The sequence below is a fragment of the Eleginops maclovinus genome, chromosome 9 (genome assembly GCF_036324505.1).
Source record: "Eleginops maclovinus isolate JMC-PN-2008 ecotype Puerto Natales chromosome 9, JC_Emac_rtc_rv5, whole genome shotgun sequence".
Classification (NCBI taxonomy): Eukaryota; Metazoa; Chordata; class Actinopteri; order Perciformes; family Eleginopidae; genus Eleginops; species Eleginops maclovinus.
Genome location: NC_086357.1, coordinates 6,034,587 through 6,106,675, shown reverse-complemented (window position 1 = coordinate 6,106,675; position 72,089 = coordinate 6,034,587). Strand labels below are relative to the sequence as shown.

Here is a 72,089-nt window from a genome sequence, read left to right as displayed (position 1 = left end):
AACAGACTACGCTAACTAGGTTAGCCTATTAAAGACAAAGGACTTTGGGGGAGGGGAATAGAGAACCCGTTTCCAGATGGTTTCAAGCAAAACAGCACAGTTCAAAAAGGCCCAACACTGCTTGGTTCTTTAAAAAAAACCTCTCTGATTACGATTACACATAACACTTAACCCTACACTAATAATTTAGAAATTCTCCATGCCCTAACAATTTAAGTACTCTTCAAAACAATCGCAGATAGAGAAGGGACTTCAACCTCAGCTCTTCTCGTTGTAGTTGGTACCATAAAACAAATCTTTTCTAAATCTATGAACTATGCTTTGTTAAGTTCCAGAATCAGTAATGACGTCAGGACTCCAACCTGTGCTCTCACCCTGATTTGTTCCCTTCAACAAACAGTAGCCTACTCTCGGGGAATTTAACCCCAAGCTACGCCTCTCAGACAAAAGAGGTCTTCCTTTTAATATTAACACTATTTGCCAACTATGACTGTTCAATAACGCAACACGCTAATCAGAGACTATTGGAATGTCGTCACAATTCTCAACGTAATTCTGTCGCAAAGATTACATTTACTGACCCACTCACTAATCACTCGATTAGGCCTTAACCTATTAGGACTTTTTTAAACTTACTTTATCACAAAATTATACTATCAATGCCGAAATACGCTCCAGAACCTTAATCTGAATCTACGCTGCCAATTTTAATTAGCACTACGTTACCGAACTTTAATCGATATTTACGTATTAATTTTACCTAAATCTCATTCTAATTCCGGCGTAAAAAGGACAAACACAGACAAACAAAACAAACAAACAAAAAGCTTTGGAAAACCCAGGACCGCACCCCGGTTAATTTCAATATATTCAGTTCTTAACTTTAAATAGCCAGTTCATGATTAACGACTCACCTCCAGACACTCGCATCTCAAAATGCTATATAAACTATGCAGATTTTGAAATAAACAGGCACTGCTCACCTTTTTAAATGGGATCCAATCCGAGTGTCTGGAGTTTATGCCGATTCCGCGAAATCCCCGTCTCGTCCTGGCACTTCAAATCACGTCGGGGTCACCAATTGTAAGAAATGTTCGTTTATTTGAAGCCCAGGAGACGGTTTAAAATAAAGAAAGCAAAACTCCCTTAAAAATTATAAAAGGAGTGTTTAATAAAAGGATGCAGCGGTAGGTTTTACAAAAGCTTCACAGCTGTGGCTCAATAGCCCGGGACACGCGTCCACAGGCCACTGACTGAGCGGAGCTCATCAGTAGTTACTGTCTGGCGGTCCGGAACAAAAGAGAGCTCGATTTCACAATCCTTACATGTTTTATAGAACCACCCCTTTCCGACCATACAATAAACAACTTCAAAATCAGACGCGCCCCGCTGTCGTGCTCTCATTGGTTGGTAGCGGGGGGCTGGATCCTCCTCTATAGGCTGACGTCGTCGGGGCGGGTCCTCTTATGACGTCACCGTCGCCATCTTGTTAGCGAAGTCCTGGAGCTGTCATCTACGATAGTCTATTATGCAATTCTTAGGAGGTTTATCAGTTATTAAACAGGCAACTGTATCATTGCAGCATCAATGAGTGAGAGGTAGAGGCGGTGTGTTTAGTATGCAACTCCACTGGTCCTTCTCCCTCTACTCATATATACAAAACAATATTAGCTTTATGCTATCTGAGGCTAAAAACAACATCCTGTAATACTACCGGAAATGGACAAATATGATCCGTCCAGAAACAGTGAATTATCTTTTAAAGTTCCGCTCTAATATATTGATTATTTCTAACATTACGCTGAAAACAACTAAGCTAGCTAACCCTTACCATACCCCAACACGGCTAAAAGACAGTCAGCATCGCCCCGTGTTTACATTAGCTAGCACTAGCAACACCCTTACTTTCTCACCTCAACATCTTAGCTTTGTTTTTTCATTGAGGCCTGGACTTTCCCTGTTAGACTTCCACCTGACATTGTGCTCACTAATATCACCCTATTTGAATTATATGAGTTTAAACCCTTCTGAACAGACTTTGGGATGTCAGCCAAGTAGGCTGTCACTATAAAAAGTGACCGGTTCCTCTGCTGTAGCCATTGTTGTGTACGTGACCTAAAAATGCTAATGGCCACGGAAGTGATTCCTAACGGTTCCTGACGTCACACTAGCCATGCCCGTAATTCGAGGCCTCGATTTAATTCAAACGTTCTCACGTTTTAATTCAATCAAATAATAGAGAGCTGCTGGAGAGTAATGAAAAAAAGGAAGGGCTTGAAAGTTCGGTAAATTTATAAAGATATTGACAGATTCGAACTTAGCGGATCAATAACTCATGAAGGTAACGTTTTAAAAATTCAAACAACGTGATTTTACAACCATAGCAAGGTAGACAACGAGCTACAGAGCAGTCTTTATCAGAACAGTTTGATATGCTCCGTCCTCCACGCAAGTTCATTCATTGGTTTCTGTATGCGGAAGAGAGACTGTAGGGACCGTCAACAAACTGCAACGCCAGATATATATGATCATCAATTCTTGATTTTTTAAATTCAAACTATTTTCAATAACTGACACAATAATGTAGTGCGACCAAACCTCTTTTGCTGCTCAGAGTAGTTTTATGGAAATTACTTTTAAAATATTGTTGAGTTTTTTTATTGTAAACTTTTTTTATTGAATAACCTTGCAGTAATATCATATTGCAACCAGACTTATTTCAGACATCAATAGTCTGTTGATGGTGGAACTAAACCAGTAGTTTTGAAGGAATAGAACATTTTACTTTGAAGTGCAACCAAACTCATTACAGACATTATTAGACCCCTTTTTTGGACTTCACCAAAAAGGTTGGTAAAATATGACAGGTGAATATTTATTTTGAAATATTTTACATAGCTTCACTGCTTTAACGTGTAGCGCAAACATGTCATTTCACACATTAAGGGATTCTTGCTGTTTGGACTACACAAACGGTTTGGTTGAATATATGTAGTGTGTTGACGGTCCCTACAGTCTCTCCTCCGCAGACAGAAACCAATGAATGAACTCGAGGGGAGGATGGAGCTTATCGAACTGATCTGATAGAAACTGTTGTGTTCTAGAATTTCTCTACGAGGCAAGGAGTCCAAAGGAAGTAGTAAGGTTATAATAAAGCTGATTTATTTCCAGTTGTGATAGAGATATACATTCTCAGTATTGAGGTTTCTGGGTTTAGTGAGCCACAGACTGCAAGCAGGTACTCTTTAATTTCCAACCAGAGCCTCGACATGTGACATCACACAATATTTATACTTTGTGAAAGAGAAAAGGGGCAGTCCCTTTTGACATATTGAATGTATGTTTTTGAGTGTGGTGCGTGTTGGTTTCTGGTTGGAGCACAGGCAGAGTCCTCGCCTCTTTGATCCACGAGTTCCTGGTGTCCAGCCTCTAGTCCTTCTCTACTCTATCATATCTCTCCTGTCACCTGCAGTATGGAGGTGCAGATTTGCAAAGTAACCCGACAGCTACCCTGTTGCTCTCCTCTCCTTTCTCAGTACTCAGTCCTGTTGAACAATACGAAACAACATTGTTAACTGAGCATGGGCAAGCAGAGCAGGTAGAACAACAGTTTAATGGAACAATATCTTTATTCAAGTTAACATTCCAGGCTGGAGATGGCAGGTCATGGCAAAACAGAACAGAATTCTCTAATTTACAACAAACAGAACAGAACTCTCCCATGGATGGAAATCAAGGATATGACAAACACCAACAGATAACTAGAACTTAAATACATGCTGAACTAATCGCAAGGACAAGACAACTAGGCATGGCAGGAAAAACACAAGGGCACTAGGTAAAAAACAAAATAAACCAGCAAACAGACCGATTGCAACAAAAAGGCATTTGAAAACTTACAGGGACTATACAAAACTACTGTTCATCCTTGCATCTGATTTTCTCCATTTTACAAAAATTCCTGCCAGTGCTGCCGCCACCACCAATGTTGTTCCTCATTTAGCCAGAGTGAGAGGCCTAGGGGATGTAGTCCCCATGTTGTCTGAAATATTTCCGCAGTCACCAGCACAATTACCTATGAGGAAAAGTATCATAAATATCCCATATTTTGAACACAGCATCAATGCTTTTCTGTCAGGAACAGTTCTATATCCTATAAACATAACAAATATTTATTTATTCCAAGCCTATTTAATGTAAAAAAATATATCAAATAAGTCTTACCCTGATTGAAGCCTCTGCCATAGTCATAAGGCCTCCCACCTTTTCGTCATTTGTCACCTAAACCAAGCCATAACCATGAGCTCTGGAATACAAGTTGGTTAATGAAGCTTTCTTAAATGCATAAGAAAATAATTCTCATACTTTTTCTAATTTCCAAGTCTTCCTGTGTCTTGCATTTGAGTCCACCCTGCTCCATTCTCTGTGACATTAAAGAGTAATTCAGAACAACTAAGTAGGCAATTGACAAACTGCAGCAGACCACGGTGAACATGTGACAATCCTGTCAGCTGTATCATGATCACGAAAGGTTGCTTGAACTGTTCGCTCAAATGTGGCACAAAATCAGACATAAACAAAATATAGTCAATCTTTATCATTAAACCACAATTCATAAACTGGAGGGGAGAGAACAAGAGAGGATGCACATCCACGGGACACCGGGAACCCCCACGAGGCTGTGAAATCCACTACACGCAGTTTAACACAGGGCTAGATTTTTAGATTAAGGCACACCCCTTATTAAACAGAAATATATATTGGAAAATATGAGATCATACATTTCCATATATGGGAAAGTAGTGCTTATATTTTTAAATATATAGCAATATATGCATGGACCATGTATGGCTATATATTGATAACATAATAGAAAATATATTGCAATAAAGACAAAAACTGCACTATATTTTTATATGTAATATAATAATAATATGTTTTATTGAAACACTCATTTATCTTTCATGAGTTAAACAAGTTTATATGAAGTGTCTCCTGTGATCATTTAAACAACAGGCTAGTAACCGACATTGGATTTGTCAAAATCAAATGAGTTTGAATGAACCATTACTTCTATACGTGTATCTATGTGTAACTTTAAATATTCAATTGCAACATGCCCATTTGTAACCCCTGGTTATTAAGACACTGAAATAAGACTGAGTACCAACTTAATTGTTTTAATACTTTGCACTACATAAACAGAGAATAATACAAATACAAATTAGTATTCATTTTATTAACAATTAATTAATAATTAAATAACAAATAATTAGTCATTTGAATAATCACAATATAGATAAACATTACACAATGTAGATTATTTCGATTTAATTGATTCTTCATGAAAGTATTTAAAATAGTGTGATTAGTTAAATCACCTGTCAATCTAAAATGTTGACTAAACTAGCCAATCCAGGTAAAGCCCCGCCCCCACATTTGCCGTCTAGCAGGACTTGACAGTACAGTTGATTCTTTTTGGACGAGAGACTGCAGAGGAAGCGTCAATTACTGATATATCTTCGATATATGGTAATATATACTGTAATATATTGACAGTTAATATATAGGGAAATATATTTTCTTTGCGTAAGGGACCACTCAAAACGCAATTGCCAACCCACATAGCATGTACTCCGCAATCCACCCGACATCGACTTAAGGTGAGAGCACCTACTCGGGATAGCCTCTGCACAGCTTCTTTCCCTCCCTAGACTATAAAAGCACTCCTAAAATGTAAGACACGTGCAACCATGTAAAAATATACTTAACTCACCCAGTCGGCCAAATCATCCCCCGGGGTCTAAGCCAAAGTCGTATACTTTGCTGGACGACGTAGACAGAACACAGCTGGCGTCGGTGTTGCTTGGTGGTAGTCGTACAAATAGTGTGGCTCACACTCCCCGTCCTGTACTGGAACAGCTAACCCGCTACTCTGGCTGTCACCGGCAGCTCTACACAGCTATGAACCACATCCTCCCATCTAAAAGAGTGCCAAGACACGTTTAGCATTTTCCCTTCCGGTTTATGCGTTGTGGTTTAACCCTCTAGTGCATGACTTTGTATTTTCGGAGGAAAACATTTGTTTAAGGAGCTTAGGGGTCCCTGTGTCACGGTTGAATGTAAGGACCAGTGGAACCCACAAATATGCTGACCAGGGACCGGGGGAACAACGACAACCACCCAACACGGATCTTTTTTCTTTTTGTTTTATGGCGGATGACTCCTAGCGTTTAAGGTGCATTACCTACTATGCTGGAGTGTGGACCACAGATCATGGGAAAAAACTGTGAGCTACAAGAAAAAAAAACTAAATCCTCTTCATCGACCCAGTATTTTTAAGAACTAAAATAAAGCTTTAAAGTTGTCCTTTATGCAACTTAAGAGGTTCTGAAGGTTATACAATACTACCCCACATTTCTTTTACTTTTTCTTCAGTTTTTATATATCTGGCAGTGACAGATAACATGTTCGATCGTTTCTTCGTCCAAGCCACATTTACATAGATGGTGCCAGTTTGTTTCTTTGATTTTTTCCCTGTTTTGTTTTTATATCGTTTGCTTTAGATCAAGTCCTTTGTTAACATTATTATTCATAATAAATCCAAGAGTATTTTTGTTTGGAGTATTTGCTCGTGTTATTCAGCTCATGAACTGCCCGTAGTATTTGTTGTGGCTTCCTTCCATTGTTTTTCATCAAGCCACTCAACGCCTCAAACAGACATTTCCAATGCGTTGTCTTTCCTTTATATTTGTTTTACTCACATTTTTGATGACTTGCTTGCATGGTCTCGCATGGTGTGATGGTATTGTGAAATGTGTTTGCCCAAAATAAAATAGTAAACCATTTGCACATTCAACAAAAGAAAGCAGGGCATTACAATAGCCAAAACAAATCAAACAAAAGAGGCAAAACTCAAATAAAATAATAAACAACTGAGGTAGTATTCCTTTCTTTCTATTTATAGCATAGTTCACTAACAGGCGGATCCTGACGCCGACCTATACGGACCCTGACGCCAACCTATAATCAATACATTAATAAGGGATTTTCATTTTGACAGGGCAATTCCATTTTAACCGACGCCGACGGGGCAAAAGAGACGAGTGAGCGATACAGGGAGGTAAACACAAGAAGAAGAGACAAGTTGGCGCGAGAGAGAAGGCGGAGAGAAGAGTGAGGGGGAGAGACAAGTTAGTGGGAGACAGAAAGAGAAGGCGGTGAGTGGAGCACCAATGAGCACCTTCACGTGTATGACATGGCTGGACAGGCTAGAGCTCAGTCCTCTCACTGAACAAAAGACAGTCAGTGAGGGAGTGGAATATAAGAGGGACAGAAAGACAAACCTTAAAACGGTTCAATGTTATGATGTGTTCGGACTGATATGTTCTATAATTGGCTGAAACTGTTAAGATGTGAAACAAAAAGAAAAGGAAACTCCAGCTGCTGCTGCTGTACTTTATTTAATTGTTCTAAAAACAAGCTCTTTTAAGATTCACACATTTTCAAAAGCTATTTTATTTATTTTCTGTATTTTATTTTAAATGAAGCCTGAGTGGAACATTCAGTATTATACTGTATACATGTAGTTCAAGTGACAATAAATATTGTTGTTTTTGAATTGTACTTTGTTTGATGAGACAGTCAGTTGTTGATTACATGCAGACGTTGATACAACTATAGGTCACAGCTAATGTATATCACACTCATTCGTAACGCCAGTTAGACATTTTGATGTGCCAGACCTTTGCTTGAGGAAATTTCTCTAACTTACCTTGTTGAATTTTAGTTTAATACCTCTGATTTATAGGCTTGTCTAACTTCGAAAGAAACCCTTTTTTTACCTAGTAGTTGCCCCAATATCCATTCACCAATATTATATTCTTACTTGTTTAAACTTGTTCTTACTACCAACTGTATCTGTGGAGATTAGCTGATATATATATATATATATATATTTTTTTTTATGAACACAGAAGAAGGCAATTGTAGTCCAAATTGACGGCGAAGTCAGGCTGTAGACGTCGGCCTTGGACACATAACGGTGCCAACATTCTGTCTTCCACTGACTAACATTGAAGATATGAGAAGCAAAATGGCCTTTTATTTTCACCCAAAGAAGCATATATGCTCAATATGAGTTGCTCACAGACATCATTGTGCGTCATATCTTGGAACACAGTATGTAGGAATGTGGGAAAGCCATCCCAGAATGCTTCAGGAGAAATCATTCAAACAACAATGTTAAGGATATCCTCTCTGAAAGTGAAGACCGTGAAATGTCACTTTGCATTGTTCCGCGACTCAAGACACTCTTAACGGGACCCAGACCTATCAAGACTGGTCAATCTTGCAGACGTAAGTACTGTATATATTGTTTTTCCCGACTGGTGTTAAACATTCAAATGCCATATCTATGCATTTACAGCAGGTAGACTAAGGATACTTCAGAAGCCTATTTATTTTTCCGCTGTACCTCCTCCAACATGGTAGGCTGTTCCTCTTCCGGCAGGGCCATTTTCCTTCTGTGTATCACCCTCAAAACCCATCAACATATGGGTTAGAGACAGAATACACACCCAAAATCTAGGAGGTAGAAAGATAAGTCCAAAAGGCTGGAAACGACACTCTGGTAAAGGACGCAATACTCTGCAGCAGAAGGCGTAAATAAGAATTGGAGAAGATTGAAACACAAACAAGTGCGTTCTACTGTGCCTAGAAAGCTTCTAAAGAGTCAAGGTAGTGTGTTTGCAGTGCTGGATGTGCAAGTTCAAGCCACATAAAGCCTGCATAGTTGTAAATGCTTTTAAAACGTGCCTCAAATTTGTTCTGATTGAATTAATTTCCATTTTACTGTAAATAGTTGAAGAAGTGGCGTTCCAGTGGCCGGCAGAGTTGCTCCATCTTTCAATGACCATGTGGCTCACGTGTAAATTATATCAGAAAGCTTGGAGTAGGATTTGGTAGTTTTCCCATTACAGTCTTAATCTCATGTCATTCACCTGGCATGGATGCCTAGCAAAATCAGCTTTAACATGATAGACAGGAGACACAAATGTAGGAATGCAGAGAAATGGATGATGTGAGCCTCGAAGGATTATATTGTCACCTTCAAAGATGGATGTATAATCTTTATTAGTTGCTGTCACCCCCTTTCTTCTTCATATCTTTTTATAGAGACATACAGTATGTTTATATTATAACAGTTTTTTTCATTTTACAGTAAATGTTTATGTTATTCAATCTTATATTTAAATACATTATTATTCCTGCAAATTACATGTACCATTATGTTCAACTGAACTATTTTATTGCACATATTTACATTTGTTTAACTACTCTGTAGCCTTTATGCATATGACAAATAAAGCCTGTGAATCTGCAGCTGAGGCTATAAAGATCAGCTAGAATGCTGCATTGTGAGCGTAGCCTTGATTTTCTGTTTTCTCCTCTGCAGTAAAGCTTCAGCAGCTTCTACTCTGGGTCTGCCATCTCAATTATATCCAAGCTATAATGCAATCAGCCCAGCTGTAATGGGCAATATCGCCTTGCATAACTCACTCATAACTCATTTGCAGAATTAATTGCTGCATTAGACGCAGGGTGTCCCCGGTGGTGAGTGAGCCCCGCCGATAAGAGATTTCATTAAGTTCACTTGTTTACAACACATTCCATCAGCAGCAGTGCTGGTATTCAGGATGAAGAGAGAGGGAGCACGCCTTGTTACAACACAAGGTCCCAGTGTATCATGCAGCGAAAGCAAGACAAGCCCAGACCACTGTCATGTCCTGCAAGCCTGAGACAAAACCTGGTTCAAGATGGTTAGAGTCCAGATCTCAGCAAGGTTAATCCTGTTTGAGGCTGTGTGATTCTGGGTAGATAACATGGAGTTTCTTATAGCTAAATAGAAACCAACGTACTTGTATGCAGTTTGCCAGAACGGGTGTCAGGCCGCCTATCCAGGATTTAGGCCTTCCCATATTTTATACATGAAGGCCAATGTAAAGAAAATTCTTTACACGTGAAGTGAATCCCCCCGGTCCCCCCCACAGAGGTCCAGGTAGGTATGTTTTCCCCAAGAATCGCACTGCTGCTGTCCATCTTCAATTTGAGAAATCCAGGTATTTTAATCCTGTTCTGTTACAGTAATCTGAAACTGTTATTTGGGTGGGGGAAACCTCTAGGGACTAGAGATATTAAATCCTCAGCAAGTGTGTTTGTATAAGCTTAATACAAACATCCGCACATGGTTACTGAAGCTGGAATCTTCCAAAGTGTAGAACTTGCTCCTACAAACGGAAAACTTCCCCGTCTTGTTTACTTTGCTCTGGGGATAAGACGGTAAGAACAGTGGCGATGATCAAACACAGTGTCTGATGATTCTGGCTGCAAACAGATGACTTATTTCCCAGAGTGTTATATTATTTATCTCCTCCCTCCTCAAAGGTAATAACTGGAAGATCATGCATAATTCAGCATAAATCAGGACTTAGATTACTGTCATATGAAAGCTGTTTAATGTGTCTTCGAAATCATTTCCCTCATCGCCCCCCGGAGGACTCTGCAGCCAAGAGGAGTGAAAACCTGTAAATACGGTTGTTGTGGTGCCATTTCTAATTTAAATATGCAGCATTCATTTGGACATTTCTGGTCAAAATCAATTAAGAGCAGGTGTTTATGCAAATAAAACAAACTGCCTCACCGCAGGGATTCTTTTTCTCGATAAAAAAAAACTGCCTCACCCTGGTCTGTCTTTCATGAGAGAGCAGGGAGACTAGGGACACAAGCTTTTATGTCAGTGTGAAGTAAAGTTATCCCCATGCATGTTATTGTTGTGTAATGTTACTCTGATTAATCATTAAAGATGTATTTTGTGATGTATGTTACTCGTTCAGAACTCCACAGAGCAGGTGTTACATGAAACAAGGAGCACATTACTTTCCCTGTATCCCAGTCGTATTTAGAAAAGATAACTTACATGTGCTGACGCAGAAATAAACAATTACTAAAACACTATTAGGATAACGTCAGTGCAAGTGTAGGTTGTGAAAAGATCAGGAGTTAACACTCCATTATTAACAGTCCTTATAACCTTGAAAATATAACACTAGCATAACACTACGGTAATTGACAAGTGCAAACGTGCAGCAATGGCCCAAAACACTTTAATTTGAGAAATGCGCTGCAGCTTCAGAAACTATGCAAATATAAAAACACAAATGTGCCAAAACACATGCAAGTGAAGACAAATCTTTACCAACAACACAACACATGCGCAGCATTAAGAAATCATTTGCCGACATGACAAAACATGCACAGCGTTTACTTAAAAAGCTGCATTAAAAGTCACGTATAATACTTTCAACAAAATGTTATAGAATTTATACAAAACATGAGTTTCTTTTGCTCAAAATACGAAACAGATCATGAATTATAGCATGCCATAAACCCCTCGGTTTCAGCTCTTCTCCAAAAGTGCTGATTTCTGTGTCTGTAGCTTTTAAATGCTAATGAGCTGCTTCTGGCCACGCCACTTTGCGGACGCGTTTCTGGCTCTCCGCCCCCCACCTGAGCCCCTCCATGGTAATGGCAGTGTTGCCAACTTGGCAACTCCCCCATGATTTGAATAATGTCCTCCAACCAACACCACATACTGTACTCTTCACACAGTTTTTAATTATCCATAATCTTTACTTTTATTAACTTTTTTATTTGAATGTATTTTACGATGCCATTTAACAAAGTTCCAACAGGCCCTGCACTCTTGGACTGAAGGGTCAAATGGGAGGGCCGATACTTCTGCCCTCCCCAAAGAATAGTAAGTGAAATAAAAAATATATAGCCTGCGTCAAATACATGTGTAATAAAGTCTTTTGTGATTTGTGGTGAGCCCACATTTAGACCAATCGCTATTTAGAACAGATTACGCAAGCAAGTTGTTGTGCGTCACACTGCTCAGCAGCCTATTCTGGAGTAGTTTTTACTTTGCATTCTCTAGCCTCCCATTTCTGTGTCAAATGGAAAAATTGACAACATAAATTTGCTTAAATCTATTAGCTAAGGGTTTATTAACAACAAATCTTCATGAAAGGTCAGCAGCCAATCCTTGACCCATCAAGGCAACCACCACTCTCCTCTCCTCCAAGGCACAGCTCCTTGTCTATCATCACCACCAGCGTTGCCACACCCTGTAACACACCTGCCAGCATCCTCCTCCCCTTACTGTGAAACAAAAGTGCATCACAATGTCTCTTTTAGAGATCTCAGTCTCACTCACTTTAAGTGTTTCATTACTTCATTGATTAGAATTGATTCAGCCCCACTGAACGTGTACTCTCATTTTCTGTGTGCGCTTAATAATGGCTTAATCATAGACAAATTCCACCTCTGAGCTCCCCTTTTAACTGCTGCCTAACTCACAAATTATGATTAGTGGATGATCAGACTAACTGATTGATTAATGAATTTGAGTTCCGAACAAATTAGATATTGATTTAATTCTAACTCCTTATAATCTGTGCAATGTCTAGAATAGGCACCATCCCAACAACCCAGAATTCGGTAAGTGGATGGCTGGATCACCAATGACACAAACGCATCCAAGCAGTGACAGGATTTTATTTGTAATTTTGACACAGACTGACCATGCCCTCTTTACCAACAGGCCATTTTTAAAGGAGTCCTCACAAACACCAAGACAATGAAATAAAAAAATATTGAACAAAATTTGAGTGTGTTGGATTCTAAATCTTTAAGAAGGAAATAATCGGAAAGAATCCAAGAAGCTTCTCGGGAGGTTTAACATATGTGGTTAGTGAAACTACATAACAGAACACATAGTAACAGTTGATATGTTAACGTCAATGGGTGGGAGTTGGAGGCGGTGTGTTTAGTATGAAACGCCACGCGCCATTCTCCATATACTCACAAACACATAATATCCTATTAGTTACATGCTACAGTGAAGCTACAAACAATAACAACCGAAACTCCAAGGTGTCGCCCACCATCCGGTCCGTGGGCAACACTACAACAGTGACTGACCCTTAAAGTTCCAGTACAATATATTGATTTATTCTCACAAGTGCATCTTATAGTTGCTCAATGGAGCCTCACCATCATTCATCAGTTCAACCCATGGATCTATAAATAGCATTGGCGGTGTTAAGGCCCGGCTCATGGGCTGCAACAAAGATGGGAGACCAGACGAGTTAGGTCTAACAAAAAGCATATTTATTTAAATTATAACAAAAAAACTCAAAAGAAACTAAGCAAAACCTGTGTGAAATGTGCCAAAACAAAGATGCGGGCGGCCATGTCCAACAGAAGATTGCACCCGGCAGAATGGGATGGTGTTGGCCTTTAATTCCAGCCATTCAGGTGTGGCTCATCGGGGTGAGGAAAGGAATACCTGAAATGCAAATAAGAGCCAGCCAGCCGAACACAAACACAGAGACCCCTAGTGGAGTGGAGGGGGTCGTAAACCCGGTGACTCCCTGTTCATTCCAAGCCCCCAGGAAGTGCTCCGGACTCTGAGAAAATATTCGTAGTGGCCAAACAGCAGAACTACAACTTCCGTATCAGTCTGACGTCACCCGGCCCAGAAAGACTTTTTCCCATTGACTCAGGGGCGCAGATAGCGTGTACGTCGTGGGGGTTCTGACGTACACAGATTCGAACGACCTTCAATCCGTCCCCCTCACTTTTATTTGGAAAAAAAAATCAGCTTTCTGTCTTTGCATAAGGCGAACCTCTCAGACAATCAAAAGACTAATTTACTGCTTTGCAACAACTCACATAAAACAGTCAGATCAAAGACGGATCTTCGTTTTCAGAGATTCTAAAAGTTATCTTTCTGGCGTTGTCTCACGCCTGGTTTCCATGGTTACCCAGAACGAGTATGACAGGCATCAGTGAGACACCTCCTAATTCAGGACCCCATGCAGGATGAGGCCAGCCAAACCTAAGAAGCAGAAAACTATTGCATCGTTTTTTTTAAAAGCATCAACTGTAAGTAAACTGTGCATTACGGTATCATATCACCTTGCATTTTTTTGGTTGTCTGTTCGGAGTAATGTCGCCGTTTAAGAAAAACTGTATGGAGTAGGCCTAGAGACAGACAGTGAGAACGTAGAGGAAGAGAAGTGCCAATTTCACAAGGGGAGGGAATCAACCTTTATGCATTTATTTATTTATTTATTATCAGTTTAATCGGCCATTGCAACTTTCTGGAGTTGTTGGGGGTCTTTGGAAATGTGTACTTGAATCTGTGATGGTGTATCTAATGGTGTAGGCTTAGCCTAAGTTGTTACAGGTTGAATCATGAGAAAAACGAACTTTAGAGCTAGACAAATGCCACTGTAGTGGCGCTAACGTGATCATTTTAAACTATAAACAGTAATTTTAATTACTAACACTCAGTCAGATATCATGACAGATATTAACTGAAATGGACATGGTAATATTCAATCATTTAGACTGACGCAATGTGTTCAATTTAAGGTGAATCAGTGTTGGCGTTTAGCAGATCCCCATTGAACCTCCATTGAACTTGAATGACTGAGCCTGTTAGCTTGCTATCTTACCAGACACAGTACATTATTTTTTGTCCAGAATCGAACTTTGTAGGCATTACTAACCATTATAGACAAAAGTGCACTACACAAAATTACATATATTTTATTATTTTGAAGCTTATGAAAATAAAATGCTTGTAGGCTACTATGATGCTGGTTGACACACTCATTTATACAGACAGGAAGTTTGCCTCCCATAGCAACACATTATGTTGGCATACTTATAGAATCTTACAATCTCTTGTAGAGATATGCCGTCTGGGACCGGTAGCCTCTGTGGTAGCTTGTATGTCCACGTTAAGTTACTGTTAATGGTGCTAATGCCTTAAAGCAGTTATAATGTTTATAGTATATTAAAATGTTATCATGGTCCTGGCCTGCAGGTAGTTCCTGAAGATGGCAGTGAGAGAGGTGAAACTGAAAGTGATCCACCACTGGAGGGTAGCAGCAGTAGTAGTGCATTAGGCCTACAGCTGGAAGAGGCAGAAGGAAGAGAGGGAGAAGAGGGAGGGACAGAAGAAGGAGAGAGAGGAGGAGGGTCAGAAGAAGGATGGACAGGAGACGAGATGGCAAGGCCAGAGGCAGATGTAGGAAAGGGAGAGGAGGTTGACATGATTAGTACATATACGAAACCAAATCAACCTGACCCTAAATTTGTGAAAAAACAAGTGATGAAGGACCGTACTCTGTCATTCCAGAAAGCATGGTATGAAAAGCATCCCTGGCTGCATGTCAATCCTGGCATCGATGGTGTTCTGTGTTTTCAGTGCTCTAAATATTACAGAAGTGCAAAACCAGCTCAAGCCAAGAGCATAGACCCAGCTTTTGTAAACTCCGGCTTTAGAAACTGGAGAAAAGCCCTGGAAAGATTCTCCATCCACGAAAAATCAGCTGGTCACAAAGTGGCTGTCACAACAGCTGCATATGAAAGTAAACCTATAACCACACAATTGAGCAGTGCAGTCAGTGCGCAACAGGCAGAAAGCAGAGAAAGCCTGTTAAAAATAATAGGGGGTGTTATGCACCTGGCAAGGCAGGGGATGGCCTTTAGGGGGCATGAACATCATGAAGGCAACTTTAACCAGCTCCTGAAATACAAAGCTGAGGGGGATCCAGCTTTTACAAGATGGTTGTCTGGAAAGAGGGGAGTGCACACATCTTGGGATTGCCAAAATGAGATGTTAGATTTGATGAGTACATCAATCATCAGGGAAATTGCACATGAGATACAGTCCCTCCCAGTTTTACAGTATGCCATCATAATGGATGGGACAAGGGATATCTCAGGCGTGGAGCAGGAGGCCCTGTGTCTACGTTATGTTGACAAAGATTTGATGGTGCATGAAGAGTTCATTGGGTTGTATGAGACAACTTCAACAACAGGCGAAAATCTTGCCAAAATCATTTTGGATGTGCTGTTGAGATTAAATCTGCCAATATCGAGCCTTAGAGGTCAGGCATACGATGGTGCTTCAAATATGTCTGGCAAATATGCAGGCGCCCAAGCAGTCATCCAAAGAAGCCAGCCATTAGCACCATATATCCATTGTGGTGCACACTGTGTAAATTTAGTCACACAGCAAGCTTGCACAACCTCCCCTTTCATCAGAAATGCCCTTGACTGGATCCATGACCTTGGCACATTTTGTGGTCAGTCTGGCAAACTGAAAGACAAATTCAAAGCCATTGCCGCATCTGAAGGAGAAGGGCCAGTGCAGTCTATCAGGCCTTTATGTCCCACAAGGTGGACAGTACGCACACCTGCTATCCGTGCTGTTCTCGGGCAATATGGCACAGTGCTGCAATCACTCGATCAGATGTCTGCAAGCAATTCGGAATCTGCAAGTCGGGCAGAGGGCCTACATGTTAGGCTGCAACAAGGCAATGTTGTACTGGGGCTCATGCTGGCCTTAGATGTGATTAGGGAACTGGAATTGCTGAATACATCTCTCCAGAAAAGAACCCAGACAGTGGAGGGCATGGTCTCTGCAGTCTCTGTTGTCCAAGAGAGTTTAAGATCCAAAAGAAAGTCAGACCACTTTGAGGCAGTCTTTAAGGAAGCAGAGGACATGGTTGAGAAGCTGTCTCTAGAGCCCATTGCTCTACCTCGCACACAAAGGCCCCCTAAGAGGTATTCTGGGCCAGCACCTGCACACAGGCCTGCATCTGCTGTGGAGTTCCACAGAGTGGAGTTCTACCGAGTCCTGGACAAAGTAGACACACAACTTACCGACAGGTTTATGCAGCCTGGAATAGATGCACTTAAGGAATTGGAGGCCTTGCTGCTGACCCCCACTGCAAGCAATGTAGAGAGAGATGCCCAGAGAAATGCAGAGAAATACCCTGAGCTCCAGTGGGAAGATTTGAAAATCCAATTAGCTATGTTTAAGAACAAGTACAATTACAAAACCACTGCAGATGCTGCACAGCTCCTAAAAGCAATGCCTGTTGAAGTTCGTGCCCTTTTTGCGCAAGTTGAGACAGTGGTCCGATTGTTAATGGTTGTGCCTGCATCGTCTGCTGAGGCAGAGAGGAGTTTCAGTGGCTTGCGCAGGCTTAAAACATGGTTGCGGTCTACCACCACCCAAAAAAGGGTGAATGGAATGGCAGTGTGCCATATCCACCAAGAGAGGCTGGACAAACTTAATAGCAAAGACATTGCCCAACAGTATATTCAGGGCAAGGATCGGAGGAAAGAGATTTTTGGATCTTTCACTTAATCTGTTTTTGCATTTGAGGCCACTTATTGAAAACTCATGTAGAGTACTTTTTTACAAACTTATTTTTGTATATATGTAGGCTTTGCTGTTTGTGTTTGTAAGGCACAGTAAGAAGTGTTTTAATTACATTTTTGTTTTTTACAGCCTGCTCTTTTGGTGTGAATCAGTGTGCTTAAAGTCAGTTAATGTTTAAATAAAACAGTTTTTGCATACTGCATGTGGCATGCTTGGTGAGTGATTGGAAGCAGTACCAATATGCTTTATTTCTTGCAATGATGGGCAAATAAGTTTGATGGGTTATGTCATGGCTGAGTAATAGCGCCGCCCTGAGGGCATCAGAGTATATTCTTCGCACAACACAGGGTTGGGGGGAGGGGGGGCGTTGCTGACAGCTTTGTCCCCCACAGTTTCAAAAACCTATCTGCGCCCCTGCATTGACTTACATTGGGAAAGAGACGTCTGGAAATCAGTGGATAATTTTTTTAACCAAATAAACTACCCAGTATGAACCCTTTTATAGCCCTTATTAAAAACAGTATGTCCTTAAAGTTGTAAAATGCGCTAAAAGCTGAATCCAGATTTATTTTCTCTCTCCATTCATTCTACTGAGCCCAGAGCGGGAGATCGGGGGCGGGGCTTGAGGGGAAACTCAACTGCACATGCACTATCTATGCTCTCGACAGCCAGGCATGATGGGTAATTTGTGACGTTTTGCGCTCGAGAATCTCAGGCCATTTTGTCTTCATGCGCTAATGAGCAGCTCTCACAGGAATGAACGAGGCCCTGCCTCCAAAGCTGTATGTAGTTCATGTTAAACATCCATGGTTTCTTCCTATGGGAGAAGAAAATACTAAAGCATGCATCTTTGCTTTTATCCTAAAGCCCGCCTTTAACTGCCATACATATTATTTATGTCATTTTTGGTACGTTTGTTTACATATATTATTTATATGATTTATTTTCATCAATATGATTTGTTGTATTAACACTACGTAGGAATTATGTTTACATCCCATGTTGTGTGGGGACCAGTGGCGGTGCGTCAATAGTGGGCGCTTGGGCGCCGCCCACCCTGACTTTTTGAGTTAAAAAACGTTATATATACAACATAATTGAAATAAGAAATGTACCGTGTTTATGGGTTAAATGTGTATGGGAGACCACTGTCAAGAACCGCTAAAATGTGTCCGGACATAATATATTGCCATTCGCCTTTTCTGAGAATAGGCAGGTCGGCTACCGTCCGTGGGCGCCGATAACATGGGAGTCTATAGGAGAGCTTATACTTTTCTCAGTCATTTTAGCAAGGATAGCTTTTCATTGGGGGATGAAACTTAGATCTGTGGGCGCAAAGATTTGCGCCCACAGCCAATGGCATTGTTTCTTAGTTCAATGTGACATTCTTAGATACACGATTGGACTATTTCGGCGAATCAGTCATCGTTATCATTCCCTAACCACAAGCGTAAAGAGCAGCACCGTAGCTAGCTGAAACTTAGATTGAGTGAATATGGCGACATCGATGGCTGAGAACTCCGTGCAAGCTCTACTTAAAACACCGTTTCATCGACTATCAGATGTCGAAAAGAAGAAATTGAAAGACTTGGGACCCGAGCGTCCGGATTTAAACATTCAACAGACGACCACTGATCGCGGGAGAACCTACACTCGGACTTTCTCCTCAAACTTGTATGCTAAGCGGAATTGGTTAGCTGGTTGTACAGTGAGCAATGCCTTTTTTTGTTTCCCTTGTCTGTTATTTCAAAGTCCTGGGACTGAAACACTTTGGACTACAACCGGGATGAAGGATCTAAAGCACTTCACACAAAAATGTAAGAAGCACGAATGTGGCCGCAGCCACCTAACCAACTGTCTTAAGCTAAACCTCTAAAAAAGTGCTATTTAAACCGTGCCGCCCAACTGCGCCCCCCCCAAAAAAAATGTTCACCAGCCGCCACTGGTGGGGACACCTTTAGATGTCATTCAGAGTTGGGGGTGCTGAGTGACGTCACCCGGTGACGATGATGTCACACCAAACGCAGCGCAACGGAGCAAAAAATGAGCTAGATTCAATATTATGCTACAACTTACAATAGGCTACTTAAATATGCTCTATCTTATAATGACACGTCGTCTCATCATAACATTACAATAGTTTTGTGTATATCAGATGGCCAGCGTGTAGCATAGCCTACTGTATACATTTACTGAGACACACACAGACTTTATTCCTAATAAGTGCATTTATTGAGCGACTTAACTGATTACTGTTTTACCAACAGGCAAATCCAGGTCTGCTGTTATACGTGACATACTCTCTCGTCTCTCTCTCACTCACTCACACTCACACACACACAACAGCAGCTGCAGCTGCAGCATGAACAGCCATCCTCCTCTTGCGCTCATTCACAGAACTAAAAAGTAAAACAAGACATAAGCAATTAGCCAACTATATTTCCTAAAATAGCCTGATAACAAATGAGACGGGAAACTAAAAACACAACGAATCGAGCAGCACAACCACATTACCAGCTAAGCAATTTGTAACCAAGACCAAACCTGGCCTAAGGGAACGTAATAAAAAGCATTGCCTACCTGATGGTAGAACTCCAAAGGTTGTCTTGCGCTCTGGGGTGGTGCTGATGAATTCCGTCCGTCAGGGCCAGGTGCGTTAGTCTCCTCTGACTGACTGTGCTACAAAGCCAAGTCTTTAGGCGGCAGAGTGTCGAGAACGACCTCTCTGATGAAGCCACAGAAACGGGCAGAGAAAGACAGAGATGGAGGAGAGCTTCCACATCTTTGAAAAGCGTTCTTGTTTGGACATGTAGGTTAGACATGTACATCGCAAGGTCGTTAAGACTTGAAAAGTTCTCCTGTTGCATTAGCCCCCCCAGCATCCGTAGTTGCATATGGAGACCAGGCACATCTATATTTTCTGGCAACTTGAGAGAGCAAAGGTCTGCCTCTGTGCCAACTGAGCCTTTTGTGGCAGCAAGCAATGTGGCCTCCCTAAGTGCTGCGGTTGCCATGCCACTCTGATCAAACCGGCGTTCTAGTTCACAGTTCATGAGGTCAAGCGCTTCGAAAAAATCTCTTTTCCAAGACGCCACTCCTTTTGCTGGAACAATATCCTCAGCCTCTGTTGTGCTGCGAAATCTGGACGGTGTCTTGCTAACCCGGCTGTTGGGATCAGGCATCCTGAGGTTGTGTACAGCTGTTGATGCGCTGGTTTTTCTCAGCATTTCCTCCACAGCATTATCGGTGCGTAAGGCCTGTACGCGCTCTCTCAGGGTCCGTATACATTCTAGCACTCCAGCGACGGTTGAGTACTCAGCTTGAAGCACTTTGGCCACAGCTCCGCAAGGAGTAAAGAGTGACTCGGAACAAAGAAGGCCGAACATCGTTTTGCCTTTTTGCGCTTGTTTCAGAAGCCCAGAGATCTTTGACCTCGCTTCACAGCGAATGCTGCGGTCTTGATGGAGCGTTTGGAGTGTCTGGAGAACTGCGCTAAAAGAACGTATTACCCTGGATATGGCATTGGCTCTGACACACCATCTTGTTGGACACAACCCAAGAAGGTTGCACCTCACTTTGTCGCCGAAAAAAGACTCAAAAATGGTCTTCCGCTTGGTGGATTCTCTGATGACAGTAGATATGCTTTGTACAAACTGGAGTGTGTCAGCTATGAGCGGCACCTCTCGCGCGGCCTCTTGCAGCATCAGGTCAAGGGAGTGATTGCAACAGTGTACGAACAAGGATCCTGGACATACCCCTCCGAGTCTCACCTGGACCCAGACATGTTGTTGGCCCCATCAAAACAGTATCCCTGCAACTTCTCCAGAGGTATGTTTAAACACAAAAACACATCTTTTATGCACAGGAATAGAGTTTCCGATGTAGTGTCAGATGCGTTGTAGAATCCCAAAAACTGGCACTTCTGGGCGAAATGTTGGTCTGTGTAGAGCAAATGATTCGAAAATTGTTCACGTGATGTTATATCTGTTCCGTCTGCAATTAAGCCATAGTATGGGGAGCTGTAGGTCTCTGCTACCATCTTGCGCTGAACAGCATGAGCTAATCGTTCCAGAATTTCATTTTGGATGTTGTCTCCCATCCAGTTGTCCCGTCTGAGTAGCCACTCGCATGCAGCAGGTTGGGAATACGTTCTCTCAAGCATCAGCTGCCAAAACACACCACCACGATGGTCCTGTGTAGCCCCTCGCGTGCTAGGAACCTCAGAGATCTGAAGGCCAGCTCCAAAACGGTCTGCGCTGTCATCTGGTCTTTAGTGATAGCATTTGAAAGTATTGCACTGATTGGTGTTCTCTTTAATGCTGCTAGTTTGTGTACGGCTTTGAGATGAAAGTGTGATTTCTCATGTTCGCTACATTTCTCACTTGCCTTTCGCCAATTGCAAAATCCTACTCTGACAAAACTCCCAACACTCATCCTGTCCATTGACAAGGCGCGTCTTGACGGCAGAGCAGCATAGGAAGCACAGAGCTGTGTCCTTTTCTGTATCGTAGTGGAGCCATGACCACCGTGTAAACCACCCGGACTTGAACGACCGAGAGAATTTTTCATTGCCAAAGCGTCTGGCTGGGAATGTAAAGTTTGTTGGCTGAAAAGGCTCCTCACCAAAACAATATGCATCAGGTACATACCCACTTGTTCCTAAAGCATCCTCAGAGTCAGGGGAGGTGGTAACGTTAGCATTATCTGCACTCACTATTGCTCGCTACAGTCAGCATTAGCTGTTGTTCATCTTGTTCAATTTACTACGTCAGTGTTGCAGTGTTGCAATAGTCCTTCACCAGGGGGTGCTGCAGCACCCTCAGCACCCCTACTTCCAGCGTCCCTGGTTGGAGCGCAATTAAGATGAATAAATCCATCAGTAACAAAGAACTATGGTGTCTTGTATTACCTGGAGGGAGTGATACCGCCTCCATTCAACATGACAAGCATCGACCTCACTCCCCGCGACTCAAATTCATATATTGATGAAAACACAGTCGGTGGCGATCTGATGCGGCATTGATGCTTTCGTAATTCAGATGAGAGCATGGTCAAATCTAACCGAGGTAGGAAAAATGATTGACCCGCCGTGGCAGGTCTCGTCACTCTCAACGGAAATTAGAGCTAAAAAAAACTCTTAATTTGGCTTTTTAAAAATAAGGAACAATAAGTCCTTACAACAGCAGAAATATTAGATGTGTGACATGTATAGCAACTTGCTTCTGATTTGTTCAGATACAGTGTGTTCATGAATGTTAAGTATCTGTGAGTGTGCATGTGTGCACCATTAACGATATGAAGTTTTCCCTAGAACGTAATTAATTAGCAGTGGATATTGTAATAATGTCAACCTCTAAGTGGTTTATTCCATGCATTATAATCAGCTTTATTATACTATCCCTATTCCCAATTCAATTTTACTTCTCGCTTCCCCCATCAGCAGCTCAGGGTCCCACACAACGGCAGGATAAACGATTGTGCCTTGTGCGCTGCAACTTCCTCATCAGGCGATAAGATTTCACTGATTAAAGAGATTACTTCTGCCTGACAAGTCAATAAATCAGCTTTATGGTTTGTGTTGAGACTGCAGTGCAGCACACAGATCGTCTGAGTGATGGTGTTTGGTTGTTGCTGTTTTTGCTGCAAACTTTGTGAGGCAGCGAACCACAGCCGTGTGATGATTACAGTGCTTACTCTCTCCGTCTGATTACCTCTACCTACACATACCATCTTCTTTCTGTCACCTTTATCTTCCTAGGTGTGCTTTTACTCTTTGCTATGTGTGTGTGGGTCCTAGATGTGTGTCTGCTGGGAGACTGGGTCATACATTAATCACAGGTTTGGCAGTTTAATCCTCAACATTTGCCCCATTGTCTTGGAAAACACACTGCCCCACACATTTCTGATGGTGGGCAATGTGGAAAATGTCACGGAAACTTGCTGGAATCAGTGTGTGAATGGATGAGGGAACTATATTACATTATGCATGTTAACAATATGATTACAGTTAATATTTTCCTTATTACTTGACATAAATGTATAGTACATAAAACATACAAATAATTTCAAGCTTTGTTTGCTGTTCAAGCCTCACATTCTAAGTGTCTGACAGCTCACCTTCCCCATGGCAAAAGGCTGATCTGATGGACAACATCTGTCTATATAGGTTAGCTCTGCTAATTGGACTGTGCCGTTCACATAAACCCCGAGGGGGTGTTTGAGGAGGCTACCAGCCTACTCTAACCAGCTCTTTCATCAATTTCCCTTGCAATCTACAATGGACTGACCCAGAGTTGTATAAATCCCTGCAGTGTGGAGAAGAGAAGGAGTGCTCCTGGGAAGAGGAGCCCTCACACATCAGCCAGTTGGTTGAAGTTTGCCATTAATTAAGATTTATATTATGTCTGTGTATGTTGTAAAGTATTTAATTTTGATTTGCATCCTAACCGATTTAATGCAATCCTTAAACTTGTATATATATTTTGGGTAAAATAAAATTTGCATACCCTGGTCCCTCACAGCGTGTCTGGGAAGGAGAGCCCAAATAGAAGTACTGAAGCCAAGTCTCCGTTTAACACCCTACAATGTTCACAACCTCAAAAGGTATGATGCATACCTTCCTGCACTGCATATCTTACACTCACAAAAATGTACAATTGCATAAAAACATGCTTTTGCATGCATGCAGCTATTATATGTTAATCAATGGGTGGTTAAAGAAAACAAAACTAAGAGAACCAAGAGGGAGAAGTTTGTGGGTAACTCCATTTCACAAAAAACTCAAGACCTATTAAAAAAATATAGGTCTAAGGGAACAACTTCAATCTGGACTAAGATGTTTGCTGCCTCTGTACTAAATCCTTTAGAAGGTTCTTCTGATGACTGTTGTTACAACCAACAAAGACAACATGTCCCAGAATTATTTCACAAACTTTATCCGGCGTTTCCCTCATCTTATCTGTGGTCGCTTTGACAAGATTTGACCCGAGACAAAAATTCCAGCACTAGAGTACAGTGACTCTGTGCTGTCCCGATGAAAATGTGTGTATGAAAGATTCATGATTTGATTCTCTTTGACCTTTTATAACCAAAGCATCACAAAGGGAAATATACCATGATACCTATTGAGCTAGTGCTGCTGCTAAAGCCCAGCCAGCATAAGAATAAGAGACCAGTGCTGCAGTAGACTGGCCCGGTAGAGACCAGTTCCCTGCCTGGATCTCATAGATTATATGAACTCCAGACAATCCTCAATGCAGGAGCATAAGGCTATAGTAAGTAGCTGATGATGACATGTTTCCGTCTTTCTGAATGTGTCCAACATGGACAACATCCTTATTGAGACCAGCTCTTATGTCCCTCGTGTGAAGATCATTGACTTTGGCTGTGGCATATTTCTTTCAAAAGAACCATACCTGACTGAACAAGGAAGCGCTCATTCTCATATTGTTTTTGAAACATCCAGGCATATTAACTGCCTCTGTCCCAGTGTCCCTCACCAATTATTTTGTCTCTGCTTGGCCATGTGTTTTGTAGCAGCCTGTGCATAAACCACCTAAGTGGTTCCTGTGTGGGAGTTACAGGGCCAAACCAACTACTGAGGCAGCTCTTTGTAGTGGGAGAGACCCGTACAAAATGAACACAGAAGAAAGTAACAAGGTTATTTTCTCCGAGCCCTACAAATTTCACATGCATAGCTACCACTCTCTCCCCTGCTGCTTCAGATTCTGCACAGGAGTTTTTCTAGAAAAATATAGTGTGAGGGCGCTAACGTCACTTTCGGTCAAAATTACGGCCTCGCCCACTTTCCGGCAAAAAATAATGCATTAGAGCTACGCAGAAGATAATATTTTCTTCATGTCTTAAAGCTGCTGAGTCATATATTGTACCTCAAACAACAAATACAACAACTTTCCCGTTTCATTGAGGTAGCTAAACTCACATCAACCTCATTAGCAGTAGTAGGAACATTGCAAGTCTATCTTCGCCAGGCATGGCATACCGTCTGAGGTCATGAAAGATAATGGACCCCAATTTTACGGCTGAATGCTTCACCAAGTTCGCAACACAGTGGGGGATCACACACACAACGTCCAGCCCCAGATACGCTCAGAACAATGGAGAGGCAGAACGTACGGTGAGGACGTAATATATGCATCTGTCCATACCTCCTCATTCAACAGTGTAAAGTATTTAAATACTCTCAATGTATTCCACATATGTATATATTTCACATCCTCAAATCTTTATTGTTGTTATAGTAAATATTCTTCTCTCTTTTTGCACCATTTTATCTATCTTATTCGCACCATGTATGTTGAGTTGTTGGAGGAGCATGGGATATAAGATTTTCATTGCCAACATATACGTTGTATATGCTGTGCATATGACCAATAAAACCTTGAAACCTTGAAACCCCAGGTGGTTAGGCTTGGGAGGTTGTAAAGAAGGCACTTCAATAAAGTCATGCTTCAAGAGTACACGCTGGAAACCTCTCTCCGTACTTATTTCTAAGTTAGAACTACTTAACTCTACACCTAGGATTATTACCTTAAATAGCTAACATCAGCCATAAATAAACTTCTTTCATTCTCTTGTTTTCTTTTTTAGGGACAGCTTAGCAAGAATGAATCCAAAGTTTCCTGCTCAAATTATTATTCAAAAATATATTCCATTGTGTTTAATGATGGAGTGGAATTGAACAATTAGAGCTGACATTAAATGGGATTAACCGGTGTTGGTAAACAAACGGCCGAACGTTGAGCACTGGTGGTCATATTTTATTTAACTTTTTTATTGTTTTCCCCCAAGGAATCAATAAAGGGTGAAATCCTTCAAAGACTTCAAGATTGACTGACAAATGTCTTGGATAGGACACCTGTTGATCTCGAAGGGTCACAGTTGTGCCGTCAGGAATTTGTTATTTTAAGTGCACTGGGTGACATAGTTGATGTCGGGAATAATATACAGTTTGCACTTGCAGACCTGAATAACCTTATCCAGCAAGAGAGAGATAATCAACAGACATTTGTGACCCTTGAGTTTCAAAAATGTGGTGCACGTGGGCGTCCATGATTGAATGTGTCAGTAGAGGCTCGGACACATCTGATTGAACTGGGACTGCCATCGAGTTGTATCACCAGACTCCTGGGTGTGTCTAGAGCAACACTATTTAGACGGATGACCGAAAATGGCATTTCTATTTCTGTTTCATATAGTGGCTGCACTGATGATGAATTGGATTCATTGATCACCACAATAAAAAGTACAATGCCAGATGCTGGCTGCAGTGTAGTCCGAGGTGCTCTACTTGCAAGGGGACACAGAGTGCAATGGGAACGGGTTTATGCATCCATGCATCGTGTGGACAGTGTTGGTGTGCTCTCCAGGATGACCCAGATGGGATGTGTGGTGAGGAGAACATATACAGTTCCTTACCCCATGTACATGGTGCACATTGACACCAACCACTAGCTCATCAGGTTTGTCTGCATGCTGTGTGTATGTAAACTGTTCATTTTAATGTCTAGTTGTATCGTGTGTATGTAATCATATCATTGTCTATCATTGACTTCACAAAGCATCAACAGATTTTGTTATGCTGCTACAGTTGCTATGAATTGTGTTTTGGGGTTAATTCTTATCTTGTCCTTTAAAAAAAAAACAGGTACAACTTTGTTATCTTTGGGGGAATAGATGGCTATTCCAGGCAGATAAGACTCTATATTGTCAAGATCCAACAACTGCAAAACGTTGCTGAGCATCATGTGATGGTTTAGTTTCTGTACCAACAGGTGGTGATCTTGAGATACACAATCTAATCTATAGTTAATTACATATCGCCTCTTACAAAACAGACGATTTGGACTTTTAAAGTCACCTTATATTTTAATTAATTCAGCTCAGACAGTATGCATTTACGTGCTTACTTAATTTCAAAATAAATACTTTGAAGAACTCATGAAATAAATAGAACACCTATACTAGTAACCGCACAATATACAGCATGTCAAGAAGCTTGCCTGAGCTATCATGATATTCTGTTATACATTGAATAATTCTGTTGTGCGTTGTTCTCTTAATGTTGCACATTGTCATTTGACAGATGCTGAAAGATAAAGTGATTCATCAAGGTACGAATATGTTGTTTTATTTGTAGATTATGTACTTGAAGATAGCAGACAACAACCGGGCTGACACGCACTTGTGTTTCTTCAATGAAGCTGTGACGAGCACGGGTTCCCTCTAAGGTATTCACATTATTTCATATTTAATTATTAATGTAATTGCGGACCTTTCCATCAAATTTAGATGCTCCCGACCAATGGCTGAATCAGTGACGACCCCTTTTACTTATTATTGATGGGACTCATTCATTGCAAATATTGTTACCTTCAAATACATAGATTTCAACTATGCATAATTATTTGATTTATTTTCCAGAGTGAGTGGAGATCATGGTGGAGAAAATGTGGGAGTGGCACAACTAATGTTCTCCGTTCGTGGAACTGAAAGTAACAGCTTCATTGCAGGGAAAAGCGTACACAATGACAGTGAGCTAAACGTAATTTGGGAAGTTTATGAGCATTTTCTTCTTTTTAATATTCCCTTTAACAAACATTGAGTCAATTACTAGGAATGGGAAACTTTAAAATGTTCATAGTGAACAGTTTGGATTTTCTGTGTATGTTGTAAAGTATTTAATTGATTAACAAAAATAATGTTTTCTTCTAACACAGAATTGAACGGCTGTGGCGAGATGTGGTCATGAGTGTTACAGGTGTCTTTTACCACACCCTGCACTCTCTTGAGGAACAAAACCTGCTCGACATCAGTAACGTGCTCCACCTCTTCTGCTGCCACTACGTTTTCCTGCCACACATCCAAGCCAACCTGGATGTGTTCAGTGAGGCCTGGGCCAACCATCCCATTAGGACAGAGCAAAATCTGACAACCAATCAGTTGTGGCACGTGGGCCAGGACCTGAATCCTTTTGCAGATCCAGAGCCTGAGGTAAATTATGAATTTTCAAAACCATCACTATCTCTTGTTTATTATTAATCAATAAAAACCCAAACAGTATAATCAGATATATGATTCATAATATCATTCCCCTTCTTGGATTCAAAAATCCTCTGCTCGGTGCAAGCAAGAAAACGTTTCTATAATATCACACTATTACCTTAACATTATTCCACAATAACTCCATTCCGCATTACAGATTCCGTACCCTCTTTATTTCAACTCATCACAGATTTTGTAATTAGAAGCAGTAATGGCACAGTGCTTGCTTTAATATTTGTACACGCACTTTGTCTTTTTTAGGGTTCACTCATACCAGAGATTCAATGGGAAGACAGTGGATACACAAATGAGCATCATACCGGGGTCAATGTCCCTACGCTGGACATTCCTCTCTCTGACCTTGAAATGATGCAACTGCAAGACAACATTGATCCATTGGAAGAATCTGAATGTTTTGGAGTGGACCTCTATCTCAATACTGTCCAATACATTCAGAACTTAATTGAGCACCGATAGTTGTTACACATTTAACAACTATAGTATAATTTGTGTCATATGATTTCAGTTATTTGGCATTGATGGAAAGTTCATCATTTTATATTTACATAGCTTATGCTTGATTAAGTGAATCTCAATTGCATGATTTGAAATTTATCTTTTGACTTATAATTGGAAGAGAAATTAATGGAAGTGTTTTTAGAGATGCAATTTCAGTCAGGATCAAAAACTGTTTCAGAGCATCAGAATAAAATTCATTTTACACTCTGTAAAATAACTATTCAGAGTGAACTGCTTTACTGTTCAAGGGAGTGGGCATTGTTAAAGTGTAACAACGATAATGGACAAACAGCCTTTTTCCAAATGTCCTTTATTTATAACCATAGTAACCAAAGTGTACAAATTGTAACCCTGTATCTCACTGAGTGTATTGAATAGAGAGGCCAACCCCTCTCCAGAAAAATACAAAACAAACAGAGTCAGGAACTGTAGCTAAACAAGCCCAAATCCTGAACTGATGGAACTGAGGGCCATCATCAAGTCCTGGGGGAACTTTTCGTAGGTTTGGTAGTGGCTTGGGAGCTTCAATTTTAGGAAGCAGGTGAGAGCCACTGGGTATGTTGAGGTAACAACCTCAACTACAAGGTTTGTAGTGAGCAGTTCCCACCCGACCCAGAACTGCATGAGGTCACGCAGCACCTTCGGAGACGCTATGGGAGAGCATTTTGTATGTATGAGATACCTCAAATTGCATTATATCAAAACTTTAAATTTGAGCAGTAAAACTTGCAGAAATATCACATAACGGTTAACTCAAGCATAGATTTATATCTATACACCGATGTGTGTGCATATTATTTTTCATCAGAACTGCCATCTCTTCACCTGCACTACAGCTTTAGCAATCATTGCACTTAAGTAACTAGTTTAAAATAGAGATGTAATAAAAAAGTGTTACCTTACTCTATGAATTGCCTCAAAAATCCAGTGACAAGAATAACTTTCTCTATTGGAACAGCGTTGTCTTCGTCGTCACTTTTGGGCTGTGGCCAGTAGATGTTCTGGATCACAGTCTATAGGGGATCAAACACAAACGTGTTCTTTGCTAAGATTGAAGCTCATGTTATATGCTACAGAATTATCTTAAAATTGTACAGCATTGATTTAAGATCTATACACCAGTTTCAGAGCCCCTAACAAATGAAATGACATGATAGTGTTTGCAAACAAATCCCTTGAATAACATAAACCCAATAAAGAAAATGATACTTACCTGTGAGTTCAGCTCATCGTTTTTCTCTCTTGGAAATAATATGGGGTGGACATCTGGCCTATTTGAAACAAGCGGCCAGATTCCCCTTTCTTTAAGGCCTTTGCGAATCTGTTAGATAGGCTGCCTGAAGTACCTGCAAACAAGTAAAAGGAACAATCAAACTGAGGCACTAATGTGAACACACCACAGGAGCAGATACAGGACACAAAGCAAACTTACTAATTACCTAAACATTGTATTGTTTAAATAAAATTGGTACAATATAAAATGATTACTGCATGGGAAAGAAGTTCCTGGAACAGCCAGTCATGATTGGTGGAGGTTGGAACAGGGAGATACGTGGACAGGCAAAGATCAGTCACCATGGTGGTTTCTTGAGCAGTAAGTTCTGTATTCTTGAGCTGAACAGGAAAAAAGGGGAAATCACTTAAATGCATGCAAAATTGTGTACAGCAGTCTACAAAAGTGGACAAAAAGCCTAAATCTGGAAAAATCAAAATGGGACACAAAAAAACGTTGGACATCATTTCTAGCTAAACAGCCCCGCCTTGACACAAGAATGGAATCTTTTTCATGACGCCCAAGATGACAAGTGTATGTAGCATGCGTATGACTGGTCACTTTTTAACTAGGACACTCACAAAACCAATTGTTTTACGGTGGTCAAGATCAGGACAGTCAAGCAGGGTAAGAGCTGATGCTGCAGTATCTGTGCTCCCACCAGTCAACAGAGTCACTACAGGCACACTTAGTCCTGAGAAACCAAAACCACATGCAGGAAGGAATGGCCTATCATTCGACCTGCCATCTCAAACAGGTTGCTTTCCCGAAGCACAGCAGCTGCGGAGGGAACCCGATATTCCATTTCCCCTTTAAAAAGGCTTGTAAGAGCTGCACAGCATTAAGAAAATATTTGGAATAGTTTAGACACCATGTATTGTGATACCATCATTTTTAGGTCAAGCTATATTGAGTGTTGGTTCAACTGTGAATATGCATGTTGTAATCTTTGGTGGTTTATTAAGATTTAGCTGCAGGGTTATTTCAATTGAAAGATAAAGGGGGACACCCCACCTAAATTTAAACTGAAGCCGGACTTCAGTTTCTGCATGGCCATTGACAAAACGTGCCTGTTGACACCTTGGCCGACTGCTGCATCCCCTTGAAAATAAAGACGACCTCATTTAGAAAAGTTCAACCAACAAGATGATCTTCAACATACACTTACTAAGAGACAACATGAATATTGTGCTACCATCCTTCAAGCTTTCAATACAACAAATGTAAATAGTTCTTTCTTCCCTGGTCTAAGGGACATGAACTTAATCCTCAACTTGCAAGTAAAAACAAACAAAAAAGCCAAAATTCGACCCAGATGACTACCTGTAATGAAACATAAGAAGTTACACTATTAATTAATACCTCACAGCCTGCACTTGAATGGAGCTGCCCAGTCGTGGACATTCAGAGTTACGTTCCAGCAGTTCCTCTCTGAACAACTGACATGTTTTTCGGGGGTCCACTTGCTGAAAATGTAATTTGCAGGAAAAAAAAATTGGTTGGAACAATAAAGTTCATAATACGTCAGCTTCAATTCTAAAATAGTACTTCATGTATTGTCTCATTCAGTAAGCCCTGTATTTTAAAGCAATATATTAAAAGGTAGTAACTTGAAATCAATTATCCTTTCTATATTACTGGATCAAACATGTAACAACATTAATTTTGGTGATCATTGCTATGTAAGTGTTTGTGAGTAGTCACTGTTTCAAACTACACCACATCAGTAATTGTTCTGACTAAATAACCTGTTGAAATTGTTGAACTGAAGTTCCTGGCATTTCCTCTGTCCTTGTCATACTGGCTGCTTCGCTATGATGAGCAGGGTCCATTCTTGGAAAAGACAAAACAAAAAGCATACTCAGAGGAATGGAAAATAGAGACAAGTGATGAGTGCCCATTATTTTTTACATGTTTCTTCTTGCATATAGACTGCATCAAACAAAGTAAATTAAATCAGATCCCTAATGAGTATTTCGGCTCTGTTATGATTTCTACATCTACATTTCTGAAAAGGCATCACACGCTCTGATGCAGCTGCTATAGCTGTTACATTACAGCATTTGAAAAACACAAAAAAGGAACAAGCACATTCACCAAACAATATCATCATTAGGTATGACACTTTTTATGTTTTTCACCTCACTCAAAACATATCTCTATTCCATCTTTTGCTTCCATAAGTCAACACTTCTTACCCTTCACCACATGTGCTTGCATGAGATGAGAGGACATCAATTGGGTAAGATTCAAGACATATAGAGAAACCTGTAAAAAACATAAACAAATGTCAATACCTTTAAAACATATCACATTATTATAAGAAAAGTTTCATGTTTAATAATTCTCTCTGAGATAAGTGATACAAGAAAACTATGAGGAAAAATGAGTTCAGACAGTTTGCAAAGTAAATTTGGTGAAATGTGTTATACGCTACCTATATGCAAACCTGCAATCATTCTGTCATTATTTACTGAAAAAAATAAGGCTTTTATACTAAATTGCAAAGTACGTTTAACCAGTGTTGTAGTACTCGAGTCCGGGACTTGGACTCCGACTCGTGAGCTAAATTTAGAGACTCGTGACTTGACTTGAACTTGAGCACTAATGACTTGACCTTGGACTTGGACTCGTGCATTCAGACTCGCGATGACTCGAAAGGACTCGACTTTGTCATTAAAACCCTGAGGTCGACAAACGCGCCGGCGCATTTTCGCAACGTTTTCGATATGTTTCTATTAATATTTATGCCATAATACGGCATGGAAATGTTGCCGGAATCGGTAGACTCTCTTCTTTTCCGATGCATTCTCCCGTGAGATCCTACGTGATTCACAGCTGGAGCTAGAGGGCCAATAATAGAGCTTGACGCATACATCTTTCTGAATGATGTGTGTGTCAAGCTCTCTTATTCGCCCTTTCAATGCATATGAAAGCTCACAGCGCCCGCCATTAGGACTCGCCTATGCGCTGCGGCTTCACAGTTATGTTTTTTTTTAAGTTTAACAACATAGGGTTTCCCACACATAGACTTTACGTGGGCGGGCCGCCCAGGTATATTAACGGGCGCCCAAGTGTATTTCGCGACCCATTTATTATTATTCTTTTTTTTTTAATCCGTCCGCGAGCACGACGCCATCCGCGATTGATTAACTAGTGGACAATGATCTCCTTGCTCTACACCTGCTGTACCTGTTCGCTCTGCTATCGTGTCCCGTCCCCCCCCTGGACTTGATCAATAGGGACTCGACTCGGACTTGACTTGGATGAGTAGTGGACTCGACTTGGACTTGACTTGGAATTTTTTTTAATGACTTGGACTTGACTCGGACTTGAACACTTGAGACTTGAACCTGGACTTGGACTCGAGGCATAGTGACTTGACTACAACACTGCCTTTAACAGGACAAGACAGCATCAACTACCTCCGACAATTCTCCCATCTCTGTGTTAGGGGGATTTGGCTGTTCAATAACTTCATCAAGAGAAGTCCGAGATTTACTCTCCTAAAAAACAAAAAAGCTACAGGGAATTGGTTCTATAGACTTTGAAACAGTCATTTGAGCAAACTAAAATATAACATATTTATTTGAGAAATTAGAGAAATGTTTTAATACAATCAATTGCTTACAGTCAATATGCCATTACATTCCTCCACATGTAGATCGAGGCAACAGCTGCAAAGGCATTTGACTGCCACATGTTATGCAGTTTGCCTGTGGCCTCTTTGCAAACTCTGCAGAGTCATAGGGTAGTTGAGTTGCTGCTGAGTTGAAGTACATCCAGCCTCCTTTTAAAGTTTTCAGTTTGGGAAATTCTTCCTCAACCGAAGCTATAGTCTTTAAAACAAAGTGAAATAACATACAATATTCAGCAAGTGATTCACATTTTGAATCATTGAGAAATCTTCAATACTGTTTATATGATTACTGTGCAATAAGTTGTCCGGTAGATTTAGCTTCCTCTTTCCAAGGCCAGCATGGGCAAGTGGTAGCTCTTCCGAGCCCTTTGGTGTAAACTGACTGGGTCCCGAAAACACATATGAAAGTCTGTCCGTTTGACAATTTAAGGAGCCGGGGTGGAAAATAGCCTTTTGCCTCTTGGCTGATCAGTACTGAACATACTTGGGAATTGCCTGATGTGGGAATGACAAAAGGATCTGTGAGACTAGACATTATATTGAATGTATATTAAGATTGTTATATTGTGAAAATCCTTGGCTTGCGTTGATTGTTTTGTTACATCGTTTGAAAAATGTGCATGAATAAATACCAAATCATAGTTAATATTCAGTCGATACAAAAACAATCTAGACACTTAGCTTTATCTTACCAAAATATTTGTTTTGAAAACATTAATATATCGTGTTTGTGGTTGCTTAACGTTTTAAAGCAGCAATGGGGATATACTTTAGAGGATACATAATATGGAAAAATGTTGTAAAACATTAACTCAACATTACATTTGAGTAATGCGAGGGCTGAGATCAAATATCAGGTCAGACTATACAACCAGCACGGCCCCTAATACTTTTTTATGCATGCTTCTATGTGTAATTAATCTGTCTTTGGCTCTGTAACAAGTAATAAAGGTATTCTGATTCTGATGTTTACACATCTACGGGAGTAGCACAGTTTGATCTTGAACTGCCAAATGTAAAAAAAAAAAAAGTTTATTAAATCACCTTCTCATCGCCTGCCTCACCCTAACATCATTATGGGATTGGACGCTGTTTACTGCCCTGACTGGAAAGCTGACCCGTGCACTCTCTGCTATACTCCGGTAGAGTTGGAGTGGCAGACAGCTCCCTGGCTATCAATTGCACTAAAAGGCCGTGCTGCTACCTCGAACAGAGGCGGTACACCCTGTCAAACAGTCAATTCATTTTCTCTCTCATTAACTTCACTGCAATATTGTACTTGGTAGCAGAATAACCTACTAAGAATGGGGATCGTTAGACCAACCAACTCGTTATATCGTTAGACAGACAACGCTAGCTAATGTTAGCTTATTGAGCTACAACACAGTTAAGCTAATCAAAACAATTCTATATAATTCTCGAATTAACTGACACAACGTCACAACTAAGCAAAAACAATCCTTCATCATTTAAGAATATTTCTCAATTTAAATATAAGTTACACTTGTAGCGTTAGTTGGAGCGGGAGTGCGACCAGGCAGAGGACCTCAGACCTATCGAGAGGGTTCTGCCTGCAGGCCTCCACACTGAGTACAGCAAGTAATGAACACGTTTTTTTTTAACCACCGCTCCCATGGGCCTGTCAGCTCAGGACAGCGCAAATTGCTACATGAAGTGCTACATCACGAGCGCAAGAAATCATACCCTCGTGGGGGCGTGCTCAAGTGATTGGCTTAGAATGGAGGAGACATCTGATCGGCTATACATGGAACTAATTAGAAGTACGAATCGGGCCAAAAAACCCACACACGAATGCACAGCGATCCATGCACAGAGAGTGGTTTGTGTTTGCAGGTTAAGCGGTTTGAAACGGAAAACAAATAGCCTGTGTGGATAAAAAATAACAGATGTAAAACATTTTTCTGTATTTGGATTTTATTAACATATATGTGAAACGGAACACATTTGTGTGTGCATTGAAAATACAAGTGTGAATGCTTTTGCAGGTCATGAAATACAAGTGGGAATCCTTCTGTGTGCATTTTTGTATTATGAGGCTGATCTGACCCCATAGCCTACTGATGGCCACAAACAGCCTGCAGGTGGTGAGCGGTTTCCTCTTCTTGCAGCAGTGACCATCAGGTCTGCTTGGTGGCTTGATTCGGACATGGCAGTTGTCAATTGCTTTGGTTCTGGCCAGCCCTGCAAACAGAGACATGGCCTCCGGGTTTTTTGCATTCCTGGGGAAGTATATGACATGGAGTAGTGACCGTGTGGACAATATGATGAATATTTGGAACCATCCCAAGAACTGTGGAGACAATCTGTACCATGCCCAACTTGCCGGCTAAAAGAGAAACACGGGGTCTCCATGATCACACCCATGTCTCGGACCCTGGCTAAGGAGGACCAGCAGCACAGTCAGGGACTCCCTGCTCAGCTGAAATCTGGGCGTGTGTCCTGGTTGTTAATAAACTTGTGCAGAATTATTTTTAAAAATGTAAATACTAATTTCAGGGTCTATTGATAGAAATTACACTTTCCAAGTCCAGTTGGTAGCTTGGCCACAACAGCGGCAAGGAGCAGGAACAGCTGGTGAAATAACCAGAAATCCTTCCGGATGCCAAATAGGCTGCAGCCGTTGGGTCGGTCAGACTATCACATTAACCAGTTAACTAAAAACCTGCCAGTACAGATTATTGTGAAAAGGAATTTTCAGATGTTTTAGTAATTAACATTTTATTATAAAACTAAGAATGTGGCACCTACTCCTGCATGCAGACCTGGCAAAAAAGATTATTGATTTGAACAAGTTCAAATAATTGTTGTAATGGTAGTCTCAACCTGCTTTCATCTGAATCATATTACCTTTTAATGGTATATGGCACCTTGGACATATACAGCCCCCGAAAAAATTAAGAGACCACTCCAGATTTTTCTTTAAATGTTATCTCTACATGTACGGCAGCCATCCCAGTGTCTGTTGAAATCCAACACAGAGAAAAACTGTCAGTAGTTTAAAGAATACAATAAAACAAAATAACTGACATAATTATAAATAATAAAACAAGAGAAAATTATAATGCTGAAATGGTCTCTTAATTTTTCCGCGGCTGTAGATGATAGTAGTTATTGTACAGTATACAGCAGTTGATATTATTATTATTATTATTATTATTATTATTATTATTATTATTATTATTATTATTATTTTGTTTCCCTCTACATTGTGTGTTTTCTGTATTTAGATTGCTTTGTTTCACTTGTAAGGCAACAAAAACCTTCCTCTCCTAATGCTTAGTTGTTCTAAGGTACAATATGTATTTATACCAGTAGGTGGCAGTAGCGTCGAGTCCTGATTGAGCAAAAGGCAAATGTCATCTAGGCCAACCCTTTACTGTGTGTTTACAGTGCAGATTGAAATAATAATATGACAACTGGATTACATTTGTAATCATTCAGTGTGTGTGTTTGTGTGTGTGTGTCAGCTACAATGAGTACAGCTTACCTGACTTCCATTTACTGCATAATTTGGTTTATTGTGTTTATTTAATCCTACTCTGTTTCATTTTGCACTATTTATTTATTTATTTTCTTAGTTTATCTTATGTCCCATATATCTTGTTGCATTGTTGGAGGAGCTCAGGACCTAATATTTTCATTGTCATAACTACACTGTAGCTACTGTGCATTTGATAATAAAAACTCTTGAACCTGTAGAAACTGGAAATATACGCCATTGTTAGAGAGTTATACAGAATTAGTATGTAGGTAACTCACCTCTGCATGTCAAGCAGTAAAGGTCTACATTTGATTTTATTTTCTATACATCTTTCTCTCTGCTATGTTTAACTATAACGAGAGCTGGGAAGTAACAAAGTACATTTATTCAAATACTGTAATTAGGTACAATGTTGTACCTGTACTTGAGTATTTCCATGAGTATTTCCATTTTTCAAGAATGTTAGCCATATTGATGGACACTGGAATGTTAATTGACATGGAAACTGTATTATTTTGCTATGAGCACTGTAGTATTTTGTGTATTTCATAATTTGTGATGTTCTGATATATGTGTCAATCTGCAATAGCAACTATAATATTTTAGTAGGTCAAGTTACGGTTACAATGAGTAAGGCTCATACAGGCATATAGGGCAGCTTAAGGTCCTTTTAGGTGAAGACGTAGGAGGGGCACAGGCGTCACTCATTAGACCTAACAAACAGTGTGCAGCTGCATTGCAGTGATGCGCTTGTGTTTCTGTATTTCCACAGGTGAGCAAAAGCAGTAAAAAGATGCATTAAGGTAGTGGCAGAGATATAACACGAATGTGTAAGAGTAACAGACTACCGGTACTGTACATATGGGATTTATATCCGAGTCTACAAGTAAATGAGTAAAAAGAGTGTGTCGTGTGAAACAGTGCTTCACCTGGTCGCTAATATGCGAATCAGTAGTGTAACCTCTTGTAGCTTGCTAGTGTAGGAAATGTTCTTTTATTCGAAGCCCAGGAGTCGATTTAAAAGAAACTAAGTGAAGCTCCTCTTATAAGTTTTAAAAGGAGAATTTAATAAAAGGATGCAGCAGTAGGTTTTACAAAAGTTTCACAGCTGTGGCTCAATAACTCAGAACACACTTGAACAGGCCCAAAACATGAATAGGGTTCATGAGGTGATTACTGTCCGAGGGTCCGAGCAAAATGAGGTCGATTCCTTAGTTGCGTTGCTCTTTGCCCAGAGGTCTCCTCTTCCTATTGGTCGCCTCAAGTCGTAACAGTACTTCCGGTCAGTTTAGTGAATACGTGGCATAGGGTCATCTCCCTCCTTAGGGTATTACAGCGTCAATAAGGAGAATTAGTCATTGTGTGTTTAATGTATAACACCACAAGTAATTCCCATATTCACTCTTTATCCAGATTCTGTCCGATAAAGAAACCAACGCTCAAACCCGCAGTTTTCTTCCGTCCGGCATCAAGCGTCATCAGTGTTGTATACATCCAGTTATAATAATAAACAATTATTATTTCTAACAATTGATTATAAATTGCGTATTTGTGCCTGAATAATGTCAGACTGAATGTGTGTTTTGCTGGTTGTTAATGCAAACGGACATGAGATATTTTATGTTTTATTCAAGTTTAAGAGTGCGGGTGAATGTTGATAATGTTCGTCAATCGTTAGACCTAGCAAACAGTATGCAGCTGCATTGCAGTGATGTGTTTGTGTTTCTGTATTTCCACAGAACGAACAGAAGTAAAGAACCATTTTAAACTCATGCACGCCTGGAAGTCCCTTTTGTGTCAAAGTGTGCAACATATGCTTCTCGGTACTTATACTCCACTACAGTTATTTAATACCATTAACAACTTTGCAGATTAGAATCAATGATGTCAAAAATATTCAACACTTAACTAATAATAATAATAACTTAAACTTATATAGCGCCTTTCATGGTACCCAAGGTCACTTTACAAATAGGGAGGAGAACGGCCTCCGAACGTTACACGGACCTTACTGCCCCCAGTGCCGCGGTCAACAAACAGCTGGTAAGGTCCCATGTTAAAAGTCCCCTATTATGCAAAATGCACTTTTTGCTGTCTTTTATACATTAATATGTGTCTGGTGTGAAAGGAGACTCACAAAGTGTCAGAAAATACAACCCTCTCTCTTTTCGTCCATACCCACATCTCTAAAAACAGGGGTACAAACAAGATGATCCAGTTTTTCTGCAGATATGACGTCATATCAGAAATGTGGGCTGGCTATACCTTGAACTCCTGGCAACGTCCCACCCACGTGACACGTCCCAACCTATCGTCAGCAATATACAGTCGGGAGCTGCATCCCCTCATGCAGCTCTGTGTCTCTGTGCTGGATGTCCACAGGAGGGACTTAGAGTTGTTGTACATATAATACATATAATGTCTCTGTTCTAGAGGTAAACACTGAGAAGTGTTTCAGAGATAATGCTGCATGTGGTTTGCAGGGGCGTAGCCAGGACATTATTTCTGGGGGGGCCAGCTCTGGCCAGTCTTTTATTTGGGGTGGCACTTGATTGTCAAAAACTACTATTTTAAAACTCACGCACTGCATCACTCAGAGCAGCAGTTTTTCTAACAGCTCATCTAGCCATAAACAATGGATTGAACCTTCTTATGGACACTAATGATGTCTTACTGTTACTGATAATCCCATGTTATTGGAATGGGTGCTTAGATAATGTGCGAGTGCGATGTGTCATGATTATGTGAGGGGGTTCAGGACTTTAACATGAGAAGGGGAAGCTTTTAGTGCAAATGACAGAAAGACACGATATGAATTGTCATTTTAGGCGATCATTTATTAAAGTAAACTGTAGCCTTTTAAGTGCAATATTCATTTTATTTGCGATAATAAACATATGTATATATAAAGAGTAAAAAATAAACGTCACACACACACATGTCCCATAAAACATAAAGAAAAACAAATATCAACAATGTGTAAAATGTACATTGAATTGTGTGTGTGTGTGTGTGTGTGTGTGTGTGTGTGTGTGTGTGTGTGTGTGTGTGTGTGTGTGTGTGTGTGTGTGTGTGTGTGTGTGTGTGTGAGAACATGTACATTGAACTGTTTCACTACAAACAGTGTGTGTGTGTGTGTGTGTGTGTGTGTGTGTGTGTGTGTGTGTGTGTGTGTGTGTGTGTGTGTGTGTGTGTGTGTGTGTGTGTGAGTGAGTGAGTGAGTGAGTGAGTGAGTGAGTGAGTGAGTGAGTGAGTGAGTGAGTGAGTGAGTGAGTGAGTGAGTGAGTGTAGGTAGATCCATGTAAATAATTTGACAATTGTCTTTTTTGTAATTCTTGAGAACATATCTGAGAGTGTCTGTCTGGGAAGCTGACCAGATAAGTCTAAATAGAACAGACATGTACTAACATTGCAATACCCATGTCACATAATACACTTTAGGAAAAACAAAAGAATGTTGGGGCTGTTAATGATGCAGAATTGGCAGGTATAACAGACAGATGCTGGTTACTTAGCTGTTAGTTTACAGCAGCTGTATTCTTCGGTTGTGATGATTTCTAGCAAATCGATCAACAAACTCATCTAAATTTAAAGACGCTGCCCTCCTGTGTTCTATGCTCAACACCCCTAGATCACTCAGCCTATCCTCTCCCATTGTAGTTCTCAGGTGTGTTTTGACAAGCTTCAAGCAGGAAAAACTGCGTTCACAAGCAGCTGTGCTGACAGGTATTGCCAATGCAATTTTACAAAGCCTGGAGAAAACATCAAAGACATCCTGGTATGGTTCAATAAAAGCTGCCAGCTCTACAATTGTAGGTGGTCTCTGCATCCCTTGCTTTATCTTACGATCTAAAACTCTTTTAATTTGGTAGAGCTCATGCTCAAGGTCCACAAGGTCACACCCATACAATTTGGCAAATGCAAAAAGGCTATCTTTGTCACAGAAGCTTCTGCTACTTGGATTTAAAGCTTGTATTCCACGCATTATGTCACAATTCTGATTGGAGAATCTGTTCCTGAGCTCAATGAGCATCCGGTCCAATACCAGATTAAAGATTCCTGTCCTGTAATAATCTTTGCCATCGCCTGTTTCTTGTCTGCCCACAGTAGACAGAACATGGTATCCCTGTAGCTTTGAACTTAGTGTTCTCTTACGTTTTGGAGCAGTGTCTACAGAGACATCACATTGCTTTGCAAGCTCCAAAACAGTGTCCCACAAATCACCAAACACCTGCTGCTCACTCCTGTAAGATTCAAAAGTACTAATAAGTGCCTCCACAAGATCCACTGCTTTGGCCAAATCAAGAGAGGAAGACTGGAGCATGTCTGACAGTAATTTTGCATCTCCCAGAAGTTTCTTAAATATGGCAAGAAACACAATGAACTGGAAATCAATCTGAGGCAAAAGGCCTCTGGCACCTACTGACCTCTCGCCACTGTTCTCATCACCCAGTTCCTCAAGAACTTTCACAACTGCTGGCAACCTATCCCACAAATTACGGCAAGCATAATATCTGGAGGCCCACCGTGTGTCACTCAACATTTGCAACTCTCTGGGTGCACCTGCATACATCTCCTGTTGCACCTGTAACCATTTGGGATGCACTGCCGATCCAGACATGTAGACGTACAGCTGTTTTAATAAGGAAAAGAAGCAATCAGCCTCTGGGATCCCTCTCACAGTGTCCACCAGCACCAGATTAAGGCAATGCGCATTACAGTGAACGTAGAAAGCCAGCTTCGCTACTTCCTTAATTCGGGCCTGCACACCACTGTGCTTGCCACTCATGACTGCAGCCCCGTCATAAGACTGCCCAACAAGGTTAGTCTTATATTCTAGACCATATTTGGACAAGAGGTGAATTATTTTTATTGTCAAGCTCTCCGCATCTAGCTTCTCTGCTACCTCGAATTCCAGAAAACTTTCAAGGATTTCACCATTGTAATAGTATCTCAAAACAAAAGACATTTGTTCCATTTTTTTTTTGTCTTTAGTCTCATCCACAAGTATGCTAAAAGCACCACTTTCCTTGACTTCTTTGATTATTGATGTGCGCACCATCTCTGCTAAGCATGACAAAATCTCATTTTGTATGTCAGGACTTGTATATTTAGCATTCCTGGGACCATCCATCTTTTTCAAAATCTTGTCGTCATGGTTTGCTATGATATTCAACATACCCAAAAAGTTCCCTTTCCTGCTTGAGGCCTCAGATTCACGATGCCCTCGCAGAGCAATGTTCTCGGTTGCACAATGAAGAACCACTTCAGCAAGAGTTTTGATGTACCCCCTGTTCTCTTCAACAGTTTTGTTGTACTCTTTATTTAATTGCCCCATTAGAGATCCCTGATTTTTTTCTGCAATTTGGTATTCTTTCCATGCTAGCATGGCATTCTTGTGATGCTCAGATCTACTATGTGCAGCATACCCTCCGTCTGTATAGGTAGCTTTCTTCCAGTTTTTGAAACCGGAACCTGAATTAAACGTAGACTCATGGCCAGGTAAGCTGAAATGCCTGCAGGCAAAGCAAAAGGTGGAGTCTTCACATATTGAGTACTCCAACCAGGGGTGAACTTCATACCACTCACCCTTGAAGCTCCTGCTTCTGTCTCCCTGGAGTGTCTTGGGGAAATTAACTTTAGGTTGAGCTGGAGCTTCACCCCTGGACTTGGAAATGTCTGTAAAACACCAAAGAATCCCATTAATATCAGCTTTTAACATAAATGCTATCCACTTCCAATTACATGTTGTTCTTTAGTTGTTTTTTAAGACTAAACATGCAATCATTAACATTTTACAGATTTAATAAATACATGTTTATTATATGGCCAGCCTTTAAATTATTGTTGTTTGCCATAACCCGACCGAACATGTCCCATTATTCAGCTACTGATAACCACTCACCTGGAGGGCAGACTTTGTAATTAAATTCTCTTCTCCTAGTATCAGTCTCCTCCTCCTGCTCTGTCTCTGTCAACTTGTCTGCTGAATATTCACTGCCACTTGCTTCCCTTTCTGTACTTGTCATGCTTTCGCAACTAGCTCCTTCTGTTTCCCTTTCTCTGTCTGCAACATTCTCTGTCGTGCTAGCTTGCTGGTCTCTGGTGCTGGCAAAAAAAGCGCTGATTTTTCTGTCTCCCCCTGAGGCACTTATCCTTTTCATTGTGTCCTTTTTAAAGAAAAGTTTTACACAACATTAACTTTAGATTGCTTTTATTCCATTTCAAGTGTAAACTAGCGACAGTGCGTTATCTATGACTTAGTGACACCTGGGAATGGACTTAAGCTAACTAGCTAGCGATAGCTCGCTAGCCATAGATCATTTTACAAGTTTGCAAAAATAACAACAGCAGCCTTACTCAACTCACTCTGCCACAAATCCTTAATGTCGAGACATCATTACACATTTAATTGAGTGTGAAGATAACTAAATGATCTTATCATTTCAATGATCCTTTCAAGTATCACCAACTTACTCACCTGTTAGTTACAGTGGTATATCCAGCGCGTTCGTCTCCAGTGCTAGTCTCTCCACTGAAGCGCTGTCAGAATGCAGGCACGTTGGAGGGGGCGTGGCCCAACATGTTGCGAATATGGGGCTTGTAGCAGAAGTGACGAATGACAATATAAAACGACTTGATAAAAAAAAAATACTAATGCATTTATTTCAGCTTTATACCATTTCTGTTCATGAGGGTTTGTTGTATTTTTTTTTTTTTTTTCGTGCCGTGAGGTTGGGGGGGCCGGCAGGGTGGCCATACTCTGACCAATGGTGGCCGTGGCCCCCCCTGGCCACCACGTGGCCACGCCCCTGGTGGTTTGGAACATAATGTGGCGTTTAATCACGGCAGCGTTTAGCTGAGTTTCTCCTTTAGAAACTTCTCTCTTGAGAGAGAGAGCTGCTCGCCAAAGGGGCGTGGCCAGCAACAGCTCATTTGCATGAAAGGGAAAGTCACAGAATCAGCACTCTCGAGGGTGGAACAGAGGGAAAGCCACATGCTAAAATGCATGACCTGTTTGGTATTTTGAGCAAAACACGTCAGAGACATGTTTTTAAAATATATTTGAGACCTATAATATATGCCATAAAAGAACATAATACCTTTAAGATTATAACATACCAGTCTTATTTTGACCAGCTCTTAAGTTTCAACAGTTTGTTTGGATTTTACCTACTCTTGCCATCTCACTCACAGGCAGGAAAACCGACAGACAATACACATCGAATTAAAAAACATTTGAAAGCTATAGAATACAGGTACAATAAAAATATCTTAAAACTCAGAATACATTAAAATACAAACTGCTACAACTGTAAAATAAAATAGTCTATTACAGCAACACATTTTGAAAATGTAATTAATAACTTCCTGTTAAATTTTAACTAATTGGTTATTTGATTTACGCAAAATAACATCATCATGGGCCTAACTCGTTTTTGAAACTATTGGTGAAAACCTGAAAACAACAAAAGCCTAATGGGAGTGTCATGACTCTCTCTTTTAACAGCCAAGCAAGAAGCTTTACGTCTTTCTGCCTCATGCAGCTCCCAGGCGGTAATTATCCACCCAAATCTCTTGAGGTGCATGTGCTAACTTGCTGTAGGCAGTAACAGAGGCATACAGATCACAAACGTTCCATTTTCTCACAAAAGACTTAGTCTGACACCGAACCATGACTCACCTGTGCAGACACGCCTGCATTTAACACCGCACCCTGCCCCTGTGTGAACCTCTGCAAAACAATACATACACACACTCTCACAAACAAACCTAACCAAACACACATCTCTCCTCTTCCTCCCTCCTTTAATGTTTTTAATACAATGGTAAAACAAATATATATTTGAAAGATTTTGTGTTGATTAGGATAAAACATAATTATCCATTTGTAATATGTATAGATTCATACTGCATTCAGATTTCAAATGTGTCAAAGTAAGGAAGATGTGACCTGATGTACAAGTTTTAGAGCTGAAATTGCAACAGAGAGCAATTGTCATTAACACTGCTAGATGATTATGGTTCATATGCTGATTCATCATGTAAACATCCTTGTTCTTTAACTAGCACCAAAAAGCCTCACTGAATCATATCCAAGAAAGAATACATAAAAAGGAGAATCACCAAAAACTTGAATTAAGTGGTCATCGCGTGTGTGGCTTTGGGATCCACTGTAAAGGAGGATTGAAACACTGGTAATGAAGTCTAACTGAATCACTCTCGGTAAACTTTACCACTTCCGGTTCCCTCGTCTTGAAGTCAATGATGTCTTTTAATGTGGTTTTGGTGAGCAATCTAAAATAAATTCTGTAGTTTAATCAAGCCAAAGTGTTTTTCCTGTTTTGATCTCCTGACGTAAAATATGTCAGTAAATACAATACACCACTCTTGAATTTCCAAACCTTCTATGTGCCTAAAAAAACAGGGGTTGCTAACAAGTGACTAATGGTCTACAAAACAGCGGTGGTGATGCGCAGCCATGCGACAGTAATGTGGTTCCTTTATAACCCTGCTTTTAACTTCTGGCATCACGTTAATGTGGAAATTATCCTGTTGAACATGTTAAGAATCATAAATGTGTGTATATTAATCCATACAAATCATATATATTCATCTTTAGGTCATTGAAACTTCTGATTTCAATCTTTTGAATGATTCATTCCGACGTCAAGTTCAGCAGAAATCTGATTTCAGATACATTTGCTCAGTTATCGCTCATTTGAGACTTGATTCTCAATATAACACACCGGTATTGCCAATGTATGACATATTAAAATCTGTTTGTTGATTTTAGATGATAGATGGATAATATAAATTGTAAAATTAACTAGTAAGTAAAGACTAAACTTAATGTTGTGATTAAAAAAGTACAATATTGGACAATTTTGGAATAGTAGAAAGAAGCTGAAAATGGAAATACGACAATCTACTACTTAATCCGCAACTATTTATTGAAACCTTAAAAGACCACACCCTGTTCTCAAGCTGTCTCCACCCAACTTTCAACACAAATACAAAAATAGGAGAGGCATGAGGTGACAAATCATGGTTGACAGGAATCAGATATTAATTGAAAAAACGGTTAATGATGTAAAATAACGTTTTAGGTATTGATGTATACAAACCAACGCTCTCGGCGGCAAATGTAGCAAAATTGTTCCCTTAACCACAGTATTGTTTGTGTTTATTTGTGTCATTTGTGTGAATCTAAAATTTCACTTGAACTGTAGTTGAATGTATTTTGGCTCCAGTACTTGTTACAGATGAACTACAAGCAGATAATAAATGAGCCCATTTAAAAATATGTCCACCCTGTCAAGGACACATTTAAAGTAGAAAGGTTTTTTTTGTTAAAATGAATTCACTGCAACATAAATGCTTCCCTTTATAATATACAATAGTTGAACTGTCTTTTCTAAATAAAAACAAACAACAAATATATCTTAACCTTTCAATTTTATCACAAAAAAAGGAGTTACATTTTTTTTCGAACATAGTGTGTTTAATTTAATAAAACTTAAAGAACACAAGGTGGATAAAGATTTTGAAGGTCTCCTATTATACTATATTTAAACAATATATTACAGGGGAATGTCTGTACAAAACATGTCTGTGAAGTGTTTTGCTCAAAATTCCAGACAGATCCCATTGCAGCATGCCTCCTCCCCCTCTATTTCAGCCCTGTTCCTGAAGTGCTGATTATGTGACTGTTGCTTTGAATTTGATTGATGATTTAATTACTTCAGGTAAAATAGATGTTTCTAAAATTCCAACATAACATTTAAATAGATTGCAATAAAAGGTTGGATGGTTTTGATGAAAACTGAAGAATAGGTCTTGTCCAGAGGTCACAAACGCGCACTGTTTGCTAGAGGTCATAGTGCTAATAGTGCTACCTAGCATGCATAAACACATTTTGTCTGGCACACTAGTCAATATAATCATATTTTCTTTCTTTGTTTAGCTTGTCAATAGGATTATTTTCCGTAAAGATCCAAACAATACCAGATACAAAAACGTTGTAGCTCTCAAGTGTTTTAAATTCCACCATTTAATCATCAGTGACTTCCGTATGCTTAAGTTGCGTAACACCCACGTACACACCACTGTATTCAAGTCTTGAGGGTGTGTTTGTGTGAGGGAGCACTACTCTTTCATAAGCCTCCTCTTAGCCTCCATCAGTTCACTGTCTGTCTGGGACACTTAAAGCTTGGTTCGATTAGCACTGGGACTTTCTCTAGTCATGACCGGGGTATCCTCGCCCGTCTTGTTGTTGCTACTTTTGACAGTGAGTACAGAAGGAGTTTTCTATGTCTGTTGTTATGTTTTCTATTGTTACAAACTGAATTGTTCATCAAAAAATGTGAAGTGTGTTGCTAATGTTGCCTGATGTCAAAAAGATTCAAACCAAAGGATACTACGCTGATGAAAGAATCACTTGTTTATTCATTCTTATCATAGAGTTCTTGTTTACCTGCTGCCATGGCACTGTCAAACAGGAATTTGGACGAAGAAATGTTCTTTTTGCTTACTTGTTCTTACTTGTTTACAATAAACAAATAAGACCAAGTGTAAAGGGACTTTTTGCTCTTAAAGGGTTAGGGTAAGCTCCATTTGCCCATCTGCAGTGGCTCCCTTTAGCTTTGATAACTCTCTAAATATCGGCTATTGTCATTTATTTTCGGTTGTACAGTGGACTGTCTCTCTAAAGTAACACCTATTATAGTTTGAGGTGATACTATGGCACTAAAATAACAAAAAAATGTTTCAGTATCTCGAAAAATAGGCTGCGTCACATCTTACTAAATCGACCCGCCGTGCATTTTTCTGCGGGTGGTTTATCTCGAGTTAGGAACACACATAAGAACATTATACATCACACACATTCAAGTTGACACAAAGGCCGATTTAAAAAGATGGGTCTTCAGTTGTTTATTAAAAAGTTCTACAGAGACTGCAGACTGAGTGTCTACAGGGAGAAAGTTCCATAGAGTTGGAGCCACGACTTCAAAGGCAGTCGCCTTTTAGTTTTTTTAATGCGTATGTGGGACAACCAATAATCCCTGTTTGGAAGACCTGTGTGACCTACTGGTGATGTAGGGATGGAGAAGGTCACATATGTATTCCGGGGCTTTTCCATGAAGGTCTCTATAGGTTATAACAAGAACCTTGAAATGTATTCTGAAACGGATGGGGAGCCAATGTAATGATCTTAAAATAAGTCAAATGTGAGTCCTCCTGCTGGACCTTGTTTACAGCCTTGCAGCAGCATACTTGAACATTTGACAGTTCAGAGATGACGTGCTGAGACAGGTGAAAATGGAGTTACAATAATCCAGCCGGGATGATATGAAAGCATGAATGATTATTTCAAGCTGCACTTGAGACACAACAGTCCTGAGCTTTGCAATGTTACGTAAATGGAAAACGCATGTACGGGTCAAAGATTTAATATGCTGATCATACACATTGCCTGATCATTTGTCACACCAAGATTACGTAAATTAGACTGAACAGCTGAGGAAATGGACTCAAATCTCTGGCAGACACATTTTCCTCAGGAATTTACCTTGTATTTGGCAACATTCAATTCAGATCAGTTTCCCAGAACCCAGCCCATGAAAAACATCCCCACAAAATGATGCTGCCACCACCATGCCTAACTTTATGGATGGTATTTTCAGGGCGATGAGAGGTGTTGTGTTTGCACTAAACATATTGTTTTCCATGATGGCCACTAAGTAAATTGTTAGTCTTTTTTTCACACGTCTTTACGCAAATCCAAAAGTGTTTTCATATTTTTTCTTATCAATGGCTTCTTTTCTGGTCACTCTTCCATAAGGCTAAGCTCTGGAGTGTATGGCATAAGTTGTCCTGTGGACAGATACTCAGATCTCTGCTGTGACACATGCACTTTCTAAACAATTATTATAAGTTGGGAAGATTAGGAGTGTCCCTAAAGGTATTTTCTGAGGTTAATAAATATGTTGAATGTGCTCAGCAGTTTCTCATACATGTGATGTTCCTGGTGACTCATCTGAGCCCTATATCATCACACCTGTTTTGTTGTCTTGCTATGCCTATTCATGACAGAACAGGCGAGGCTCAGGTTAAACCCCAGGGAGTGACTGGGTGTGTCAATGTCTCATCCTAACACACAGAGACTGACAGTTGTATGCTTTTCTAATTATATCCGACTTCATGCTAAATCCCTGAGAAATACAAGATAAAACCTAATGTCAGCTTCGTACATGTGATACATACACGTGAATTTCCACAGCTATGATGATATGCTGAAGCTCCACCACTGTTTGCTATTAGCACAGTGAAAGAAAAACGTAATACAACTCAATGGCTGGCATAGCCCATTCAGTTTGTTCATAAGTTTTCTAACTTGTAAACCACCTTCTAAAAATGTATACAAATATTATTACTAAACAGCCTGCTAGAGAGTTATGCTGTTCTCTTAGAAGAACCATATCATGGAAGTTGTGACAGTCAATGAGAAAGCTACTTTATGTAGCAATGACGACTGATGAACCTGGAAAATTAGATTAGGTTAGATTCGACTTATTATTGTTGCTCATAGTACAACGAAATCCAACCAGAAAGTTCTAAGAGAAGACAAACTGCTGTCGCAGTTTATTCAAAGTATATTCAAAGTTATATTTGTAGGTTTCAGCAAGAGAGTTCAGCAGGGTTATTATTTTGTGGGAAAAAAATATTACTGAGCCTCCTCGTGCTTTGTTTGGTTATTTTCTTTAGCAACGGAGGGGAACAGGTTTGTGAGGGAGGTAATTGTGGAAGAGCAATATTTATTTTGGCTGAAAACCAGGCTTTCATGAAGTGCTGTATTACATTTGAAACACTCCAACAAATGTGAATAATGCAAAGAGAGAGGCCCAATGTCTGCCAGATTGAACTCTGCATAGGCAGCTGGGGGGAAGTTTGGAGAAAATGAATGCAGCGCTTCTTTTATTACATGAAGAGGTTGCCAAAGTTTAGACCTAATCTCACTGTCTGTGCATGTACAGACTCTGTCCAACTGGCACCATAGCGTCTATGACATGTTTGTTTTGTTCTTGTTAGAACAAAACAAACATGTTTTCATTCTTTTTCAAATTTGATGATACATGGTGCATAGTTTGACCAAGTTCAAACAGGGTGGGTCTTAATCCGCCAGAATAACTGTGTTAGTCGAACAGATGTAGACAATTGATGTTAATCCGTAGCCTTAATTTCTAGGATGTGTTCTTAAGCCAAGCCAATCAATGTGAAATAAACCATGATATTTCGCAATGACAAGATTGTTGACCAGTTTAAGTGAAATGAATAAATAATTACTTAAAGTAACCATTCATAGTAATAAGATAAGGAAAGCACCTGAAAAACAGCCAATAAATTCACTTTGTGGCAAATGCAAGGGGTGACAACAAGATGGATCCAAAGCATAGAAGATAGAACAAGATAAAAAATATTACACAATAAAGGTTTATTATCATTTTCAGGCGCATAAGAGCAACTCCAAGAAATACCTCAATTAAATCAGTGTTTTTAGTCCTGGATACGCTGTGGCTTTCATTTGGTGTTTGATAAAAAATAAATTATTTATAGCAAAATTATCATCATTCTTCACCCGACCATTGTCAATGATCCACATTTGTTTTCCTAATTGCATATTTGCATAGAGTCTTTTAGTCTGAGTTATGTGAAAGCAAAAACAGGTACATACGTGGTACACAACAAACAGAGTGTAGCAGTTAATACATGTTTTGGCATACACTTTAAGGCATAAAGTAACTGATTATTAACATTGCTTTATATTACCACCATGTTCTTGTTCAAAAAATGTTATGGTCCCTTAGATGGTTGATTTCTTACTATCAGCAGGAAAATGGCTAGGCACTATCGTCCCGTAGTCTCCTTGAAACTGACCTTGGTGGTGAGGAGGAGGGGTTAGGGTTAGGGATCCTAGCTTGATTGTATCTTATTGAAAGCAGTATCCTATGACAAAGAAGAACTTCTCCTGTCCTAGACATTATCTTTTCTGTTGAAAAGGAAGTCAAATCTAGAGGTACATTGGGCTTTTTGTAAGCTTCCTGGATGATTATTGATTTTTAGCCTCTCTGTGCTAATCAGTCTGACTAGATATCCGACTGAATTCTCATATTCCTCTCCTGCACATCTTGCATTACAGCTGCAGATTGTTGCTGTGGTGAACGCCAACTCTGAAGACAATTTGGTAAGAAGAAAAAGATTATGGATTCCCCCACCAAAGCAATTGTCTGAAAATGAAGACTACACTCAAGACGAAGCTATTGCCAAGGTATGTCATTGCTCTTTAACCTAAACTCTCTGAAAGGCTTTTCAAATCAAGTCTAATCTAGGATTAGAGTTAGGGTTATCAAATATAAAATCATTTTGGATTAAGTGTACATACTTATGAATGGATGTAATGCTAACATGATCATATACATTGACACTTAAAAAAAAAAAATCTAAGCTTATAGTCCTGTCATTAATTTGAGTACATGGTCCTCAGAAGTTTAAGGAGTGTTTATCCGACATTGTGAGGAAAAGATCATCAAAAATATAATACAAATCCGTCACCAGAGGGGGCTACTGGAACATAAAAAAGAGAGCACTGGAAGCCAGACAATTTTGAAGAGAAGGTAGCATTCTGAGACAAATACAAAATGAAGGTTTTGAGCTTTTGGTTGTTTTTCTCCTCATGAAATATATATTTTCTTTCTTTGTTTTTCCTGTTTAACAGGTTTTTGGTGCATCTTGCTGGTGCAGTGGAACGGTGAATGTGAATTATTGTGATTAACTGAATCAGCTCTGCATGTTTTTCAGATTCATTCGGATTTTGATGATGGCACAGGTAATATTGAATACTTCCTAGAAGGTGTTGGCGCAAACCAACATCCCTTCAATGTGTTCATAGTCGACCGAAGAACTGGATTCATTCGTGTAACCAAAGTGCTGGACAGGGAGTACATTGACTCTTACAATGTGAGTTCTAATTCTTCTGTGCATTTCATAGATATTCAAATATGTTACAGTCAGGTGCAACACATCCATCTTACAGGCTATTCATGTTTGTAAATGAAACTAATGCATTTGATGAAGACAGCAATATTTGACTCTACTGTTTCAGCTGTCAGGTATTGCTAGGTTTAGGAATGGCAATCTTGCAGAGGAAAACGTTGACATACGATTCAAAGTAAAGGACCAGAATGACAATCCACCAGTGTTTCAACCCATGAAGGCCGGAGAGGTAACTGAGCTTAGTCCTCCAGGTAAGATTTTTTGCTTCTCGTGGCCAATTCTAACAACTGTCCTGTGTTGGGATGGCAATGCAATCCTTAATGATTTCTTTAAATAATGGGTTAGGGTTTATTTCACATCAACACCTGCCAGGGTTTACCCCAACTCCCGCCTAGACAGCAACCCTTTGATGATAAATGGTTATATATGGAAGGGCTTCTCAACACTGATGTTAACTATCTGTTGGTCTTCTTTTTTCTGCAGTATTTGAAAAGATGATTTGGCCCAGACCAGATTTTTATCTTGTGATGTAAACATCGATTAGTTGTTCAACTATTTTGATAATCCATTCGACTTTAAAGTAATTTTTCAGGCAAAAATGTCAGGAAATCCATTTTAACCTCTTGAATAGATATATCTTACTTTTTCCTAACAGTTTTATATTATATTCAACTGGATATCTTTGGGATTTGGACAGATGGAACAAGACATTAAGGGAACTGGGATGGAGCTTTTTCACTGACAAATTATAGGTTGAATGATTAATCTAGAACACAACTGGCAGATTTAACAAAAGCCATAGTGCAAATATATCTAATTTAAAATGAGACAATATAATATGCACTTAAAATATTTCCTCCTGCACCCTTATCCTTCTCTTAGCATTGGTATGTTTTTTTGCAGCCTTGGCCACCTTTCCATCAGTATAAAACTATAGGCCTACTGTCGTTTCAACGAGTGCATGCATCCCCATGAGCATGCACGAGATTCATCTCTATAAACAGATGATGCATATTAATACAGTTGTATGCAGTAAGCAGTCTTTTTGCAAAGTATAAGAGGCAGCATGCATTGCCCTGATTTCTCCATTGGCTATCATTTGACAACTTGCTTTTAATACTTTCTTAACAATGCAGTCACAGATGTTGCCTCTCACTTCATACCCCATTCCACATTGCAAATTTCTCCCCCAACTCTAAACAATAAGCAACGCATGAAAAGGTTTTGGCTTTAATATGTGTGTAATTGTGCTTCAACTGTTCTTATTCATTTTTGTTGTGCTGGTGTTTTTTCTGTGCTTATATCCTGTTAATGTGTTAATGTTTTTGTAGTCTTTTAGGTCTTGTTTTAGTGCCATTAATCTGCCCAGTACTGCAGATGAATATTACAAATGATGGCTGTATTTGGCACATTTACATGGTGCTAGTGTTAAATATTGGTAATTTTCCCTTAATAAATACAAAATAAATAAAAGAAGGGGTGGTATTTGGTGTTCTACTGAAAGTACATGTCGTTTGAGCGCCTAGTCTGTAAATGATAACGTCAGCAACACATATTAGAGAAAATAGGATTTACACAACCTTCAGCCCTTAAGGATAAAGCATTTTATGTGTTTTGGTGGAAATACTGGATATAAATATATATTTTCTACAACAAAACTACAATCCTTTTCAAGTTTGGGGACAGTTTACAGATATTTAGCCATACAAAGGGCAACAGATCTTCACATTTCTGGACAACCTGCTCTACTTCCTTATTTCCCTCTTTACAGGCACTTCAGTTATGAAAATAATGGCAACTGATGCTGATGAACAAGGGAATATTAACTCTCAGATCGCCTATACTATCATTGATCAGAACCCACCTGGTGGGATGTTTGACATTTCTCCAGATGGGACCATCTTGGTCAAAAGCCCAGCCCTGGACAGAGAGGTACTGTACGAGTTGCATCCAATAAGACAGTGTCAATTATAGTGAACTTCAATTATGAACTCCATCACATGACCGATGTCAGCTAATCCAATACCAATGCAAAATCGGTCATGAAGGTGTTGATGAGTTGAGAGCAAAGTTGCCCCCCCAAGTCCCTCTCCAATCCAAGCTCAAAATGATGAATCCACAGATAGTTATTGTATATTGTTTTTATGGCCTGCATATCTTATTAACAAGCACATTGCACAGGTCAATGTTGTTTTTACAGCTTGTTACAGTGCCCCAGAGTGACTGACTGCACTTAATATAGTGCAGGCTTTAAGCAACATTAATATATCTATAGGATCCTGATCAATTGTTTGCCTGTCACTCAGTGCTACATAGGGAACCAGCCTACTGTTTGACCTTTCCCATTACCATATCATTTAAATTCATTGAAATCCAACTCGAGATATCTTTATTATCAATCAACCAACCAACCAATAAATCAGAGTACTTCATTCATTCTAGATGGAAAATAGGTTTTATGACAGTTGCACCATATTAAAGTAAACATGTGCAATAAAAGCCCTTGTAGCCACTGGGGCACAGCATATAAGACACAGCATCAGAAGTATATGACCATGCAATCCTTGTCGGCCCAAACAAGACGATTGATGGAAGCGTTGTTGTCAGAAAAACAGCCAGATATTGTGTAGCGCTGACTAAATCCTTATAGATTATTGAAGAACCTTTATTTGTGCAGAGTAATTACCCTGTATCTTAAAACATATTGACTTACTCAATGTACAACTTGAATAAAACAGACCATTAAAGAGAATTTACAGCTTGCTTGTTTCTTCGCATAGGCAAAACAATTGATCTATTTTGGATTTAGGATATCTTAAACATTCTTCACTGAATTAAACAGTTAAGAATTCCTATGAATTCCCCACAAGATATCTTCTTGGTAATCTATCTATCACAGATCACCTGGGCAACGCCTTGACATGATTTTTTTTCTCTAAGTACAACATTGATTGTTGCACTGACTGCTCCTAAATCCTCTGTCGGATATATAATATTGAATGCAACATCCAGGCAGAGCACTTTAAACTTGTTCATGAAGGACGTATGATAAGGTCCCCCGTCTAGCTCTGAATGACATAACCAAGTTCAGTTTCTGTGAATTCTATAACTGTTGGCATTTGCAGGGAATCATGGCATTGCGTCTCTGTGTAACCTCTGAGAGCAAACTGAGTTATAATTCATTGACCCCTTTTCGGAATTCACACCCTTTAGATTATTCCCATCTCATAGCAATATGATTAGCTGCCTGTAAGTAATTTGTGACTGTTCTTTTATTTTAGAAAGCCGATAAGTACACTCTGACGATCAAAGGTCAAGACTTAAATGGTGGACCAGGCGGAAAAAGTGCAACCAGTACTGTTGTCATTAACGTCCTAGATGTGAATGACAACCTTCCCACTTTGGAAAAATCTATGGTAGTTTTCTTACTCACACTCTTCCGTATCAACATATTGAACTGCATCAACAAATTAAACAAATTCTGCATCTTATAACGTGTTTGACTTGCAGTATGAAGCCAGCATTGACGAGAACAACGCCGGAGTGGAGGTGATGAGGATCAAAGCAGAGGACTTAGACATGACCGCCACAGATAACTGGGAAGCCGTGTTTGACATCGTCAAGGGCAATGAAGCCGGATACTTCAGCATCAAAACAGACCCCTTAACCAACGAGGGAATCCTAATGCTCGACAAGGTACTGCTGAGTGAGCAACACAGTAGCTTCCCCATCATGAAAGTTTGAGATGTAGACATGACTACCAAAAAGGGGAACTAACTCAGAAACAAACAAGTGAAACTGTGATCTAATTGGCATTTAGTGTGGCTGTTAGTCAGTGTTAACCTAAGGCTGCCATCTGCAGTGTCTTATTCTTAAACTTCAGCAATATATACGAAAAATGACCCATCTATGTGATACAAAACCCTATTAACTTTTTCATTATCCATCTGAATGGTGGTGTCTATGTTTCAAATGTTACATTTCGTTGATTTTCACATTTATGTAGCAAAAGAAGTCACCAAAAAAGCGATCATCTTGTAAAAAAAAGGCAAGAAGGCCTTAATCTTCCCAATTCAAAACCATGTTTCTAGGCAGCAGAACTTTGTAGAATGGCTGAATGGTTAAGAATGTGGAAGGGAACAGCAATGTATGATGTAGATACACAGAATAATACAACTTAAAATGATAAGGAATTATTCGGTGAGTTCTACCTTGGATGCTGTATGTGTTGTATTTGATAACAAAGGCTTCTATCAGCTAAGCAGTTTCGTTTGGGAGTACCATAATAAATAAAGAGCTTTTTGAACATTAAAGCATAGAGACATCCCAAAGTAGTTGCACAAAATACAAATATGAACATGGAAATGTGCATAATAGGGCCCCTTTGTATACTTGTTGATACTAATCTCATTGTATTTGTGTGTGCCATCTGACAGGCTGTGAATTATGAGGATGTGAAAAACCTTGAACTCGGACTGGCTGTAAGGAACAAGGCAGATCCTTATGCTGGATCTGGTGGGGGAGGAGGTGGAGCAAGCTGGTCATCCGGTGGGGGAAGTGGTGCCACTGGTGCAAGTAGTGGTGGCGGCGGCGGTGGTGGCGGCGGTGGCGGCGGTAGCGGCGGCGGTAGCGGCGGCGGCGGTAGCGGTGGTGGATCAGGAACCACTTATAACACCTATCCAATCAGAATCAATGTGAAGAACCAGCCGGAGGGGCCAAGTTTTGACCCCAAAGTAAAAGCTATTCCCATCTCAGAGGGAGGCAGCTCCTTCAACATTAATGATGTCATTGCCCGCTACACCGCTATAGATGGAGACACTGGGAAACCAGCTGAGAATGTCAGGTCAGTGCATAAACACACACATACACATGAAAGAATCTGCAAGTACAACATCAGCTTGATTTTTGTACAATCAATGATAATACTGTACCTGACACTGTTTTTCTGGTGTAGGTATGTCAAAGGAAATGATCCTGGCAACTGGCTCACAATCGACCCAGAGACAGCTGAGATCAAACTGAACAAGATGCCAGATAGAGAGTCTCCATACCTGATCAACGGGACGTATTATGCCAAAGTACTCTGCATTACAGAAGGTACCACCTACTTTGTATCTACCCCCAGCATCAGTTGTTTTTTATGTAATGATAGTATGAAGTGAACCTTACCTGTGGGAAAGTATGAAACATCCAGCTCTGCTAGTGACTTTTACAGCAAAACATTTTCAAAGAGGTGAAGCGTTGTAGAAGCTAAGGTTGGCCAGAGGGTGACAACGGCTGTTGGTTAGTGTCCTGTGACTGCACCTGACTGTCACTCAAAGTGACCAATACCATAGCTATGCTAGTTTAAGTTTAAATATAATTTGAAAAGGTTCTTCGTAAAAGATCCAGCCCCTGCATGTTCACGAATGGGGAAACTAGCTAAAACCAACTAAAGCCCTTCATTGTCCAATAGCAGAAGAAGAACTAATGCATTCGTCTCTGAACTTGTGTATGAATAATTAAGTAGGAAACAAATTAATTACTGAATGATTTGTCTTTATTTCTGGTTATTTTTCTCCAACACAGACATGCCTTCTCAAACAGCCACCGGCATGGTTGCCATCCAAGTGGAGGATTTCAACGACCAATGCCCCACCCTAACCAGTGACTTCCAGACTGTATGTACCCCTCAGGATGCCGTTATTGTGAACGCTAAAGATGAAGATTTGTTCCCCAACGGACCTCCTTTTGACTTTGAAATCATCCCAGAGGGCACCCAGGGCAAATGGCAGGTGGAGCACTACAATGGTGAGGAGATTACCGGAAGTATTTAAACGTGACATGAAAAACATTCAAATAGATATGCACACTGAAAAACTGAAACTTTGACTTTAATTAAATGTAATATACTAACAAATTACACATAATAGTATAAGGTTAGTTGTGATACTATTAAGGTGAAATAAAAAAGAATAGGTTCAACTTGATATTATTGTTTTGAAATAACTTAATACAATTATGTGTAATTTGTTGACATAATACATTTAGTCAACGTTTCAGTTTGTATAGTGCAGTTAGAACTGGCTCTGTTTCAACATGAGTTGGTGTCTAGCACATATTAATTTATTTTCAAAAACACATTTTCATTTTGAATTTTAGCGAAAATATTAGAGAAAATATATTAACTTTCCACACTGTTTGTCTCGTGCCTGCAGAGACTGCAGCCATTCTGAGGTTCAAGGAGACCCTGTGGCCCGGTTTATACGAGGTGACTTTTGTGGTGAGGGACCAACAAGGGGAGGCCTGTCCAGAACCACAGAAAGTGACGGTCGAAGTGTGCACCTGTGAGGATGGGGTGATGTGTGGAAAACGGGGCGAAAATGGTCAGAGCAACAGAAATATAGAGTTAGGCCCCGCAGGCATCGGACTGCTGTTCCTGGGTCTGCTGCTGCTACTATGTGAGTATGATGAGATGCTCACTGGGATGAAGGGTGTTTGCTCTTTTTACACTGCAAAATATATAGATAGACTAAAACTGTTTTGTTTTTTTCAGTCTTACTTCTGTTGCTGTTCTTCTGCAATTGTGACGATACTGCAGGCTTTACTCAGATGCCTTTTGACACCAAATCTCACCTCATTAACTATCGCACTGAGGGCCAAGGCGAAAACACGGTGAGACCAACATATGTATCACATTAACACACTGTCATTCACACAGGTTGATATTATCAAGGTCTTTTGAAAGTTAGATTAAGTCATGTTTGACTCGAAAGCATAATAGAATTTGACTCTGTCTCACATTTGGATCATTGGTTATAGGAGGTGCCACTAATGAATTTGCCCGTACAAAAGGATGCAAATATGGTCATGGCTGGAAACACTTTTGCATCCGCGCCCATGGCAGGTATGGGTTTCCAAAAATCTGTCTCTTCAATGGATGGGATGAATGGAGCTCTTTATGGAGAAGGTTTCTCAAGAGCCCAGAGAGAAGAAACATGGGGGAATCAGCCCAGCAGCAGAGGCTACTACTCTGAGTTTGAGAGCAGAGAATCAGGAGCAGGAGGATTGTATGATGGCATGGCTCTGCCAGACCACTTCCTGGGACAGTACTACAGTCAGGTGAGAAACCATAAATATTTTTACTTCTACAACCACTGCAAATGTCTTTCCTAAAACCAAAGATTTCGCAGTCTACGAGGGAACCTATTCACAAAAAAGGTTAACCTGACCGGTCATTTCTTTATTCTTCTTACACAGAAAGTGAGAAGTGAAAACCCTGAAGGGAAGGACAGCCTTTTAGTGTATGAATACGAGGGTCAGGGCTCCCTAGCTGGGTCAGTGGGCTCATGTGGCCTCCCGGAGTCCGAGAACGACCTGCACTTCCTTGATGACCTCGACATGAAGTTCAAGACCCTGGCTGAGGTGTGTGGAGGCAAGAAGATCCAAACTGATATCAAACCAGCCTTCATTCCTCAGCCCAGTGCCTCCATCCACACTCACACCTCAGCTTCAAGTGTGATGACCCAACAGTCGCCTCCTCCCTCCCAGCTGCAGCCGCCTGCCCCTAAGACTGTGGTCAGGGAAACATCTGAACGTTCTCAGGTGGTGAAAGAGAGCACGGCCAGAGCAATGGAAGGGATGACCACAGTGAACACAGGGAGGACCAGAATAAATGAAGGGGTGGTGAATCAAGGCCAGATGATTTTGCTGCAGCCTCAGCCGCAGCCGCAGCCCATCTACTACACCACCGCCACCCCTGTGCAGATGCAGTACATGGTCCAGCCACAGGTTCAGAACACCGTGATGCTGACTGAGGCACCAGCCTCTAACCTGCAGGGCATGGTACTGCTCAACGGCACCCAGACAGGACATGCCCAAGGCATGGTGGTTCAGGGACAGACAATGATGACCAGCGGGCAAGCCGGGGGCCAAGGCATGGTGGTTCAAGGACAGACAATGATGACCAGCGGGCAAGCCGGGGGCCAACGCATGGTGCTGGTGGAGGGGAACGGGATCCATGGAAGTGGTGGCAACCTCATCCACACAGGCAACCTTTCTGGCTCCCAGACCATGATGCTGGTAGAGGGAAAAGTCCCTACAGGGACAATGAAAGGGCTTAATGGCAGTCAGACCCTCCTCATGCAGGGGGGCACTCTGCAGTCAGGGGGGCTTTCAGGATCTCAGAGGGTCCTGGTGGTCGGAGGGCAAAGCAATGGAGTGCATCTGGTCCAGGAGGCAGGAGGTGTGTCTCAAAAGAATGGAATCTCTGGCACTAAGAAAGTCCATTCTAGCAAGGGCAAAACATCCGCTGGCTCCCAGAGCACCCTGGTGACTTCCTCTAGCACCACAGGGAGCAAAATTCCCACCTATTGCAAGGTGCAGGAGAAATTCACTGAGTTATAATATGGGAATGGAAACTGTATAATAAAGTTCAAACATCAACTTATTCTGCACTGATAGGATTTAGGGATAGGGTTGGAAGGTATAGGGTTAACGCCAGAAAGTACAGGGTTAGCCCCAGAAGCAATTTGGCATGCAGCATGGACACAAGTAAATGTAGCTATTAGGATATAGACGATTTTTTTCAATACTTTGAGCTCAATAGCCACCACATTGAGCCTGCACATTCCACGTAAGTAAAACAGATGTAGTTTCAATGGATATTGCAGTCAAAATGTAAGGTATTAGACATTGCTGTTTTTGACGTGCCCTATTTAAATCCAAAGCTGATTTCTAGATAAATCATGTGTGTATTACAAAATCATGTTTGGAAGAAACAAAACATAAATTGTTTGTTCTGTTTATTTGTTTCCACTAACTTGCACTTTGGTTTTCTGTAATGGGACCTGATCTAAACATGTTTCATCTACTTTTACAAATGTTTTTATATTAGCATGATTTCGATTGTTGCTCTATGGCTAATGGTAAATGCTGGGTACAAGGGTTTTAAAGGTTCACTGTCGTGATGTTATGTGTCATTTCATTTAATTCTAAAATCTTGCATATTTTGCTATGTTTATGATTGAGACGCTATACAATTTGATCAGATGACATGAAATAGACAAAACACTTTTTATTTTCTTTACATGTTTATATTTTTTAATGGTAAAAACTATGGTTCATGCAGTTGAATAAAAACAGTGTTGAAATACTTTTTTTCTATGGAAATGTCTGTCCCCGATGGGAAACATTTATCTCACACTAACTTCAATAAACTTTTTCCTACGTTTCACTTCAGTTCACCAAGTGCTTTATGTTCGTCTCTGTTTGCACAACGGGAGGCTGATATAATATTTAACGCTATATGAAAAGTATTTCCTTTTGTATTGGCAGGAATTGTCTTGGTAAAATGCCAGTGATTGACTGGGAACACTAAAGATCAGGACAGAACATGCTCAGGGCAAAATATGTCCCCTTAAAGAAAGCATTCACTCCAGAAAGATATGCATATTTTCCAACCAACTTACACTGCCAACCTTAAAGTCATTAAAGCTTGTTCCTGCTTGAAGTTATACAAATCTATTGAAGATTATTTTAAGATGTTTAACCCTTTAAATTCCAGCTGCCTTGCATAAAAATAAAAAGCTATTTGAACATTAAAGCATGGAGACATGTACTAGTAGAGGCAAAAAATACAAACATGGAATATAAAACTATAACAACATATAAAAGAAAAAACAAATGTATAATCTCCAACAAAAAACATGTTTAATATTTAATATATTATCTTTTGATAATGTTTGACCAACACAATTTTGTAAAATCTTAAATAAATCTTAAACTTGCACATTCTAGACAGTATGACTGGTCTGTCTCAAGAATGAAAATGCAAGTAATATAGGTTATGGGAAATGATTTGCTTCTAAGCCAAAAAATGGTTTGTAATTCAAGAAGTTACCTTCTCAGGGGCAAAAAATAATAAATATGCAAAAATAAAATTAGTTGAACTACCAGCAAGTTACAACAAGATTAAGTGGAACTACAAAGTTATCTTTTGTTTTTGATCAAAGTACGTGAACACATGGTTCATACACAGTTCACTAGCTACAAAGCATCGCTATCAAACTGCAATTCAGTATGTAAAACAGTATGCAAATGCATCACTGTTCAATGCATCTTAGTGTGTACAACAGTAAGTTAACACATCACTGTTTAAAGAGACTCCACTACATACAACTTTAAGTGAACACATCTCATACATATACTTCTTCTAGAATATTTGAGCTGAATCTTGCAGAAGGCATTCAACAAGTGCAATAAAAACCAGCCTCAAGTGATTCTATCATCAGCTATGATACATGTCCCTTACACCCAGTTTCACAGCGTAACTGAATCACACTGCTCCAGTTAAGTACTGTAGTCTGTTTAGTTGTTTCTAAAATATTTCCATATTTTGCATTTGAACAATCTATCATCATACTGTCATACATTATGCTTTGCACCTTGTCATCTAACTTGATATGACCGGAATTCCTAGTAAATAGTAAATATATCCAGTTTCAATTTGGTTTACAGCATTAAGCAACTCCATGGAATTCTAAACAATAAATTCCTTAAAGGGCCCTACTATGCTAATTTCCAGTGCTTACATGCTTTAATGTTTAAAAAGTGCTCTTTTCATTGCAGCACAGTATCAGACAGACATGTATGGATGTGTTCTTTTAAAAGATTTGAGAGATTGGATTTCACCATACAACTGTTTGGTTTTCACTATGAAAAAAAAACAAAAAAACAATTGGATTGCCATGGATAACAATTGGCCCCACATATATTCAAGACACCATTTTATGTTCATTTTCAGGTTAATATTTGTATTTTGCGCCTCAACTGTGACATGTCTCCATGCTTTAATGTTCAAACAGCTCTTTATTCCTCTCATACTGCCTGTGCTGCAGCACCTCTTTTCACCCTCTGTCTGAAACCAGAGCCCAGTCTGCTCTGATTGGTTAGCTGGCCGGCTCTGTTGTGATTGGTCAACCGCTAAGAGATGTCTTGCTCCTTAGTCAATTACATATTATTATCTTTTGTGCTAGGCAATAGAACGGCAAGGGTTATGTAGTGAGGTCAGTATGTTATAGAAGTTAACAAAGGAGTCCAATGGAGGTGTTTCAGACAGTGAAGTTTGGGATTTTAGCATTTGCAGACCATGAAAGTGCACATCTGTATAACGCACCACAGGAAAGGGAAAACCCAAAAAGCACTGTAGGACCGGGTCTCAGTTTGGCTTTGAGAGATGAAGCTAGGTGGAAGCTGGGAAAAAGTGACAAAAGGAGTAGGGAGAAGGGATGAATGTCAATAGACAATTCACAAGAAATAAAAGCATGGATGCCCTTTTATGAATCATACATGCGTATCTGTCCTATCCTGTGTCCCACAATTGTAAATAAAGTAACACTATGTAGGACTCATTCCGTGCATAAATATGTTTACAAGTTCCAAATGATAATTATCTTTTTTGGAATGTATGTAACATTTACAATGTGTAGAGGGGTAGGTGAGCACTAAGGGAAACAGGAGGAGCTGTGTAAATGGAGCATAATTAAGGGGGCTGGCACATCTAGAATAAAAGAGGATGGAGAAACAAGGAGGAGCAGAAGGAAACTGTACATGTTCTGAGGGCCTGTGGATGTCAGGAGCTGCTGCAGAGCAACAGTTTGCAGCTTTTACCTGAGACATGGAGGGTCTGAGAGCCATCATTTTACTGCTTCGACTGTCTGTTGTGGTGAGTTCAATGTTGTCTGTCCGTCCGTCTTTTTGTCCATCTGTCTGTCAATAGTTGGCATGAAATGTACTGAAAGACCAGAGCGAAAAGTACTTATTATACTGAATAATTCATAAGTGTATTATAATTATTGATGCATTGATGTGTTGCTCACTTAGATGTTGAAGTTGGTAAAGATAAAGCTCATTTACATTATACTTGTTTCTTACTGCTGGGTTGTTTAATGTAATGCATTATTTATCGGTTGATTTATAGTTTATATTAATATAATAATCTGAATTTCGAGTAAATAACTTCTAAATAAATGTTGTGCAGTAAAAAGTATAATAATTAGGTTTAGACAACGATTACAGACTTGTGGAGTAAAAGTAAAAAGTAATAGAAAATGGAAATTACAATTAAAGTACCTCAAAATTGTATTTACAATGTACACGGTAAATGTTATAATACAGCTCTATTTGTAAAGTGCTTTTCTAACACTGGGTACACAGAAAACAGGAAATTCAATTCAGGTCAAACGTTGAATTTTTTTGGACAGATGCAGCAATAAGATTTTAAGTAAAACAAGAGCTGAAATAGGCATACAAAAGATATAATAATAATAATACAAAATAAATTGGTAACCATGAAATGAATCCAAAAGCATCCAACAGATAACTCGCTCACTAAAGGAAAGACAGACCCGTGACAAAATCAATAGATACAATTTAATATTAAAAACATTAAATAAATAAAACCATGCAAAAAGAAGAGTAACATTTGTTAAAACACTAATTAAAGGGAGTTGTTTTACTAATGAAAAGCTAATCTACACAAATATGTCCTCAGTCGTCGTTTTAAAATAATTCTAGGTAGGTTGTTCTTGAGTTTGGGTTTAGTTGATAAAAGCTGCCTCGCCAATCTTATTTTGGGGGACTTCAGGTATATTTAAAAAGCCATATCACTCAGGACACCTCAGTGGTTAGAGCTGGCGGCCCATATATGTGCTGGGATGTTTGAACCTTACAAGCCTCCCCTGTCTCCCCCATTCACACTATATCTCAAATAAAGGCACTCTAGCCCAAAAAATAAATTTTAAAAAGCCATGTCATTCTGCTGACACTTTTTAACCAAAGATACTTACATACACTTTAATAACAGGCAATTTGAGTAGAATATATAATAACTTATTTCCTAAAGGGCATTCCATAATATATTGTATATTGTTGGGAAAAGGTGCATTACTGACAACCTTGTGTTTTGGCACATCACTATTAGCAGATAACTAGCACACCAGCTAGATGAAGACACCATGCTAACCCATCTGAAAACAAGATGTTCTAAAGTCTTATTTTTAAATGTTTTTGGGACAGCAGAACAGGCTTTCAGCTCAGATTTAGCAATCTGGTGAGGTGACATCACTCCATTGAATTACTAAATATAAGCAAAACTTAAATTCAATCAAAGCCAAAATTATTACATTAAATGATGCGGTCAGACATCTCCTGGCCAGGATCTTTGTGGGAAAACCTGCAACAGCAGACTACAAATCCTGGAGGGCACACAACTTTGTAAATATGCTCTTCAACAAATAGCCTTCCCTGAGGCGCTCACTTTCTTACAAGAACATCCTTCTTGCTGCTGCTTCACTAAATCACAAGACAGATCAAGGTGCATCAGCACATGTCACATCATGCTGCCGTGATAAGTTATCACTTAATGGGGAACGTGTTTATTCCAATTTTGCGTGCTTCATTGTATGCGTAAAATTTGGAAACTTATCAGAAACTCACTGCTTTACCAGAGAGGCAATTAAAGCTGAAACAAAACATTAGACAACACTTGCCATCCCTGCTATATTATTACCAAACAATTTGGTAATGCTGGCAGAGCTGAATGCGTGGTAATTGCCACCTCACCCTGGAACAGATCTCCTACAGCATAGAGACAAACACAGCCTCCCCATGGAGCTAATTCCAAGTCATGCAACTTCCAAAGAAAGATATACACCTTCCTAACTCAGCTTTAGCTGTCATGATGTATAGCGGTGGCTGCTTGTGCACTGCCGCCAGTTGGACTGAGGGAGGCAAACAGAAACTCACAGCCCCTTGGAAACCACACATTTTCCCTGGTTTAGGGGAGAGGGAAAAGGAACCTCTCAATTACACCAAATTTACAGAATAGAAAATAAACAAAAAGTAATTTACCTAGGAAAAGAAAAACAAACCCATCACGCTCCTGGTATTGTCATCTCAACGTTAGGGATAAGATAAGTGTTAGGGTTGGACACAAATTTGTTAAGACTGACTCGTTGACTGCAGGTGCTTGAATGTGTTTAATGTGAAGCACATATTGCCAAAAAAGAAACGTTCATCTTGGTGAATAGAAACCTACACCCGAAGGTTTTGGCAATGGAAAAGAAATTGTTCAAGAACACTGTCCAAGTATTCTTGAGTGTTCGTATTTCAATATATATTTTTTAGTCTATTTAACGTACTACACAAAACAAAGGCAAACAACAGAAAATAACCTTTTGTGATTTGGGTCTTCAGTTTTTAAAGGATCTGTAAGCCAAAAAAAAGCCATTTCTATTCATTACCTCGAGAAAAGTGAATGCATAGGTGATTGTTTTGGAAAAGTTCATACTGCTGAAAACCCACACAAACAGCTCCATCTGTAGTAACAACAGCACTGCAGTAACAAATGTAACAGACTCTCTCTTTGCAGTTGTGGAGGGGAAGCCATGCATTCAGCGTCCCACATCTCAGACGCGACAAGAGGGACTGGATTCTGCCACCAATAAGAGTGAAAGAAAACTTTGACTTCAGTAAGGCAGGCCCCATTGCCAGGGTAAGAAGTTCCTTTCATCCCTTTATCTCTGTGTATAAGAGCACCAGCAAAGTTCATTAATACTATCAGGCGAAAAAGTTAGACTTGTCAAAAGATTTATACTAAACCGAGGACACACAATGATGTATATACAAGGTACCAATACATGTGGGAAGAAGTATCTTGCGACAATCATCTGTTTGGTAGATGACCCTCCAGCACAGCCATACCATTTTTTCTTTAGCTAAATGATGGCCGAAAAGCAATCACAAAAAAGGATGATCGCAACAAATGTCTTGAAACCAAAATGATAGTTACGCATGTAACTACGGTTCTATGAATTCTGGATGACCCCCAGAGGCAGTGCGTAACACGGGATGTTATCCATCTCGCGCATGCGCAGGTCGAGTATTTAATATCAACAAAGTCACATGTGACCTGGGGTGACATAGGTCAGCCCCGCCTTTATCAGCCCACGTTACATGCGTAACTATCGTTCTATTTCATTCTTACTGAACGCCAGAGGCAGTGCTTAACACTGGATGACTATTACCAACATAGTCACGAGGAATCCAGTATCCACCTCACCTTATTGATGCTGCCCATAAGGCGAGCCAGCGTGAGTGTTGACATTAGTCTACCCAGCTCTCTCATCGTGAAGGCGAACGCCTTCAGAGATGTGTCATTGCGATTCTGAACAAAAGTGTCTGTACTGGAGATGTAGCGTGCAGCTGTATCATAGCACTTTATTAGAAGGTCATCAGTAATGCAACCCTTGGCCTTGGGCAGCGGGCATCAGGCCTCAAGACCTCCTCTGGTGCCACAATTAGGGAGGCAATGGCTGGATCTACTGCGGGCATCCGGTCCAGTCCATGCCTGTTGGCATCCTGCATGGAAGCCAAAGCCTTGCAGTCACTGGTGTGGTGAGAGAGGGATTTGGGGTCTGGCCAGCACTTGTGGAGCTCCTCTATGTATGGCAGAGAGGGAGGCACAGAAAAACTGCTTGTGGCGGAACATGCCTAAAGAAAGCGTTAGCTGGAGTGCTTGCCTTTGGGGTTTCATCCAGCCCTAAGCGTGCCAGTGCCATATGGAAAATAGGCTTAATTGTTGCTGGGGCAGCCAGCTGAGTCTGCCCTAGAACCACTTCCTGTGCGCTGGGAACAGCTGTCAGAAGCATGGTTGGGAGCAATTACTTCTTCCTGTACGGACCTGCCCTCACAGAAATGGCTACAGGACACCCTTGTAGACAGTGAATCTGCGTCCTATTCTAGTGGGGTAGGAGCTTTAGCCTGTGGGATATCAACCTGCTGAAAGTTAAGGAGCAATGACATAATCTCAGAGAATTCCGATGCTAATATATCCACTTTGGCAGCCAGGCTTTCAGTCTTCTTGGCCTTTTTCCTAGGAGGGGCACCCCTAGCTGGGGAGCGCACCCTTACCTCAGGTCTAGCTGCTCCAGACAGGGGTAGCTCACAGTCAGCCTGCAGGTCTTCCACCTTCAGCCCATGTGGCATGAAACTGCAATTCATGCATTGACCGTCAGTCAGCCCCTCCCTCAGGTGGACAACACCGAGGCATGAGGGTCACTCATCATGTCCATCTGCAGCTTGCAGTGGAGCCATGCAGGTCTGGCAATCATGTGAGCCTAGCATGGCGGGGCTCAATCCGACAACAAAGAAAAGTTGGGCCTGCTGGTCCCTTTCCAGGTGATCCACGGAAATAAACACACAATTTTTATCTTCAAGTAGGTGCTTGTTGACAGCTAAGCCCAACACGATATGACAGAATTCTTTTGTGGTAGCAGACCTCCCAGTTCATAAAAACGGTAAAAGGACAGTCTCTCATTGCCGTTTTTGATCAAGACAATGCCCTCCTTTGCATACTAATCACACCATTATGACATTTCTGGAACATGTCTTAACACAAGTCTTGTTTGTATTTTATCAGGGATTTCTATTGAAGTAAATCACAACCACGTTATTTTAAAAAACAGTATTTAGTCCAACCCGACAATTACACTGCAAGTCAACAAAAATATACCTTAACAACAAGAGCGCTCAAAGCAACAGAGAAACCCCTTTAAAGACATTTAAAACCAACATAAATTATAGTGCATTTTGCTTATAATGTTTGTGACAAGACGTCATTTCAAAAATGTTTAAAAAAGAAGTTCCAGGCTATCACCGTAACAACCAATAACAGACACAACACAGGAGTTTTTGTTTGTTGATTTGAGTAATTATAGTTTGTATGAGTGTGTCTCTTTTATTTTGTGTGTTGTGTGTTTGTCATCACCAGTCAGTATTAACCAGTTGCCTTGAGGTGTAGTTCCGAGAACACACCTCTCAACATCTTCTGGCTTGATAAATGCCCGGTAGCATTTACTGTATATTCTCACTGGTACTAAAAAGCTTTTATGAAATAGGTGTGACACACCGATACTTCAGCTTTGGGAACATGTGTTTGGGCTCCTTCAACCACTGCAGGGCATCTGACTCAGTGACACTCCATGGTGTGGCAGAGGATGTTGTCCCTTCGAAGGAGCTTCAGGAAATTACTTTGTTATGTTGTTCTGGCTATGCTACTGTTGAGGCTGTGAAACACCTGAGCTGTGCCCTCTTCAGACAGCATTGCCAGGTTGTTGGTGGCAGGTTTCAGCAAATCCCGCCATCAGCTAATACAGGATGGAGATTTTGACTTTGGACGAGGCCTCTCAGGGCTTTGTAAGTAATCAATAAAGTCTAAAACTCTGATTGAGCCTTTGCACTGACTTGAGGACTTCCAGGTCTTGCCAGGTCAGAGAGAGACTAACTGATCAGCTGTTATGCTGAGATATTTAACTTGTTCTGTGAACTTCTGTCCTCCTCTTGCAACTGAATTGGAAGCTGCTCTCTACCTTCTTACACACAGGCTGTTATTCAATTGATAATAATAATAATAATAATAATTTCCCAAGAGAAAAAAACCTCAGGTGATGGCAAAACACTGCCGTCTTTTCCACCTATTCGGACTAACCGTTTTGATGATGTTAGTCCCGTTGTTGGTGGCAATGCATACTTAACGATCTTCTGTTAAATTCCATAATATAAGCGCTTCTTGCAAACCTTCTGCTACAATCTCTCTAATGTGAACTTCCTGGAAATAGGTTGTTTAAGGACACACACACAGTTGGCACTGAATGCAGAAGTTCAGACCTTAATAGGTTTTACCAAAGTTTGTCTTAAAGGTCTCTTATCATGCTATATTTGAACAATATATTGTGGGCAATATCTATACAAAACATGTCTGTGAAGTTTTTTGCTCAAAATACCAAACAGATCACCCATTGTACCATGCCTTCTCAGTGTTTAGCACTAGAACAGAGACGTTATATGTATTATATACAACAACACTAAGTCCCTCCTGCAGACATCCTGCTGAACACACAGACACACAGAGGTGCTGCAGAGCGGATTTAGCTCACGATTGTTTATTGCGGACGACAGGTTGGGACGTGTCACGTGGGCGGTTTTTAAAGATGTGGGTAAGGAGGAAAAGACAGAGGGTTGTATTTTCTGAGACTTTGTGAGTCTCCTTACACACCGGGGACACATATTTATATATAAAAGACATCAAAAAGTGCATTTTGCACAATATGGGACCTTTTTTTTCTCGTTTTTCTTTTGCAACCTACAGCCCGGTCTAAATTCAGAACGTCAAATACCAACTTAAGCCTAAAAGATGCTAATTAAGGGACAGATACAATGTCAAAACAGTGGAGTAAACCAATGCTAATGAAAACCTGCTGAATGTTGTCTTCCTTTGTTGTGTAGGCACTCTGGTTGGCATTGTTAAAGCTACTGATGCAGACAAGGCAAACTGTTCAAATTCAAAGATCGCCTACAGTATTGAGAAGCAGGACCCCAATGATGGCAGAGACCTCTTCTACATAGACAGAGAAAGTGGAACAATCTACATCCAAGAAAACACCTTAGATAGGGAGGTCAGACAAATCACATACATCATATATCTGTCTCATGCTGTACGATTACTATAGGTTTTAGATAGTTGATCAGATTGTTACTTAATGATAAAACTGTGTTGGTCCTCTGTTTTTCACAGAAACAGAGCTCCTACATTTTAACAGTTAAAGGAATGGATAATGACGGAGCTCCAGGAGGCAACACAGCCACCGGCACCATATATATCACAGTATTGGACATCAATGATAATCCACCCAAGCTGGAAAAAGACGAGGTATCAACCTTTTTTTCCCAGGGGAAAATCTAGTTATATGAGCTATACCATGTATACCATGTTGACTTGAAACTTTTAGGTTTGAAAACAGCTCTTTATAATGTGAAAACCATACTGTACCTTCACCGATGCTAAAGTAAAATAACTGCCCCTCTGCCTGAACATTGAACACTTTTCCACTGCTCTGTGTAGCGGTAATGTCCCTATAGGATTTTGATGTGTCTGACAAAGAGATAGATGTTCACATTGGTGCCCCTCTCATGTCTGCATTATGGCCTACAGTATATGAAGCTACAGCCAGCACCTAGTTAGCTTAACTGAGCTTGGCACAAAGATTGGAAACAAGTGTTAAACTAACATTTATCTAACATAATACCTGGATACACATTTGCTTCAAAGGCTAACGAATTAGCTTTCTTTATCTTAGCAGTAAGAAAAAAGATACTAGCAGTAACTTCCTAGACTCTCTAACAGTAGCCTGGAAATGTGTTGTACAAATTATCATTTTAGTATGGCAAAGATAATTAGTGAGCTTTAGAGTTGCTGCAAGCCAATGCTAGCTGTTTGCCCCTGTTTCCAGTTGTTGTGCTCTGCTAAGCTAACTGGCCCCTAGCTATCAGAACAGAGAGACATGATAGTTACTGTATATCAATCCTCATTATCTATTTTGCTGAAAGGCAATCAAGCAAATGATATTTACTTAAAGCTTTTGAAATCAATAACTGTATGATGAAAAATATCTCTTGTGTAGTATACAGGTAGCATTGTGGAGAACAAAGCCCATGTGGAGGTCATGAGGTTTAAATCGCTGGATGCTGATGAGAAGAAAACTGACAACTGGCTGTCTGTTTTTGATATTGTCACTGGAAATGAAGACGGGATATTCAACATAATAACTGATCCCCAAACCAAAGAAGGGATTCTGATGCTTGTAAAGGTAGATCTGAACTAAAAACGTTTTTTATTTAGCAAATTAAT

The 72,089-nt window shown here is 40.2% G+C and overlaps 1 protein-coding gene and 1 long non-coding RNA gene across 3 annotated transcripts; one reads left to right on the top strand and one right to left on the bottom strand.

The window, feature by feature from the left end:
• Nucleotides 1–3,209: 3,209 nt before the first annotated feature.
• LOC134870182 (uncharacterized) lies at nt 3,210–5,934 on the bottom strand. The gene is made up of 4 exons (XR_010166515.1): nt 5,777–5,934; nt 4,225–4,306; nt 3,901–4,075; nt 3,210–3,545 (listed from the first exon to the last, which is right to left on the bottom strand). It is a non-coding gene; the product is annotated as an uncharacterized LOC134870182 (long non-coding RNA).
• Nucleotides 5,935–47,447: 41,513 nt separating this feature from the next.
• On the top strand, nt 47,448–61,577 carry LOC134869734 (desmoglein-2.1-like). 2 transcript variants are annotated; one of them, XM_063891615.1, is made up of 14 exons: nt 47,448–47,600; nt 51,510–51,638; nt 52,169–52,327; nt 52,473–52,614; nt 54,135–54,295; nt 55,645–55,779; nt 55,874–56,059; nt 56,800–57,206; nt 57,318–57,460; nt 57,932–58,153; nt 58,561–58,803; nt 58,899–59,017; nt 59,165–59,464; nt 59,603–61,577. In XM_063891615.1, the coding sequence occupies exons 1-14, from the start codon at nt 47,556–47,558 to the stop codon at nt 60,746–60,748; spliced, it is 3,537 nt and encodes a 1,178-aa protein (XP_063747685.1). In that variant the 5' UTR covers nt 47,448–47,555; the 3' UTR covers nt 60,749–61,577. The 2 variants fall into 2 exon arrangements, with proteins under 2 accessions (XP_063747685.1, XP_063747684.1); XM_063891614.1 differs by having other exon boundaries at nt 56,800–57,460.
• The last annotated feature ends 10,512 nt before the right edge of the window (nt 61,578–72,089 follow it).

Coding starts and splice junctions, on each gene's coding strand:
- LOC134869734 (XM_063891614.1), top strand. CDS start 47,556: ATGACCGGGGTATCCTCGCCCGTCTTGTTGTTGCTACTTTTGACA. Junction 55,780..55,873: donor CCACTTTGGAAAAATCTATG/GTAGTTTTCTTA, acceptor TTTGACTTGCAG/TATGAAGCCAGCATTGACGA. Junction 58,154..58,560: donor GCAGGTGGAGCACTACAATG/GTGAGGAGATTA, acceptor TCGTGCCTGCAG/AGACTGCAGCCATTCTGAGG.